At 36.3% G+C, this 72,089-nt stretch overlaps 2 protein-coding genes across 2 annotated transcripts in view; one reads left to right on the top strand and one right to left on the bottom strand.

Annotated features, from left to right (window-relative positions):
- Nucleotides 1-30,381: 30,381 nt before the first annotated feature.
- LOC127856608 (uncharacterized) lies at nt 30,382-49,873 on the bottom strand. Its single transcript, XM_052392917.1, has 6 exons — nt 49,813-49,873; nt 44,547-44,650; nt 42,722-42,848; nt 36,978-37,046; nt 35,607-35,682; nt 30,382-31,412 (listed from the first exon to the last, which is right to left on the bottom strand). Exons 1-6 carry the CDS (start codon nt 49,844-49,846, stop codon nt 30,488-30,490), a joined length of 1,335 nt encoding a protein of 444 aa, XP_052248877.1. The 5' UTR covers nt 49,847-49,873; the 3' UTR covers nt 30,382-30,487.
- A 19,497-nt stretch (nt 49,874-69,370) lies between these two features.
- The window catches only part of LOC127854706 (uncharacterized), a 3,329-nt gene continuing 610 nt past the window's right edge, over nt 69,371-72,089 (top strand). The window contains exons 1-3 of the mRNA XM_052389764.1: nt 69,371-69,455; nt 69,907-69,984; nt 70,362-71,745. Of these exons, the coding sequence (XP_052245724.1) occupies nt 70,370-71,745 (1,376 nt within the window). The 5' untranslated portion in view covers nt 69,371-69,455; nt 69,907-69,984; nt 70,362-70,369. The remainder of the gene's footprint in view (nt 69,456-69,906; nt 69,985-70,361; nt 71,746-72,089) is intronic.

Raw genomic sequence — 72,089 nt, 5'->3', positions numbered from 1 at the left:
AAGTATATAAGAAATAAACATGAAACTTCATGGGTTTATCGATATAAATGAGGAGTGCCATGCTTAAGAACTATAATCCTTCACTTTCTTAAATAAGAGTTATTGCCTTTTTAGCTCATCTATTTTTTGAAAAAAAATTATGAGCTATTGTCATCACCTTGGCGTCGGCGTCGGCGTTGGCGTCGGCGTTGGCGTCCGGTTAAGTTTTGCGTTTAGGTCCACTTTTCTCAGAAAGTATCAATGCTATTGCATTCAAACTTGGTACACTTACTAACTATCATGAGAGGACTGGGCAGGCAAAGTTAGATAACTCTGGTGTGCATTTTGACAGAATTATGTGCCCTTTTTATACTTAGAAAATTGAAAATTTTGGTTAAGTTTTGCGTTTAGGTCCACTTTTCTCAGAAAGTATCAATGCTATTGCATTCAAACTTGGTACACTTACTTACTATCATGAGAGGACTGGGCAGGCAAAGTTTGATAACTCTGGCGTGCATTTTGACAGAATTATGTGCCCTTTTTATACTTAGAAAATTGAAAATTTTGGTTAAGTTTTGCGTTTAGGTCCACTTTTCTCAGAAAGTATCAATGCTATTGCATTCAAACTTGGTACACTTACTTACTATCATGAGGGGACTGGGCAGGCAAAGTTAGATAACTCTGGCGTGCATTTTGACAGAATTATGTGCCCTTTTTATACTCAGAAAATTTAAATTTTTGGTTAAGTTTTGTGTTTAGGTCCATTTTATTCCGTAACTATCAAAGCTATTGCTTTCATACTTGCAACACTTACTAACTATCATAAGGGGACTGTGCAGGCAAAGTAATGTAACTCTGACTGGCATTTTGACAGAATTATGTGCCCTTTTTATACTTAGAAAATTGAAAATTTGTTTAAGTTTTGTGTTTAGGTCCATTTTATTCCTACAATATCAAAGCTATTGCTTTCATGCTTGCAACACTTATTAACTATCATAAGGGGACTGTGCAGGCAAAGGTATGTTACTCTGACTGGCATTTGGACGGAATTATGGGCCCTTTATACTTAGAAAATTTGGTTAAGTTTTGTGTTTTGGTCCACTTTACCCCTAAAGTATCATAGATATTGCTTTCATACTTGGAACACTCGCAAACTATCATAAGGGTACAGTAAAAGGACTAGTTGCATAACTCTGGTTGTCATTTTAACGGAATTATGGCCCTTTTTTGACTTAGTAACTTTGAATATATGGTTAAATTTTGTGTTTCGATCCACTTTACTTCTTAAGTATCAAGGCTATTGCTTTCAAACTTCAAATACTTTCATGCTATCATGAGGTTACTGTACCTGGCAGGTTGAATTTTACCTTGACCTTTGAATGACCTTGACTCTCTACGTCAAATTATTAAATTCTGCTAAAATTGCCATAACTTCTTTATTTATGATTAGATTTGATTGATACTTTGACAAAACTACTCTTACCTGACATACCACAATATACTCCACCCAAACCATCCCCCATGCCCTCCCCCCCCCCTCCCCCCCAGAATCCCCCCCCCCTAAATTTTTTTTTTCTTTTTTTTTTGATCATCTCACAAATGACCACCACACCCTCACACTATACCCCCCCACCCCACCCCCCAATATTTTTTTTGAAACGGTTATGTTTGAAATACAGTCCAACCATCGCACCCAAGAATCCCCCCCCCATCCCCCGTCCCCCCACCCGAATCCCCCCCCTAATTTTTTTTTTTTTAAGATCATCTCACAAATGACCACCACACCCTCACCCTCACACTATACCCCCCCCCCGAATTTTTTTTTTTGCATTTTTGTTCGCATTTTTGGAAAATAATGTAATAAATGTCCACACTATACACCCCTCTTCACTCCACCCCTCCCTCCTTTGTGATTGAAAATGAGAGTCCCTTCACCTTTAAAAAGAAAATAGATAAGAGGTCTGCACCTGCAAGGCGGTGCTCTTGTTAAGTTTTTGTATGATGTAACTTTTCAGGGCTTTATCTCAGATATGATACAAGATTTCAACATGAAACTTCATGAGTGCGTAATAATCCATGAAAAGAAGTTCCATGCACAATAACCATAACCCTACACGTTCTCAAATAAGAGTTATTGCCCTTTGTTTTTTGTATGATATAACTTTTCAGGGCCATATCTCAGGTATTCTACAAGATATCAACATGAAACTTCATGGGTGTATAGATATCAATGAGGATAATTGCAATGCATTAAAACCATTGCACTACACTTCATAATTTGTATGCCCTACGGAAGTGGTGGTATAAAGCAGTGCATTCTCCGTCTGTCTGTCCTTCTGGCATGCTGTTTTCTGGAGTTTTTTTTACGCAATGCTTTCAGATATTGAGATGATATTTGGTATATCTGCCGACATGACCTTCAAATTAATTGGGTATTTCGTTCCAGGTCTATTGACTTTTGAAGACTCTTAGAAATTTTCTCTATAATTACTGTTTCCCAGAGTTTTTTGACGCAATGCTGTCAGATATCAGGGATGTGTTTAATGAACCACCTAGGTGAGGAAAATGCCCTACCCCCTCATAGAGTACAACTAAACTCCTTTTCTGTATATAGATCCAGCAAAGTTGATAACACTTTGTAAAATATGTTTGACCTTGTAAGGTAGGAAATCAGCTGAAAGGAGGTAAAATCACACCCCTGGTTATTGAGCTGATTTTAGGTATGTGAGTCTACCAACATGACCTATACAGATGAAGTGTGAAATACGTTCCAGTCGATTTATTTTTGGCAAAGTTATGGTCCTTGTAATTTTTTTCTATAATAACCTTTTTCGGAGTTTTTTTATGCAACGCTTTCGGATATTGAGCTCATTTTTTGGTATGCGCGTCTACTACGTGACATTCAGATGAAGTGTGAAATATGTTCCGGTTCTATGACTTTGGGCGAAGTTATAGGCCTTGAACTTACATTTTTTTCTCTATAATAACTGTTTCTGGATGTTTTTTTATGCAAGGATGTCAGACATTTAGCTGATTTTTAGTATGTGAGTCTACCTACATGACCAACAAATGCAGTGCCCAATACATTCCAGGCCATTGATTTTTGGTGAAGTGATAGGCCTTTGACATAGATTTTTTTCTTTAATCACCGTTTTTGGGAGTTTTTTTTACGCAATGCTTTCAGATATTGAGTCTACCTACATGACTTAGAGATTATGTGCGAAATTTGTTCCGGTTCAATGACTTTTGGCGAAGTTATGGTCCTTGGACATACATTTTTAACCAGGTTTTCCGAAGGAAAAAACTGGTTATTAGATTGGCGAATGTGGGCAGGCTGGCTGGCTGGCTGGCGGGCTGGCGGGCTGGCTGGCGGGCGGGCGGAACAAGCTTGTCTGGGCCATAACTTTGTTGTTCATTGTGAGATTTTAAAATCATTTGGCACATTTGTTACCCCATCATTAGACGGTGTGTCGCGCGAAAAAATTACGTCAATATCTCCAAGGTCAAGGTCACACTTTGAGTTCAAAGGTAAAAAATAGCCATAAATGAGCTTGTCTGGGCTATAACTATGTCATTCATTATGAGATTTTAAAATCATTTGGCACATTTGTTCACCATCATGGGACGGTGTGTCGCACGAAAGAATCACGTCAATATCTCCAATGTCAAGGTCGCCACGACTAAAAATGGATTTATTTTAAAACAAACTTACAAAGGGGGTTAATTTTGTTTGTTCATTTAAAAAGTTCAGTTTGAGTTGTCTCCCTTTATCAGATTTTTTTTTCACAATGAAAACCTGGTTTTGTGACAATTTTGTCCCTTGTTTCTCTATAATTTCTGCTTTTGTCAGTATGCTTTCAATGTTTATGATTAATGAAAATGATACTATCTGCATTTTATTGTCTAATGCAACTCTATCACAGGTACAAATAAGTTGTAAACATAATTAAGAAAAGGCCCAACCTTTCACTTATACCTTTTCTTTTAGTTCTGCACCCATCCATTAAAAAAATTACTTGTCAGACATATCAATTAAACAAATTTGTTTGTTAATTGTTACAATTTCCAACATGTTACTAAATACGTTGTCGTGGAGTTATAGGTCATAACTTTGATATGTTCTAGTTTTTCCTGTGACAAGTTGAAGAATACGTGAATATCTTTACTTAAGTATGCTTAGCTTCATGCAAATAAAGCAAATAGGCCCTGCTCTGTGAAAAGGGGGTTTAATGCATGTGTGTAAAGTGTTGTCGATCCCTGATTAGCCTGTGCTAATTAGCACAGGCTAATCAGGGACAACACTTTTGCTTTTATGTTAGTTTTCATTTCAAGATAGTCTCTTCTAAGCGAAAATTTTATTTAAGCGGAAAGTGTCATCCCTCATTAGCCTGTGCAGACTTCACAGGCTACTCTGGGACGACACTTTAAGCACATGCATTTAACCCCCTTTTCGCAGAGCACTGTCCAAAATGAATACAGATTATGTTGTCGAGAGTTTAGAGATGATGTGATTGAGGAAATGGATCATCCAACAAACAATATGAAGAAGACAATAAGAAAGAGGCAAAGGTTACCCTTGAATCCATAACTTTAAAGCTTACATCCAGTGCAGACTTACAATTGAAGAAATGATTGCTATAAGCAAAAATAAAATGAGTTTATTTAGAGAGCAATTTCAAACGATTTTATATAATTTTATACAATAAACAAATACATTTTTGGGCTAATATTTTTGTACAATTTTTTTCATCAGTTTTTATTTTGTTTTTGGATAGGTTTGTGAAACACCTCTTCTTTCATCCCTACTCCTTACGTTATTAGTTACAATTGATCTTAACATATATATAATCTCTGTATATAGGTACTTGTGTTAAACTAGATGCTTCAAGAATAAAATATTGAAAACCAAAAAAGTAGACATATGAGTGTTATAGAATAAACATCATAATCAAAATTTGCAAAGTCATACTTTTACTCCAAATTTCATTTGTTTGTATCATGTGCAACTTGAATGGGTGCTCTGCTTATCCGTTTGTTAAATCTCAGAGTTTTTTTCATCAGAACAGAACAGAACATAACAGAATCGCTTATTTTGACGTAAGCATATACAAGCTCATGATCATGAACACACATATTCAGAAACAACATGCATTTAAAGTTAAAACAAAACATACATCATTTTAAAGAACAATAAATTTAAAAAGACAGGAAATAAACATTTAAGAATTTGTAAGAATGTCATATGGATGAGGTTTATAAATATTGACCACACAATGTCAAGCCTATAGTTTAATAATTGTTACAAATCTGTTTTTTTTTTCTTTGTGAAAAATATATATATATATATATATATATTATACAACATGTATATGATACTTTTTCTGATTATTTAAAAGCATAATTATTTTAAAGCATTAATATTTTAAAGCATTTAAAACTAAATATGTCTAGTTTTCTTATGACTATTTTGTTTGAGCTATTAAGTGAGAGCAATTACAGGAAGTAGCGGTTTTGCCGAGACGCCTTGTCAGATCTGGGACAAGTATCGGTCTTCAGATCTCAATTTGCGTTTCCTAATGATTCATGGTTGTCTCACGTCAGTGCTGAGAAGCCATAGATTTGAAGCTTGTTTATGAGAATTCTCTTGTGTGTGACTGTCATCATGAGTTTCTTAATTATTTCTTGAAGAATACTCCAGTTTTTTTTATAATTTACTTGCTTTAGCAATCTTTAATGCATTCTTAACTAAGCTTTCTGAATTCTTTTATAGGCTTACTGTAAATATTCAGGCTTAACTTTGCTTAATACACTTTACAAGCAATTATTGTAATGCGACCAGAGTATTATTTCGCGAGCAAGTATTTGTGGTGTCATAGACAAGAGAAGTAAAATCAACAAGAAGTGTTCCTTTAGAGTTTTTACTTGAATAGTTACCATGTATCTTATTATTATTATTTTTTCTCATGAAGGTATTTACTTTTCTTGTGTTGTCAATGAGAAAATATCATAAAGATGTACCAGTAGTAATAATATTTTGAAGTATTCCTGACAGTTGATTCATTTGGTCCATTCTCAAATTGTTTCACAGGGATTTGTCCCTTTGTTCCCCATTTTGCTACTGATGTTAAAGCTTGCAAATTTTATCAATTATTCTTATAAAAGCTTATTATACCCCCATTACCATTGGTAATGGGGACTATATATGAGTCACTTTGTCGGTCTGTCCCAAAAATTTCATCTGATCTTCATTGTGAGATTTTAAAATCATTTGGCACATTTGTTCAGCATCATTGGGCAGTGTGTCATGCAAAAGAATTAAGTCGATATCTGCAACGTCAAGGTCACACTTTGAGTTCAAAGGTCAAAAATGGCCATAAATGATCTTGTCTGTGCAATAACTTTGTCATTTTTTGTTAGACTTTAAAATCATTTGGCACATTTGTTCACCATCATTGTACGGTGTGGCATGTGAAAGAAATACGTCATTATCTTTAAGGTTAAGGTCACACTTTGAGTTCAAAGGTCAAAAATGGCCATAAATGATCTTGTCCGCCCCGGCCATAACTATGTTGTTCAGTATGAGATTTGAAAATCATTTGGCACATTTGTTCACCATCATTGGACAGTGTGTCATGCAATAGAATTACGTCGATATCTCCAAGGTCAAGGTCACAGTTTGAGTTCAAAGGTCAAAAATGGCCATAAATGATCTTGTCCGGGCTATAACTATGTCATTCATTGTGAGATTTTAAAATTACTGGGTACATTTGTTCACAATCATTGGATGGTGTGTCATGCAATAGAATTACGTCGATATTTCCAAGGTCAAGGTCACTTCTTGAGTTCAAACGTCAAAAATTGCCATTAATGATTTCGTCCGAGCCATAACTATGTCATTCATTGTGAGATTTTAAAATTACTCGGTACATACGTTCACAATCATTGGACGGTGTGTCATGCAAAAGAATAATGTCAATACCTCCAAGGTCAAGGTCACACTTGGATTTAAACCGTCAAAAATGGCCATTTATGAGCTTGTCCTGGCCATAACTATGTCATTCATTGCGAAATTTTAAAATGACTCTGTACATTAATTTTATTCACAGTCATTGGACGGTGTGTCATGCGAAAGAATTCAAGAGTTCAAAGGTCAAAATGGCTATAAATGATAATGGCATATTAATTCTTAAAAATCGCCATAAATTAGCTTCTCTTGTTTTGTGAAGACAGCATGCAAAATATTCTGTTTTAATGCATCATGTGGGTATATACCTCACGTCTGTGACAAAGCTCTAGTTGAATAAGATTTATATGATCTCCCAACAAGAGGCCGGAAAGGCTCTAGCCTCATGCGCACACACTCCTTTTGGACCCAACATTTGGATCTGCCAACAACAGACCAAGACCACTTCATATGATCTCCCAACAAGAGGCCGGAATGGTTCTAACCTCATGCGCTCACACTCCTTTTGGACCCAACATTCAGATCCACCCACAACACATAAAGACAACATTATATGATCTCCCAAAAAGAGGCCAGAAAGGTTCTAACCTCATGAGCACATACTTGAATAAGTGTTGGACAGACAACTGACCGAACCTTGCACTAATTAAATGGTTCGATTCTTAATTTGCATAATGCCCTTGCCAGCGCTTGACCCCTTAAAGGTTTAACAAACTCCTGCTGTTCTGATCAGTGTTTCCCAAAACCTCCCCAAGGGTCACACTCCCTATTCAAGCCACGACATTTGCCACCTCTCCCACATATGCCGGAGTGTTAGTATCCTGAACCCTGACACACAAGTAGGGAGAGTCAGTTTCCACCAGCAGCCAATCCGCCGCAATCCCTCGGACGACAGACTTCTGCACTTCATCAAAGCGTGCAGCAAGACCAGAGATGCTTAAGTAGCACGGAGGGAATGCGGCGGACCAACCTAGAACCTGGTCAAGAGTTTTCTAAACCAAACCAAAGTTGTCCCCTTTTTCTCGCCATACCTACCCGGCCTTCTACCGCCCTTTCTACCCTTTCATGGTCTAAGGACAACATGGTTCCTAGCTATATTAATAGGTCCTGCCCGGACACCCATAGCATTCCCCGGTAATTGGCCTCTTCCACCTCTCCAAATATATCATGGCCATCAACACGACCGACCCTACATGACGCCCTGCAAGTACAAACCAAGCGACATTGGTGAATCCTGTCAAATCACATGAATGTTTCGAGCATTTCAATATATCAGACCTAACATACCCTACACTCGGGGCATGTATACAGATCTATTTCTTCACCCTCTTCCTCAGTGACGCCCTGACGCAACTTCCGTGAAACCACTCCTTACAACGTCACATGCAATCATAAAGGAGCCATCGTCAATTCCCCTACACATACAGTATATGGGCTTATCTTGCCCATCATCCACATGACTCAACTTGCTTTCTCACAAATCTTCCATGCAGGGAGATTATCAAGGTTACAAATTTTCAGCCGTAATGATTCATATTGACCCTTTTTCCACGAAGTCGGACCTGGTACAGGAAAGAGGTAAATTTGTTAACTACTGCCCCCCGGCCCAGTCCATTGTGGCAATTGCTTCTTAGCCTTTCCTTCTTTCCCGCCGCATTCAGCACATATACCAGGTCTCCCACTCAATATGTGTTCCGGTGTAACCTCACATCATGATCCCGCTACATGTGAGCTTGATTTCCGCCTAAACATTTGTGAGCAGTTTCATGAACTGACACCATGCTTTGTCCCAGATTCTTGACATATTCCATCACAGGTTGTGCCTCATGAGGCGGCAATGGGTAAACCAGTTCCGCAGGAGTATAAACCTCCCTTACTGTTAGCGGTCAAACCAGTACTCCTACACACTGCTGAACGCATAGCCGCCGCTATTTGTTGTAGGTTTTCATCCCACGTATTTTGTTCGGAGCTTACATAGCAGTGAACGGCATCAATGAGTGTGCAGTTGTACCTTTCGACCTAACCATTAGTGCTAGGTCAATAAGCCGTTGTTTGAGTCTTATTAATGTGCAACAATTTAGGCTTTTTACTTACAGAACAACAGAGACCACTGGATACGTATTTGATTATATCCTGTGACATGGGATGCTAAAAATACTTGGCCTTAACCCTATCAATGGTACGTTGCTAACCCTGATGTCCTGACATAGGAATGTACTGGTTCAAGACCATTATCTCTTGCGGCAATCCCAGTGGTTGAATTGCTGAAGATCTGTCTTTGGATCCAGGCGCCGAAGCAGATCAGCTTCCAATTTTAAACATTGGCGATTAACCCAATAAAACCAAACCCTAAAGGCTTAGCCCGCAAGGGTCAACACCCTGTCGGCCCAGTCATCCACGGACTCATCCAACACCTGCCTAGCACTAGAGAATGTTACCCTTGCCGTTTTCGGCAAGTCGCGGTAACCAAATCGCCTCTCCATTTTGTCCTCTACTTCTAAGTAGCCAAGCTCTACCTCCCTGTCCATGACCAAGGCATAATATTAGCTTGCCTTGTGAGTCAAATAGAGACAAAAGTAGTTCCTTTTCTCCCTGTCTTCCCACTCACAAATACCGGCGTAGTTTTCAAATTTGGTTATTAAAGCCTGCCAACTTCCCCTATCATAAATGAGTGCCTTAGGCAGTGATTGCAGCCTAGACTTTTGCAGACCAGGAGTCAAAGCTTTCTGAACAAAGGGTACCACAGCGTTATCGCTAGCACCACATGCAGCATGTGCTACAGACCGCAAAGCAAGACGAGGTGGTGCTCCACTCCTGTTCACCTCAGGTGCAGGTACCACCGGTGTCGAGGTAACATACCCCGATTGCACAGATGGGAGCATATATGTCAATGTTGGTGGGTTGACTGAATTAATTGGCTATGCCCACCCACTAACATGTAATGAAGCTAGCCATCTTGAGGCCACTGACCAGGCTGTGCCTTCTGCGCCATGGCATGGTATTTGCAGGGTACGTCCCATGTGCCATGGGTTTTTGAGCCATCACCTGCTATGGACCAGATTGCAGAGTTTTATTCATTGGCCTGTATGATGTCACTGACCTGTATTGTACAGGGTGCTCTAAATAGCCCTGCTGAAATCCTATTTACACCTTAGGCTGAGTTGCAGCCTGGAAGTGTACAGGTTTCTGGTCCATTGACATTGGCGAAGGTGCCACAGTCCGATAGTGGACAAACCTTTCCCTTGATACCACCCTTCTTTTGGCGTGTGCTGTGCCACTTTAGGCCTTACCCCCTGATTCCCTGCTTTAGCATCTGCTGATTTAACATATGATGCCAGGAGTCCACTGAGGGATAGCCCCAAATTTGTGTCTGTCACATTGACTGGTCCAATAGCTTGTTCCAAGCCCTCATCTTTCCCCATCTCCTTATCAGTCCCCTCCTCTAAATTTATATTGGTAATGAATAAAGGTTTAGACATACTGAACCGGAGCATAGCCCACATAAGATCAGACGATCTTATATACGATATACCAGTCAAAGCCTCCCGAGAAACACTACCATTAACGTCCCTGTACCTAATAATTGATTAGGCAACATTTGGACCAATACCAGGAACCGTCTGCATTTCCTCTACAGACGCTGTATCTACATCAATGAATTTTGTACGGTTCATGGTATAAATCAAGTCGTTAGTTATGGCAATTATGTTTATGGTTAATGAATTTCCTGACAAAATTGAGATAAAAAATTAAAATAAATAATCAATTACAAATTAATGTAATTTATTGAAGGTAATATATGTTATTGCTTACTGGGCGTCACTGTATATGCTACTATATAAAGACTAATGTAAGACAGGTTTTTCCAAGTAAGGAGACATGGTACTCCGGTTTAAAAATCCTAGTCAGACCCCTGATATTAATTAATACATGTATTACAGATTGTTGTAAGTAACACACCACAAGAAACTTATACAATTTGTACGAGCCACACACTTTCAAGCATGCACACAGAGAGGTCACATTAAAAACCCTTCAAACTTCAAACTGGCATTGAATGTAAAAATCACACAAACACAATGTGGCTGTGGTGAATCTATCATTTTGTTTAGGACTGTAATTGTTCTATTAAAGCCACACTGGAGTGTTTTAAATTATTTTTGTGATGTTTATACAAGAAAAGAACACATACTCAAATCACAAAATTTTATTTATCGTTCTTGCGATTAACAATTTAATTTTCCAATTTATGCACGTTATACCTCCAACAAAATGTAATGTTCTGTAGTATCGTCATGGCAAGTGAGCCCAGAGCAGCCAATCAATCCACTTTATATAGATGACTGTTTCCCGCCAAAACTGCAAGTGGGAGGCACAAGGTTTGATTACTCTGAAGGAATGAAACTCCGCCAGATCCTAACTCTGTTAAAGAATACAAAGGTGAAAATCTCCGCCTGTATAGCGGAGCACAGCACCAAATTAGTACAATATAAATTCGCAAACTTTGCGACACTCCTCAACCAGGGGTAATGAATAAAACAAATTTCAAATATAACATGGTAAAACATACCTATAATTAAAATCAACAGGAAAACAATTACATGTTTACAAATAAAGTCCTGTATGTATTGCTCAGTTCAATCATTATTCCATTGATCTATGTAATTTGCAAACATAATTTGAATGTGGGTGAATATTTCCATTAGATCAGCATTGCTAGGATGGAATCTGTCACTAAATGCAACTGATGCTGTCTGGTGAATAGCACTGACTTCTTTGTTCACATATTTTGTCGTAACCTTTAATGTCATCAATTTCTTCACGGATGTTGTTAGGTGATGTGTCAGATTGCTCATTATCAATACACTGCTGTAAGAAAAATCATTATGTGGAGTAGATAATTGTACAGATGTACAGAGTGGTTGTTCTGGGGCGATGACAACTTTTTCTACCTCTTCATAAACTTCCTCTAACGTCGGCTCTTCTAGGATCGGAGGAGCAGGAGCTGTGCAAGTTGCAGTGCCATATGATTTAGTTTCGTCAATAAAAGTATCAATCCATATGTTGAAATCATCCTCCGAGACATCATCATATTTATTTTCAGCTTCCGAAATGTCCTGATAATTGCAAATTTGTTGAGAGGAGTGCGAGGTCAAGATTGATAACACTTATCATCATCATTCTTCTTCACTGTCTTGATCATAAGATCTTTGACTTTTAATTTTGCTGTTTTCTTGTCTAATCCATGGGTTTTGACGAGAATTTTGTAAGGTAACTCCTTCGAATAAATTATGCTTTGCAGCTAGTAACTGTACATGTAAAATGAAGCAACTTGTAACTGTGTTTTTATGCCCCGAAGGAGGGCAAATACTGATCGGACTGTCTGTCCATCCATCTGTCCGTCCGTCTGTCCATCACACTTTGCGTTTAGGTCTCGAAAGATGCTCATAACTTCTATGTCGCTTCAGACAGCAATTTCATATTTGGCATGCATGTGTATATGGACAAGGCCTTTCCATACGCACAACATTTTGACCCCTGTGACCTTGACCTTGAACTTAGGGTCCGCGTTTAGGTTTCGAAATATGCGTTTAGGTTTCGAAAAATGCTCATAACTTCTATCAAGCGTTTATAGGGGGCATAAGTCATCCTATGGTGACAGCTCTTGTTCCTTTATATGTCTATTCAAATTTTTTTTATTTGAATAATTTTTACCACAAGTGTCACAATTGAAGCACATGTTCTTGTTTCAAATTATTTTGACTGAAAAGTATATAGTCTTTACTCAATGCGTTTCATGGCAAAGTGATTATTTCTTTGTTCAGACTTATGCACTAGGAAATCAAGCATTTATGGTTCAGTAGTTTTTATCTGCCTGCTATTGTTCACCATACAGCTCCTCTCATCTCAGGGTCATTTAAATTTGCACATGGACACAACTACATGCTCTGCTCAAAGATATAAATCTGTATTATATTCACATGGCTTCAATGACCTAGTGGATATCACACCAGACTAAAAATCAAATAATTATGAGACCGATTGTTTGTAGTTTTATTTTCTCTTTAGTATTTTTATTTGATTTTACAAGCAGAAAAACCTAAGTTGTTTCATAGTATTATTATTTAACTTTCTGATGTGCATTGCTGCGTAATTGCGCGCTTGGGGACAATGGCTGCTTTGCGTTTAATCTTTGGAGATCGAATAGCTGGTTCAGTGTTTGGTGGGTTGCTTGTAAAGTCAACGTCTCCTGATGTTTTGATAGGAAACAGTAAATTCAAAGGCAGAATGATCACACGTCCAGATGACAAAAGCACTTTCGCAGAGCGATTTTCCCATCACGACTTGTAACAAGGAACGTTATTCTACCTGTATTATCCAGCCCCAAGGGGAACATTGTCTTTGATAAGGGTAACGTCTCCTACTTTTGGTACAAACTGTGATTTAATACTATGCTCTTTTAATCTTGTTTGTTTTCTTTCACAAAGACTAAGGAGATATTCGTCTTTCAAAATTTTCCAAAATGTATTTAGAATCCACGGTCCTTTCTTCCAGATCTTAAGTAGATTGTGTGCACTACTTGGTTTATCTAGGTATGTACTATCTGTTTCTTCGTCACTGTTCACTTCCGGAATGCCACTATTTGAATTGAGAGTAAAAAAACTAGCAGGTGTCAATGCAATGGTCGAGTTAATGTCGTCATCAACATAAACTGGTGGTCTCGTGTTTATTACGGATTTAACCTCTTTGAGGAGCGTTTGCATTTGTATGTCGGTAAGAAGTGTTTGTCTGATTGCCTTTCTTAAGGATCGTTTGACGAGCCCTACTAGCCTCTCATACATGCCTCCCATCCAGGGAGCGAGTTCAACAATAAATTCCCATCTAATCCTTTTTTCTGAAGCATAATTTTATATTGCTTCGCTTTTGACTAAATTCCGCCATACTAAATAAAGTGTTTCACTGGCTAACTTGAATGTTTTTGCATTGTCACTGATTATTATGTCATTGGACAGCGTGTCATGCGAAAGAATTCAAGAGTTCAAAGGTCAAAATGGCCATAAATGATAATGGCATAATCATTCTTAACAATCTCCATAAATTAGCTTCTCGTAATTGTTTTGTGAATACAGCATGCAAAATATTCTGTGTCAATGCAGCATGTGTGGGTATACTTCACATCTGTGACAAAGCTCTTGTTTTTATTATCCTCGCCAAAATGAAATTTCGGAAGGGGATATAGTAATAGTTTCTGTTCGTCTGTCCGTCCTTCCATTGAAACTTTGTCCAGAGCATAACTCCAAATCTATTTAATGGATTTACTTTAAACTTAGAACATAAACAGATGGCAACTAGGAGAGGTGCAGTGACCAAGAACCATAACTCTATCTATTTTTAGCTCAGCTGTTTTTGGAGAAAACCCGAGGTATTGTCATAGCCAGCTCGTTGTGTCTGCCCTCCAACGTCCGCTGTCCGCCGTCCGCTGTCCGCGTCGTGCTAAAACCTTCACATTTTGCTCTAAAATCAAAAAGCTTCCACCTACAACTTTGAAACTTCATATATGTAGCTGCACCTTCATGAGTTCTACACGCCACACCCATTTTTGGGTCTCTAGGTCAAAGGTCAAGGTCACTGTGACCTTTAAAAAAAAATAAAAAATCTAACAAGTTTTCGCAGCCGAGCGTGGCACCCGTTATGCGGTGCTCTTGTTGAATTATCTCCCCTTATATAATTTCAAAGTAAATTTTTGTCCGGAGCATAACTCTAAATCTACTGAAGGGATTTATTTGAAAATTGAAATATAAACAGATGGCAAGTAGGAAAAGTGCAGTGACTAAGAACCATAACTCCATCTACCTTAGTTTTTTAATTATCTCCCTTAATTTAATTTTAGAGTAAATTTCCAAATCTATTCAAAGGATTTACTTTAAACTAAGAATATAAACAGATGGCAACTTATAGAAGTGCAGTGACCAAGAACCATCACTCTATCTACCTTAATTTTTTAATTATCTCCCTTTATATAATTTCAAAGTAAATTTGTGTCTGGAGCATAACTCTAAATCTACTAAAGGGATTTACTTGAAACTTGAAATATAAACAGATGGCAAGTAGGAGAAGTGCAGTGATTAAGAACCATAACTTTATCTACCTTAGGTTTTGAATTATTTCCCTTAATATAATTACAAAGTAAATGTTTGTCCGGAGCATAACCCTAAATCTACTGAAGTGATTTACTTGAAACTAGAAACATAAACAGATGGCAAGTAGGAGAAGGGCAGTTAACATGAACCATAGCTCTATCGGCCGTAGTTTTTAAATGATCTCCCTTTATTTAATTTCATAGTAAATTTGTATTTGTTTTGTCACAGATGACACAGGTGCCATGTTTTGCAAATATTATTCTACTCTTTACAACAAATGTTCTCATACCAGCAAACACATGTTAACATGGCTCTTGTTAAGAACAAGTACAGAAAGGTGTGATGTCCTTGAGGGGCCTAGACAGAAGCCTTGTCAGATGTCTTTAAAGTACTGGTGTTAAGATGGCCACAATTGTTTTCTATGATACGATTAGATTTCCTTGAATACAATAAAATTCAACATCAGGCAGTGACTGTCATGGTTGTATAATTTCAGTGCCATGAAGCCATAGGTTTGCAGCCTGTCTATGTGTCAAGATGTTCTCTTTTGGGTTCCTGAAGTCATTGTTTTCCTGTTGAAGTCCTCTAAATACATCCTGTTTATGAGTTGATTTGCTGTAGGCCATGGCCTCAGTATACATGTTCTTCACGTATTAGAAGACTTGCATAATAAATATGTTGTTTCTGTTGTAAAACCATCTTTGTCTTATTGATACTTAATGTAAGAGCTAACAGAGATGCTTCCAATCATATGTGGAAATAGATGTAAAACCTTTTGGATAAACTAAGCTTTCTACTACCCTTTAAGATAAAAGCAAACGCTTGCATTTTAGTGACTTCATTTTGTTGTTTTTGCTGGATGTAATTTAATGTTTGTTTTTTTTGTATGTTTTTTTTGCCCTTGCCATTATTATTACTAAGTACATATCACTCATATGGATATTTTGAAAGAACAGAAACATGTTCATCCCAAGAGTTTGTTGTGCATGATAGGATTCAAAAATAAATTTGTTGTTGTATATAATACAGCCATTTTGCTAGTGAAAAGGTCAAGGTCACACTTGACAAATGGAGTTGTACATATTCCCCTCTATGGCAAAAGTCAAGGGACATGATTTTTTTCAGTCAATAACTTTGTCCTGCATTGTGGTATTTCAAAATAAATGGTCAAAAAAAGTTCATCAAATCGATAAGTTGACTGCAACAACAATGTTTCTCGCTTCAAGGTCACATTGTACATAGAGTTTTTGCATAATAAGGATATAGTGACAGTCAACCTTTGTTTCCAACCCATATCTTTGTCCTGTATTGTGGATTTTCAAATTTAATAGAAACACATTGGACAAAATATACACTTTAAGTTTTGACATATTCCTTATATGTATTTAATGAGCAATCATGTTATAGTGATCGACCCATAACTTTCTTTTGCATGATGGGATTTTAAACAAATTGCCATATTAAATGTGTCTTGTTCTGAGAAAATTGGGCATAATGCATGTGCGTAAAGTGTCATCCCAGATTAGCCTGTGCAGTCCGCACAGGCTAATCAGGGACGACACTTTCTGACTTTTATGGTATTTTTAGTTTCAAGGAAGTCCCTCCTTGCAGAAAAACAAGTTTAGACGGAAAGTGTCGTCTCTGATTAGCCTGTGCCGACTGCACAGGCTAATCTGGGACGACACTTTACGCACATGCATTATGCCCAGTTTTCTCAGAACGGGGCTCAAATGATCAACATGTCAAGACAATACATCTTGAACAATTCAGTTGCTTAAAGGTCAAGATCACAGTGGTACTTAACCATTTGCATGCTGGGAAATTTGTCGTCTGTTAAAATGTTGTCTGCTGAATTTCTAAAATTAGCATTTTCTTTGATTTTTTTCAAAGAATACTATCAGAATAGCAAAACAGTTTGGATCCTGATGAGACGACACGTTCTGTGGCGTCTCATCTGGATCCAAACTGTTTGTAAAGGCCTTTGAAATTGGGTTCCAGCACTGAAAGAGTTAAGATTGGCTGATGAAACCAGTGTGTTGATAGAGGGCCATGTAGGGAATATGCAAGTTATTCCAGTTATTTCATTAAACAAAAACTATGGTTGCTATGGTTAAAGAAAAAAGTGAAAATAAAAATCTGAATCCTACAACTCAAAAAGTACTTTAGCTAGGCTGAGGATAGTCCATGTGTGTAAGCTTAAAGATAATTCTGTTAACTCATGTTTTAAATAGCTTTGAAGTGTATGTCAAATTGTGCATATGTATTACAATTTTCAGTAAAAAATTGCAGAGGAAAACTAAATGTAATATTGTCCCAGTCTTAAATGTTTAAGGTGAAATATAATTGGTGGAATCAAGAATCTGTACAATGTAGAACAAAAAATAGCTCGATACTTGACCTGGTTAAAGTGTTTAGGCCGGATTTATGAACAGCTTTATTTTAGTTAGTGTTGAGAGAAGTTTGCACTATTAAGACAAGAATGTTCTTGATTGTTCTCCGCAGTCATTGAGAATTTTTAGACTTTGTGACATTTTTAGAAAGCTATGACCTATCATTACATACATGTTGCAATCAAGTATACACTTAGCAAAAATTAGAACTGCAACATAAACTTCAGGTCTTAACATTTTCAATCATGCTATACATTTTCAGAGACATTTATCAGCTGTGTCTCTTTAATTTTGTTCATCAGCTGTGTCATTTCAATAATGTTTATCAGCTGTGTTATTTCAATAATGTTTATCAGCTGTGTCATTTGAATCATGTTTATCAGCTGTGTCAATTCAATCATCTTAATCAGCTGTGTCAATTCAATCACATTTCTCAGCTGTGTCGTATAAATAATGTTTCTCAGCTGTATCATATCAATCATATTTATCAGCTGTGTCATACCAATCACATTTTTCAGCTGTGTCATATCAAAAATGTTTATAAGCTGTGTCATATCAATCATATTTATAAGCTGTGTCATATCAATCATATTTATCAGCTCTGTCATTTTAATTATATTTATCAGCTCTGTCATTTCAATAATGTTTATTAGCTCTGCCATTTCAATAATATTATCATAAGCTCTGTCATTTCAATAATGATTTTTCCTGTGTCATTTCAATCATATTTATCAACTCTGTCATTTCAATAATGTTTATCTGCTTTGTCATTTCAATAATATTTATCTGCTCTTTCATTTCAATAATGATTATCAGCTGTCAGTTCAATAATGTTTATCAGCCGTGTCATTTCAATGATATCACCTGTGCCATTTTAATACTGTTTTTCAGCTCTGTCATTTTAATCATATTTATCAGCTCTGTCATTTCAACAATGTTTATCAGCTGTGCTTTTCATTATTTCTATAATATTTATCAGCTCTGTCATTTTGTCATTTCAAGAATATCAGATCTGTCATTTCATTAATATCAGCTCTATCATTTCAATAATGTTCATCAGCTGTGTCATTTCAATAATGTTTATCACTTGTGTCATTTCAATACTTTTTTCAGCTTTGTCATTTCAGTCATATGTATCAACTCTGTAATTTCAATAATGTTTATCATCTGTGTCATTTCAATAATATTGATCAGCTCTGTCATTTCTATAATGATTATCAGCTTTCATTTCAATAATGATTATCAGCCATGTCATTTCAATTATGTTTATCAGCTGTGGCATTTCAATAATGTTTATCAGCTGTGTCATTTCAATAATTATTATCAGCTCTGTCATTTCAAAAATGTTTATCAGCTCTGTCATTTCAATAATATAAATCATCTGTACCATTTCAATAATGTTTATCAGCTTTGTCATTTCAATCATATTTATCAACTCTGTAATTTCAATAATGTTTATCAACTGTTTCATTTCAATAATGTTTATCAGCTGTGTCATTTCAATAATGTTTATCAGCTCTGGCATTTCAATAATGTTTATCAGCTGTGGCATTTCAATAATGTTTATCAGCTGTCATTTCAATAATGTTTATCAGCTCTGTCATTTCAATAATGTTATAAGCTCCGTCATTTCAATACTGTTTTTCAGCTCTGGCATTACAATTTTGATTATCAACTATGTCATTTCAATAATGTTTATCAGCCATGTCATTTCAATAATGTTTATCAGCTCTGTCTTTTTAATAATGTTTATCAGCTGTGTCATTTCAATAATGTTTATCAGCTGTGTCATTTCAATAATGTTTGTCAGCTCTGTCATTTCAATAATGTTTATCAGCTGTGTCATTTCAATAATGTTTATCAGCTGTGTCATTTCAATAATGTTTATCAGCTGTGTCATTTCAATAATGTTTATCAGCTCTGTCATTTCAATAATGTTTATCAGCTGTGGCATTTCAATAATGTTTATCAGCTGTGTCATTTCAATAATGATTATCAGCTCTGTCATTTCAATAATGTTTATCAGCTCTGTCATTTCAATTATGTAAATCATCTGTACCATTTCAATAATGTTTATCAGCTGTGTCATTTCAATGTGTATCAGCTGAATCATTTCAATCACATTTATCACCTGTGTCATTTCAATACTGTTTCTCAGCTGTGTCACATATCAATAATGTTTCTCAGCTGTGTCATATCAATCACATTATTTAGCTGTTTCATATCAATCACATTAATCAGCTCTGTCATTTCAATAATGTTTATCAGCTGTGTCATTTCAATAATGTTTATCAGCTGTGTCATTTCAATAATGTTTATCAGCTCTGTCATTTCAATAATGTTTATCAGCTGTGGCATTTCAATAATGTTTATCAGCTGTGTCATTTCAATAATGATTATCAGCTCTGTCATTTCAATAATGTTTATCAGCTCTGTCATTTCAATAATGTAAATCATCTGTACCATTTCAATAATGTTTATCAGCTGTGTCATTTCAATGTGTATCAGCGGATTCATTTCAATCACATTTATCACCTGTGTCATTTCAATAACATTTATTAGCAATCACATTATCATATGTGGCATTTCAATCACATTAATCATCGGTGTTATTTCAATCACAATTATCAGCTTTGGCTGTTCAATCATGTTTATCACCCGTATCATTACAATCATGTTTATCACCTGTGCCATTGCAAACATATTTCTCAGCTATGTCATTTCAATCACAGCACACATGTTTCTTGGTTACCTTTATAGTTCAAATCTAGGATAATCGTTGCTGATATTAAAGCCAAATAATTCTTATAAAAACTCACTTTGGTGTATATTTGGTGTTATTTTCTTTTGGAACATAGTTACTTTTTAATTAGTGTAGAATTTTGGTAGATTTCTTCCATGTGACTCCTTAATTAATTTTGTGTGTCAAGAGAGGGCAATTATCTTTGCAATACATGCCAATGAATTGATAACCACACTGGAACACTTTTAAATATTCACTTAGGAACAATTCAAAATGTGCTCTTTTACAGCAGCCGCTACGAGTGAACTAAAGCTCTGTATACAATTTTTCTATACATGTTTTTGAATACATCCATAGATTCACATAAATATGTTTTTGAAAAAACCCATAGATTTTCATAAACACGTTTTTGAATACAACCATAGATTCTCATAAACACGTTTTTGAAAACAACCATAGATTCCCATAAACATGTTTTTGAATACAACCATAGATTCCCATAAATACATATTTGAATACAACCATAAATTCCTATAAACACATTTTTGAATACAACCATAGATTCCCATAAACACATTTTTATGCCCCCGGTAGGATGGCATATAGCAGTTGAACTGTCAGTCCGTCTTTGCGTCCGTCCGAAAACTTTAACAGGCTTTAAAGGGAGATAATTTCTATTTTATGTCATTAAGCAGGTACAGATCATTTTCACAAGGGAAGTAATATTTTTTAAAGGGATATACTGTGAAACCATTATATATCGTCAGGCATTAATTTTTGTATGGTTCGTCAGTCGACTGATTGACAAATTCAAGATCCTAACGAACAATTATGTCCCATATTTGAACAAATTAAGACTGAATTACCAATGGCATGATGCACTAAAATCCAACGTAATCCACGCATACATACTCCGTCTGTTACGTAATCAAGATAAATCCGGTTTTGACACAAAAGGGTGTAGATTACACAGTGTACTTAACTGACACGTGACATTGCTCTAAAACGCGAAAGCAGCACAGCTGTATTGACTGCGTTGACTTCGTTTAGGTAGAATTGTAATGATAAGTAATGTAATGTTAACAACTTTATTACCCATTGTGTGTATTGTGTTTTTCAGTGTTGTTGCAGAAGATTATACATATGCAGCCTCCACGCACCGGATTAGATCTGGATCAAAGATAAAAAACACAATTAAAAGATGGTGATGTATATACTTACCGTATACTTTCTCCGCATTGATTACAAATAAATACAGAACGTTTTGATTTGTGTTTGGTTGTTTGCGTTTAGCTACAATACAGGTGTAAAAATAGCTTGTGCTTCGTTTTATGGGCTATGGATTGTTTAATCATTGACATCTTTTACAAGTTTACGATACATGTTTCAAATACTTGTTACTTGTAGCAATTGAAAACGTAACAGGTAAAGAGAAATTAGCAATCATGACGATTAGTTCCATCCAAACCTAGGGAAATTGTTTTAAAAAATTCACTTTTATTTTTGCGCGATTTCCAGGAAATCCCCAGAAAGCACGTGTTTCGAATTACTGAGTATGACGCAATAAAACATTGCTTTGTATCCTATTGCATTCAATCTTATTTAAACTAACTCGTCCATTGGTTGTTACAATTAAATCTGAATTTTGCCCTATGAAACCGCTGTTCCATAATGCACTGTTAATTTTACACTTCCGAAAATTATTGTACTTAAAGTGATCAAATATTTACGATGCAAAACTCTTGAAACTTTATTGAAAACTGACCCAACAGTTTGCTAACACTAATTTTTACCAATATTCTTCGCACCTTTTCTAATTTTCGCCGATAAAGGTAATATTGTTATTAGTTTGGCCATGATAATAAATGAGTAGGACCAATTGGCAACTGGCTTCACTGTTTCAAAACCGGGTTTCAAACACTCGTTAACGGTTATTCGGTCCCACTAATCCGCTAATCATAATGATGATACACTAATGGGTGCAAATTACTGATCACCTGATAACAAAAGACTAGTATATTGACATGTGACAACAGGCCCCACCTCCTGCAAGTGACTCTCAAGTGTCCTCCCTCTTTCCCCACTACGATTTTTCGCAACCGCGATATATTTCGGACAAACAAATCGGATATTGACTGAAGCATTTTTTTTCAAAGTCAGGAATTGGTGAATTTAAGTGCTGACGAAAATGTCATTTTTATAAAAATGACAAAATTTCGTGCTGGCGAAAATAAATGATTTCACAGTAATCAATTTTTTTTTAATTCAAAGCGGCGCAGTAGGGGGCATTGTGTTTCTGACAAACACATCTCTTGTTGAATACAACCATAGATTCACCTGATTTTTTCCAAGTTTAGGTTGTCATGGATATGCCATATTATATTGAACTGCAAACATTTTATAAGATCATATGTTTTATTTATTGACATCAATAATAATAAATCATTCACTTTAGTGTCAATATGTTCCTCAGCATTTGTACCCTACGGTGCATAAGTATCTTATATTTCAAAATGAGATGTGTTACTCAATATTATTTGTGAAGTTAGAATACAATTGCTAATAAAGGATTGTCCTGTAATATTCGTAACATTTAATTATGTAAAGTAAGAATAGGCTAATATATTTATTTTTATGCCCCCCTTCGAAGAAGAGGGGGTATATTGCTTTGCTCATGTCGGTCTGTCGGTCGGTCTGTCGGTCGGTCTGTCGGTCCGTCCACCAGGTGGTTGTCAGACAATAACTCAAGAACGCTTGGGCCTAGGATCATGAAACTTCATAGGTACATTGATCATAACTCACAGATGACCCCTATTGATTTTGAGGTCACTAGGTCAAAGGTCAAGGTCACAGTGACCAGAAATAGTAAAATGGTTTTTGAATGATAACTCAAGAACGCATACACCTAGGATCCTAAAACTTCATTGGTAGATTGATCATGACTTGCAGATGACCCCTATTGATTTTCAGGTCACTAGGTCAAAGGTCAAGGTCACGGTGACCCGAAATAGTAAAATGGTTTCCGGATGATAACTCAAGAACGCATACGCCTAGGATCATGAAACTTCATGGGTAGATTGATCATGACTCGCAGATGACCCCTATTGATATTGAGGTCACTAGGTCAAAGGCCAAGGTCACGGTGACCCAAAATAGTAAAATGGTTTTCGGATGATTACTCAAGAACGCATTCGCCTATGATCATGAAACTTCATGGGTAGATTGATCATAACTTGCAGAGGACCCCTATTGATTTTGAGGTCACTAGGTCAAAGGTCAAGGTCACGGTGACCCGAAATAGTAAAATGGTTTTAGGATGATAACTCAAGAACGCATACGCCTAGGATCATGAAACTTCATGGGTAGATTGATCATGACTCGCAGATGACCCCTATTGATTTTGAGGTCACTAGGTCAAAGGTCAAGGTCACGGTGACCCGAAATAGTAAAATGGTTTTCGAATGATAACTCAAGAACGCATACGCCTAGGATCATGAAACTTCATAGGTAGATTGATCATGACTTGCAGATGACCCCTATTGATTTTGAGGTCACAAGGTCAAAGGTCAAGGTCATGGTGATCCGAAATAGTAAAATGATTTTTGGATGATAACTCAAGAACGCTTTTGCCTAGGATCATGACACTTCATAGGTACATTGATCGTGACCCGCAGATGACCCCTATCGATTTTCAGGTCACTAGGTCAAAGGTCAAGGTCACAGTGACAAAAATTGTATTCACACAATGGCTGCCACTACAACGGACAGCCCATGTTGAGTTTCTGAAGCTGAGGTATGAGAGTTACGATGTCATTCAAACATTTGTACTACTTTCTTTTTTTAGATGACCACCATAATTAATGTAGTCACAGATGTTAATGTGTGCCTTTGGCATTTCACAGATATACACTAAGTGGTTTCTGTTTGGCGTATATACCCCTCATAACACACTCAAGTGTCAATGTTCTGAGTTTCTGCATAATGATTAAAAAATGCAAACACGACAGGGCTCAACATTAACGGTTGTGCTATTGCCCCTGGCAAGTAAAAGTTGGGTCCGGGCAAGTTATTTTATAATCTAGTCGTCCGCCCGGGTAAGTGCCAAAAAAAACAAAAGTGCATTTAATTTAGACTTTAGATGCTGTAATCATTTTGTTAAATGTGCAAAAATAAAAAAGGTTTTGTGGTGTATCATTTTTACCTTTATTAAAAAATATCAGGTTTACAGTTAATGTGATATTTCATGTTTGGGCAAGTAGCTTTACGTTCAGGGCAAGTAGATTTTCTATGTACTTGCCCGGTAGGGCAAGTTGGTTTTTATGTCCCCCACTATAGTAGTGGGGGACATATTGTTTTTGCCCTGTCTGTTGGTTGGTTGGTTGGTTTGTTCCAACTTTAACATTTGCAATAACTTTTGCAATATTGAAGATAGCAACTTGATATTTGGCATGCATATGTATCTCATGGAGCTGCACATTTTGAGTGGTGAAAAGTCAAGGTCAAGGTCATCCTTCAAGGTCAAAGGTCAAATATATGGGTCAGAATCGCTCATTTAATGTACACTTTTGCAGTATTTCAATATTCAAGATAGCAACTTGATATTTGGCATGCATGTGTATCTCATGGAGCTGCACATTTTGAGTGGTAAAAGGTCAAGGTCAAGGTCATCCTTCAAGGTCAGAGGTCAAATATATGTGGCCCAAATCGCTAATTTTATGAATACTTTTGCAATATTGAAGATAGCAACTATATATTTGGCATGCTTGTGTATCTCATGGAGCTGCAAATTTTTAGTGGTGAAAGGTCAAGGTCATCCTTCAAGGTCAAATATATGGGTCAAAATCGCTCATGTAATGTCACTTCTGCAATATTGAAGCTAGCAATTTTATATTTGAAATGCATGTGTATCTCATGGAGCTGCACATTTTGAGTGGTGAAGGGTCAAGGTCAAGGTCATCCTACAAGGTCAAACGTCATATAGGGGGACATTGTGTTTCACAAACGCATCTTGTTTGGTTAATGTTAAGCCCTGCACGAGTATAAACTTATTATGAAATTGAAGAAAAATTATAAAAGTTTATACTTTCTAGAGTGAATGAGGGTTTCTCACAATCTGATCTTAGTCATCATCCAAACAAATAACTGTGGTACTTGAATGCTCCAAATACTGCAAAATAAATTTCTGGCTAAATTAAATTTTTATGCCCCGGGTAGGGTGGCATATAGCAATTGAACTGTCCGTCAGTCAGTCAGTATGTCTGTCCATCCGTCTGAAAACTTTAATGGTCATAACTTTTTCAATATTTAACATAGCAACTTGATATTTGGCATGCATGTGCATCTCATGGAGCTGCACATTTTGAGTGGTGAAAGGTGAAGGTCAAGGTCATCCTTCAAGGTCAAATGTCTAATATATGGCGTCTGTCTGTCCGTCTGAAAACTTTAACATCGACCATAATTTTTTCACTATTGAAGATAGCAACTTGATATTTGGCATGCATGTGTATCTCCTGGAGCTGAACATTTTGAGTGGTGAAAGGTGAAGGTCAAGGTCATCCTTCAAGGTCAAATGTCAAATATTTCGCCGTCCCAAAACTTTAACATTGGCCATAACTTTTTCACTATAAAAGATAGCAACTTGATATTTGGCATGCTTTTGTATCTCATGGAGCTGAACATTTTGAGTGGTGAAAGTTGAAAATCAAGGTCATTCTTCAAGGTCAAATGTCAAATATTCCGTCTGTTCAAAAACTTTAACATTGGCCATAATTTTTTAATATTGAAAATAGCAACTTGATATTTGGCATGCATGTGTATCTCATGGAGCTGCTCATTTTGAGTGGTGAAAGGTCAAGGTCATCCATCAAGGTCAAAGGTCAAATTTTGCAATATTTAAGATAGCAACTAGATATTTAAAATGCATGCGTATCTCATGGAGCTGCACATTTTTGAGTGGTGAAAGGTCAAGGTCATACTTCAAGGTCAAGTTAAAAGGTCAAATTTTGCAATATTGAATATAGCAATTCCATATTTGGCATGCATGCGTATCTCATGGAGCTGCACATTTTGAGTGGTGAAAGGTCAAGGTCATCCTTCAAGGTCAAAGGTCAAATAATATGGATTCAAAGTGGCGCAATAGGGGGCATTGTGTTTCTGACAAACACATCTCTTGTTTCAAGTTAACTCAATTATGTAACATCAACTTTGATAAACATATGCAAGGAAGAAACATATTATTATTTGTATTTTTATTGACATTTGAGACATACATACTTAATTAAACTTACATATGGTTGATGTCGTACTTATATTCACAAACCAGTGATTGTGTAACATTGACAATTCTGAATTGTGCTAAAAAAATCAATTACCATATAATGATAGGTTTGAATAGGTGATTATCTTATGTTTAATGTAATTTGATGTCATGATTGACTAAAAATGATAAATTTTGTACAGAACACACATGAATACCGAATGATATTATTCTTAACAGAGTTTAAAAGTAGAGAAATATGGATTTAAATGTAATTACACTCATGGTAATGGATAAGATGCATGTATTTACAGTTGGAAGTAAAAGTGCAACAAACAACAACAAATAAGGCAGATGATTCTGTTGTTAAGTTGAGAAGAAAAAACAAAACAACTTTCTGTCTTATTTTTTGATGCAAGAACAAAACAAAATTGATACCCTAGAAGAAAATGTGTGTTCTGAACATATATAAAATACAGTGGAAATCTTTTAACTGTTTGTTGTTGAATGAAAGCTCAATTTAAATATTCTTCTATCACATTGTATCTTTTGTTTAAATTTAAGCATCAGTTAACAAACATAATTTGAGTGAGCCCCATCAGTCAGAAATAAGTCCTATACCATATGTGGCCAGCGTGGCTTCAGACAAGCCTGCGCCTTTGTACAGTCTGATCAGATGTCCTATACCATATGTGGCCAGCGTAGCTTCAGACAAGCCTGCGCCTTTGTACAGTCTGATCAGAAGTCCAATACCATATGTGGCCAGCGTAGCTTCAGACAAGCCTGAAGTCCTATACCATATGTGGCCAGCGTAGCTACAGACAAGCCTGAAGTCCTATACCATATGTGGCCAGCGTAGCTACAGACAAGCCTGAAGTCCTATACCATATGTGGCCAGCGTAGCTACAGACAAGCCTGAAGTCCTATACCATATGTGGCCAGCGTAGCTACAGACAAGCCTGCACCATTGCACAGTCTGATCAGAAGTCCTATACCATATGTGGCCAGCGTAGCTTCAGACAAGCCTGAAGTCCTATACCATATGTGGCCAGCGTAGCTACAGACAAGCCTGAAGTCCTATACCATATGTGGCCAGCATAGCTTCAGACAAGCCTACGCCTTTACACAGTCTGATTAGAAGTCATATACCATATGTGGCCAGCGTAGCTACAGACAAGCCTGAAGTCCTATACCATATATGGCCAGCGTAGCTACAGACAAGCCTACACCTTTGCACAGTCTGATCAGAAGTCCTATACCATATGTGGCCAGTGTAGCTACAGACAAGCCTGCACCTTTGCACAGTCTGATCAGAAGTCCTATACCATATGTGGCCAGCGTAGCTACAGACAAGCCTACACCTTTGCACAGTCTGATCAGAAGTCCTATACCATATGTGGCCAGCGTAGCTACAGACAAGCCTACAACTTTACACAGTCTGATCAGAAGTCCTATACCATATGTGGCCAGCGTAGCTACAGACAAGCCTGCACCTTTGCACAGTCTGATCAGATGTCCTATACCATATGTGGCCAGCGTAGCTACAGACAAGCCTGCACCTTTGCACAGTCTAATCAGAAGTCTATACCATATGTGGCCAGCGTAGCTTCAGACAAGCCTGCACCTTTGCTGTGGCCAGCGTAGCTTCAGACAAGCCTGCACCTTTGCTGTGGCCAGTGTAGCTTCAGACAAGCCTGCACCTTTGCAAAGTCTGATCAGAAGCTACGCTCTCCACTTATGAGACCATTAAACCTTGTTTGACTTTACACCAGACATGATAGCTTCTGCCCAGCCTGCGCAATTTCATCGGCTGGTCTGGAGCTACACTTGCGCCATTTATCATTTACCCATTTTTGCATGATGCAGCCCATTTCAACAACAGCCCTTAACATGGAGTGCATTCATGAATAAGGTTTTAGTGTAAAACTACTGGATATGATAGAGGATATTAAACTAGTATGGTCTTCTGAGAACTTGTATCATTCAAGATCAGGTTGAGTGAAGTCATATTGCATTAGAGACGCAGCATCACGTTCAATTCTAATTTTCTTATCCAGTGTGATTGATGCTGAATGATTGAACACTCAGTCTAGGTGGAAAGTGTCGTCCCTGATAAGCCTGTGCGGACTGCACAGGCTAATCTGTGATGACACTTTACGCACATGCAAAGTTTTCCCAGAACAAAGCTCAAATGTGGCAGCATTGGATTCTTAAAGATAATGTCAAATATCCTGATGTGAAATAAATGTTGCATTATTCATTTCTCAGTTTTATAAAATAACAAATAAGTGGCAGACACAGTGTTCCATAAACAGTTGTCTGACAGTAATTATATATTGAATTGTATCACTTTCTATTAAAGGGGCATGCCAGCTCTATTTCACAGAAATGCACATGTTTACAAACAATTAATCTATTATTTTATATGTACATAACATATTAGCCATTGTATATTAACAGGAAATTTAACCCTTTAAGCGCTGGAACCGAATTTTGAAGGCCTTTGCAAACAGTTTGGATCCAGATGAGACGCCACAGAACGTGGCGTCTCATCAGGATCCAAACTGTTTGCTATTCTGATAATATTCTTTGAAAAAAATCGAAGAAAATGCTAATTTTTGAAATTCAGCAGACGACATTTTAGCAGATGACAAATTTCCCAGCATGCAAAGGGTTAAATGTATTTGCACATGTAGATGCCTGTTTTTATTAGCTTACCTGAGCTCAATGTGGTCAAAGGGGGCTATTTGGATAGTGTGATTTCCATAGTTGGTCCGTGCATGTGTGCGTCTGTTAACTTAAACAAATATATCCTCCTGAACTGTTGGGCAGAATTTCACAAAACTTAAGGGACTGTTTCTTGGTTGATCCACTATGAGCGTTGTTGAAATTGTTCTTGTCTTTTATTTGATAAGAACATGGCTCCCATTAAAGGATTTTTTAAATTATAATTTTTTTTCTGTAAAACCTTAATTCAATTATATTTGGTTGGGAGCATCAAATTGTGGTACCCTGCAAAGTGTATTCAAAATATGTCCTGATAATTCAACTGTCTTGTTACTAGATGCCCCACTTTTAATATAGACTTCTAGCAAAATTAACAACACACATTTTCTTCTTAATAGACAGGGCCCTTGGGTGTAATATTTGTTATGTTACATCAGATAGTCCCTATCAAGTTTATTCAAATTATGCATCTGGGGTCAAAATTAGGCCCACTTGTGTGGATGTATGAATGTTTACATGGACTTTCATAACAAAATATGTTTTAATTATTATGCTGTAATCAAAAGCAGACTCTAACAGGGTCTAGAGTATTAGTATTGCTGTCAACTGAGTTACAGTTTCTCAGGTTAGCATACATAAGACCATCAGGATCCTCTTGTGATGATGTACAAAACAACAAAATGTCACACCCACCCTTGAACTCTTTGCCAGCATATGTAAGCAATGCATTTATATTTTGCTTTACAAATTTATGCTTAAACTATGTTTTAACATTATTTTCTATAAACAAATGTTATGCTTGTGGGGATATTCCATTGAAATGCCCCTTTAATAATGGACTCAAAGAAATACATTTTAGTCTGGCTCTGAGAAAACTGGGCTTAATGCATGTACAAAAGTGATGTCATAGATTAGCCTGGGCAGTCCGCACAGGCTAATCGGGGACAACACTTTGCACTTAAATAGATTTAAAAAAAAAATTGGAGTCTTTAATTGACAAAAATCCATTTTAGATGGAAAGCGTTAACCCTGATAAGCCTGGCAGACTGCACAGGCTAATCTGGGACAATACTTTAGGCACATGCATTGAGCGCAGTTGTCCCAGAGCAAAGCTTTTTAAAATAAATATCAATAAATATTTATTGCACCTTTCAAATGTAATGCATGTAACAATGTGGATATTCTATTGAAATGCCCCTTTATTAGTGGACTCAATATAGCAATACATTTAAATAAATATTCATAAATATTTATTGCACCATTCATCGATAATGTATCACAATACTTTTAAACGTCCGCATGCAGCGCCGACCAGCTGTTACGTCCCTTTAATGCCATGCCAGACCCGCTAGGGGGTGGGGGCGGGGGAGGTATATTGTGCAACAAGCACTTGTGTTCAGGAATAAGCTGCATCGTTGTTGATGATGACGAGTGATGACACCCTTCTTCAGGCACGACTTGGATATGTCTGTGATCGCTAACATTGTTTCCCACTTTGACGACGATCTCACCATAGTGATTCTGATCTGCATGATTGTTCGCAGTTTTATTAGAGTAGTTTGTGTGGTTTGCATGTAGGCTATTTCTTACATTGTTGACCTCATTGCGCTGTTTTGGATCCTTCGTACTGCTCGAAACAACTCGGTATTCTGGTACTTCGTAAATTCTTTTTGAGCTCGTGGAGCTTGAATCGTCTGCAGTTTTATTTGGGTCACACTTGTGACCTCTGTGTTCGATAAGATCCGCTACCATCTTAACATTCTGCGGATTCAGGGAATCCTTGTCAATGCCATGGAGGTCAGTGAATTCACTATAATTTTCTGGTTGTTCATCGTCAAAACTTGAGTAAGCCGATTCCTCTGTATTTGCCAACTTGCCGTTTACTCTACGAGCTACAGGTTGCGGCATGAAAGTGGACACGCCGGTAGCAGTGTCATACACAGCGGTTTCATCCTCGATTGCTTGTCCAGGACAATTAAATTTGAATATCATGGTCTCGTAAGGCGTTAATACGCTTTGTGGGTCGTTCTGGTTTGAGGTAACGTGTGTATGCACAACTGTTTCTTGTTTGTGGTTGGCGTCTTGAAGATTTTGGCCATCAGGCTTGTCGTCAGAGAGTAAATGCAGCTCGGTACTGCGGTTGTCATCTAGAGTGGTCTGCGTTTCACTCTTGATGGTATTTCTTCGTCGTTCTCTGCCAAACGATATATACCTGTCAATATATAAGGGATTTCTTTTGTTTGTTATGTGAAATATTAACACTGGAAAGGTATACGAGCAGTATTTTTTAAAAGCACTTGTGTGTCCAGTTTTTTCTAGTGGGTATTTTGGTTATTTAAAAAAAGGATTCCAAAACATTAACTAATATAAAATTTATCTCAGAGATTTTTATTGTTATTACTTTGCATTAATTGAAAAAAAAGAAAGCAAATACCTTTACTTTATATATATATTGCACTTAACTGCACTGTTAAAACTGTGCTTTTGACTTTTAGTGCATTTCTTTGATATGTGCCGTTTTGTGTTTAAACAAATTATCATCTGTTAAATTTGTTGATCTGTGTGGGGTAAATGTGAGAAAAGTAGAAAATTGAGACAAGAAAATATCACCAAACAAAACAACAACACATCAATTTCCAAATTAGGGGACATTTGCAGACTTATTAACCATCAATAATGTAGAAAGTATTGTAATGACAGCCTTTTTAAAAGAAAAAGTGGGAGCAATTACCGACTTGTCCAATTTGCCCAGCACATATGTTTGAGGTTTTGTATAATATTTCTCCTAGAGCAGTGGTTCATTAGTGCAATCAATTAAGCTGGTACCACCTGATTAAACTCAGAACGCATGTATTATTCATGGCAACCAAAGAATCTACTTTGGCTCCGAGACATTATATGAGTGGAGCAGACAGTTTATAGTCCAAGGGGGTCCATATTTTGCGGTATTTGAGAATTATTGTGACAGCATTGGTGGAAGATTACTTAAACATTAGCCGTAAGACGAATTTTCGGGAAACATTGAGTCCTTTTAGTGTGAAGTATTTTGCAGGGCATGCAAATTGTTGTGACCCTGTTGTTGAAATTTTGGGGAACTGTTGACTTTTTCATTAGTGAAGTTGTTAGGACGAAGTCCTTTTCCAAACTCATGGTATTGATATCTGTATTGGCCAAAGTTTGGTTGCTTTTATATTTTGCCATTCAATTTCAAACAATTTAAATTGCATCTAATTCTCAGTCGATTACTCTAGAATAACTTACTGCATTAAACCATTTATGCCTAGTGGACTCTCCCATCCTTCTAAATTGGATCAATTTATTTCCAAAATTAGGGATTTCTAGTATATTTATTTCTATATTTAGAATATTTCTTACAGAAATTCATTTTAGCAAACAGCAAAGACCCTGATGAGACGCCATATCATGCGGCGTCTCATCTGGGTCTACACTGTTTGCCATTAAGGCCTTTTTTCTAGACGCTAGGCATGAATGGGTGAAATAATATATAATGATATACAGTTGAAGTTTCTTAAAGATACAATTGTACAAACATAAAAGCTTTTTTTCTAAAATGAAATATGACAAAAGCACTTTAAACATTGTATATCAAGTAGAATTCCTGTCATGAGGATTTTTAACCAGGTTTTTAACCAGGTTTCCCGAAGGAAAAAGCAGGTTATTAGATTGGCGAATGCGGGCTGGCTGGCTGGCTGGCTGGCTGGCGGGCGGAACAAGCTTGTCCGGGCCATAACTTTGTCGTTCATTGTGAGATTTTAAAATCATTTGGCACATTGTTAACCATCATTAGACGGTGTGTCGCGCGAAAAAATTACGTCAATATCTCTAAGGTCAAGGTCACACTTTGAGTTCAAAGGTAAAAAATAGCCATAAATGAGCTTGTCTGGGCTATAACTATGTCATTCATTATGAGATTTTAAAATCATTTGGCACATTTGTTCACCATCATGGGACGGTGTGTCGCACAAAAGAATCACGTCAATATCTCCAATGTCAAGGTCGCCACGACTAAAAATAGATTTATTTTAAAACAAACTTACAAAGGGGGTTAATTTTGTTTGTTCATTTCAAAAGTTCAGTTTGATTTGTCTCCCTTTATCAGATTTTTTTTCACAATGAAAACCTGGTTTTGTGACAATTTTGTCCCTTGTTCTTTGATATCCAGTGGAAAGCTTTGACATATAATTAAGAAAAACACTTTTAAATTGCAAGTATTTAATGCCACACTGGTGCATCTGCTTAACGCTTCTGTTTTTAATAGAATAGTGTAGCAATAGGCACAAAATACACAGATTTTCTTCGAAGGTTATTCTGTCACATTTGAGTCATTAAACGGCAGCTGTAATTGTCAGTTTTACAGGGAAGTGACACCGGCAGCAGATGTCAGGGGACTTGGAATGAAAGTGTTTTATCCTCGAGCGTTAATTTGTGCTGATGGTTAAATAATTAATCACTAGCAGAAGTAAAATAATAATGCAATAATAGGGATTATATATAATTATGGTTGTGGCCAAATTGCGCAGAATGTTTTACCAAAAGTAGAAAATGTTGATTATTTGAAAGACGTAAATAAAGGGAGGGAACAAACATTAGTGAGGGAAAAATTGTGTGTATCCAAACATGATCATTTTCCCCTTTGAAAAAGTTGGATATGTTGCGTTGTCAGTCAGAAGGTTTGTCACTCCATAGACTATTGTTTTCGATAAATATTGAGAATTCTTTTACCTAAAATATCAACAAAACACTTTGATACACAGTTATCTAAATTGGTATACTTATTAATGGGAAGGAAAGGAAGACACCTTGCACATGTGTGTAACCAGATAATTATAGGATGCTAAGAAAACTTTGATCAAAGATCTTCCAAAATGATATGTTGATTATTTGTTGGAAAGCGAGCCACATATTTATTCGGAGGTCAAAGGGTCAAGGTTACAGGGACCAGTTTAACGCTTTAATAAAGGATCATACAAATTTGTGTGTTGGTCAGTCTTGATTTGAAGTAAGACACCTACTAGTTCTGAGATATATTTGCACTTGAAATTAAAACAATATTCTTTTCACAATTATTGCACAATCTAATGACTTGCTTTAGATGTTTTAAGAAAGCTCTTGTTATATATTATATGTTGTTTGGACATCGGTCTTTACTCGTGCATTTTTAATAAAGTTTTTTCTGCAACAAATGCTGCCACCACTTGTTTAGAGGATACCCTCAACAATTATTTCATATTATGAAAAACATAAATAAATTAATCACTTTGGGAAAATGGGGCTGAATGCATGTGCGTAAAGTGTTGTCCCAGCTGACTGCACAGGCAATAATCAGGGACTTCACTTTCCCTGCTCAACTGGATTTGGTTATTAAGACACATCCTTTAAAGGGGCCTTTTCACAGATTTTGGCATGTTTTGAAATTTGTCATTAAATGGTTTATATTGATAAATGTTAACATTGAATCTTAAAATCTCCAGTAAAAAATCAAGAATAAAAAAAAAAAAGTAACCCTCAGCAGGGCTCGAACCACTGACCCCTGGAGTCCTGGAATTAAAAGTCTACCACTTAGACCACTCGACCATCCTTCCTCATGCAATGAACGATGTATTTTATACTTTATTTAAGAAATCCTCGTAGATGAAATCCTCGTAGATTCACAAAATATAAGGACAACAACAGAACTCTCCAAATTATTCATTCGTTTCGCGTTGCAACGCGATATAATTTTCAGGTCTTTAAACATGTCAAAAGATGCATATAATGGCTATTTTAGAGCATGGTCAATGTTAAGTATTACTGTTTCCTCACAAATGTCATAACTAAAACAAAAATGTGCGATTCTGAAACAAATTTTTTCAATATTGTCAATTTACCAAAACGTGAAAAGGCCCCTTCAAATAAAAACTCCATAAAATTGTTAAGTGTTGTGCTCAATTAGCCTGTGCAGACTGCACATGCTAATCTGGAATGGCACTTGACTCTCATCCAGTAAGCCCAGTTTTCCCAGCAAGGCTCAAATGCAATCAGTACCTATAGCAGACAAATCCAGTGGCCATCACCCATTATTTTCAGGATATCCTCAACAAGTATTTAATAACACAAAATACTTTTATTAGAAAAACAAAACAAAAATAAATATAAGGATTGGTACCTGTAGCAGACAAATCCGATCGCCATCACACATAATTTTGAGGATATCATCAACAGTATTTTATACCAGGAAATACTTTTATTAGAAAAACAAAACAAAAATAAATATAAGGATTGGTACCTGTAGCAGACAAATCCGATCGCCATCACACATAATTTTGAGGATATCATCAACAGTATTTTATACCAGGAAATACTTTTATTTGAAAAACAAAATAAAAATAAATATAAGGATTGGTACCTGTAGCAAACAAATCCGATGGCCAAGAGCAGGGCAACGATCAGCAGTCCCAGAAAGATGTTCACTATGACCACACCTGGGGAATGAAGAGAAGACCTGTTCATTCGGGGAGGGACAGGGCCCGTTTGCTCAAACTTTTAACGGCCAGTTAAAGTAAATCTGTTAAGTTCAGACCAAAATAAAGTTAATTTTTAAAGCAATAATATTATCAAACAGTGTGCAAATTATTTGACAAAACTATTTTTTACAATTAACACATTATTTTATCAAAGGTTTATTTATTAAGTCACATAAATCACGTTATTAAAAAATTAACTGCTGTAATAATAACTGGCGGTTAAATTATTGAGAAACCAGGGCCTGATTTTAGTAAATGCTGTTTTTGAAATGTCCCTTATTTAAAGCAAAAAGGTCCTTTCAGTTTAACATTATAGTTCTCTATTGTTAGATGTTTACTATGACCACACCTGGTGAAGGCAAAGAATCCCTGTTCAGTCCTGGAGGGACTGGAGTTTAACCCCTTCCTGCTAGGAAGCAAAGTAAAAATGGCTACATGCAACCAGAATAAAAAAATGAACAGCCTGCAAGTAACTCCCAGCCTTTTAAGGTTTTTGTGCTGTTTGATGCTCATGAGTATCTTTGGGTTGGAAATTGAGTGTAGTAAACAAATTATTTTTGTAAAGGACTATAAACGTGCTAAATGCATATAAAATTTCTTAATGGTTGATACAGTGAACAGACCGTTTATGAAGATTTTTGACCTTAAATGTACATTGTCTTTGATGCATGCAATTTTTAGCTCGGCTGTTTTCGGAGAAAACCCGAGGTATTGTCATAGCCAGCTCCTCATGTCAAACAGTTGGTTTGTGAGTAGGTTATTAGTACCTCCAGATGTTGTTTCCGCTCTGTTTCTTTTATGTTTCTGTTGCTCTGGTAGAGTTGTAATATTTTGATCTAATCTGATTAATATTTCCTGTAACCAGATGATGCGTCACTAACAACTACTAGTTCATCCTGTAGTTATTAACTTACTGTCCCTGACAGGCATAAAGGTCTCTGTGAGTTTGTTCGAGGGGGACACGCTTTCACATTTATTGCATAATGACAACACAAACAATTGCTTAAAGGTTTTGCCATTTCTGATTATGTCAATTATAAACTTTCTATGCATCTGTTTGCAGTCCTGAGGGCCGTTTCATAAATGATTGTAGGACACTCTTCTTTACAAAATTTCAGGTATTGCGGAAAGTGTCGTCCCTGATTAGCCTGCACAAAGTGCACAGGCTAATCTGGTAAGACACTTTAGGCACATTCATAAAGCCCTGTTTTTTCATAACCTGGCTCAGTAAGCATACACATGACTACACTTACGTAGTAGAGTGACCAGTTTCCAGGGGTCAGATTTACCAGGACTGGGCTTTGGGTCCGATATGGTTTCTCCTGAAATAGAGCAAATGGATAAAATATTGTTACTAGCCCATTCCATATGCAGTATTCTGTGAAAATGGCTTTGGGTCCGATAGCATTTCTCCTGAAATATAACAAACATGTAAAATAATGGTTGTTTCTGGCCCATTCCAGAATGCTTGGACTTCTCATATGCAGTATTTTGTACACTTGGCTTTGGGTCCGATAGTGTTTCTCCAGAAATATAACAAACAACTAAAATTATGGTTGTTTCTGGCTCATTTCAGAATGTTTGGACTTCTCATATGCAGTATTTTTATGCCCCCGGTACGGTGGCATATAGCAGTTGAACTGTCCTGTCCGTCAGTCAGTCAGTCAGTCAGTCAGTGTGTCAGTCGGTCCGTCCGTCAGAAAACTTTAATGGCCATAACTTTTTCAATTTTGAACATAGCAACTTGATAATTGGCATACATGTGCATCTCATGGAGCTGCACATTTTGAGTGGTGAAAGGTGAAGGTCAAGGTCATCCTTCAAGGTCAAATGTCAAATATATGGGGTCTGTCTGTCCGTCCGAAAACTTTAACATTGGCCATAACTTTTTCAATATTGAAGATAACAACTTGATATTTTGCATGCATGTGTATCTCATGAAGCTGTGCATTTTGAGTGGTGAAGGGTGAAGGTCAAGGTCATCCTTCAAGTCAAATGTCAAATATATGGCGTCTGTCCGTCCGTCCGAAAACTTTAACATTGGTTATATAATTTTTATACGACTGTTTTAAAAAAACGGGACATATTATAGTTTCACCTTGGCGGCGGGCTGTTGGCAGGCGGGCGGGCGGCTTCCACTGCAGAGTGTCCGCTCTCTAATTCAAAGAGTTTTCATCCAATCTTCACCAAACTTGGTCAGAAGTTTTATCTAGACAATATCTAGGTCAAGTTCGATTATGGTTTATGCCGGGTAAAAAACTCGGTCACAGGGTCACTTAGTGCATTTCAAGCATTTAGCATGCTGTCCGCCCTCTAATTGAAGAAGTTTTATCTGATCTCTACCAAACTTGGTCAGAAGTTGTATCTGGACAATATCTAGGTCAAGTTCGAATATGGGTCATGCCGGGTCAAAAACTAGGTCAGGGGGTCACTAAGTGCATTTAAAAGCATTTAGCATGGTGTCCGCTCTGTAATAGAAGTAGTTTTTATCCGATAATCACCATACTTGGTCAGAAGTTGTATCTAGACAATATCTAGGTCAAGTTCGAATATGGGTCATGCAGGGTCAAAAACTAGGTTACAGGGTCACTTATTGCATTTCAAGCATTTAGCATGGTGTCCACTCTCTAATTGAAGTAGTTTTCATCCAATCTTATCCAAATTTGGTCAGAAGTTGTGTCTAGACAATATCTAGGTCAAGTTCAAATATGGGTCATGCCGGGTCAAAAACTCGATCACAAGGTCACTTAGTGCATTTCAAGCATTTAGCATGGTGTACGCTCTCTAATTGAAGTAGTTTTCATCTGATCTTCACCAAATTAGGTCAGAAGTTGTGTCTAGATAATATGTAGGTCAAGTTCAAATATGGGTCATGGTAAAGTTATTAAGTTGTCCAAAACCTTCAAACGGGCGTAACTTGTGACAGTTTGGCACTCTTGTTCAATATTGAAGATAGCAACTTGATATTTAACATGCATGTGTATCTCATGATGCTGCACATTTTGAGTAGTGAAAGGTGAAGGTCAAGGTCATCCTTCAAGGTCAAATGTCAAATATATGGCGTCTGTCCGTCCGTCCGAAAACTTTAACATTGGCCATCACTTTTTCAATATTGAAGATAGCAACTTGATATTTGGCATGCATGTGTATCTCATGGAGCTGCACATTTTGAAAGGTGGAAGGTCAAGGTCATCCTTCAAGGTCAAAGGTCAAATATATGGCATCTGTACATCTGTCCGAAAACTTTAACTTTCGCCATAACTTTTTCATGCCCCTGAAGGGTGGCATATAGTTTTTGAACTGTCCGTCTGTCAGTCCGTCCGTCCTAATACTTTAGCATTGCCCATAACTTTTGCAATATTGAATATAGCAACTTGATATTTGTCATGCATGTGTATCTCATGGAGCTGCACATTTTGAGTGGTGAAAGGTTAAGGTCAAGGTCATCCTTCAAGGTTAAAGGTCAACGTCAAAGGTCAAATTTTGCAATATTAAAGATAGTAACTTGATATTTGGCATGCATGTGTATCTCATGGAGCTGCACATTTTGAGTGGTGAAAGGTCAAGGTCATCCTTCAAGGTCAAAGGTCAAATTTTGCAATATTGAAGATAGCAACTTGATGTTTGGCATTCATGCATATCTCATGGAGTTGCACATTTTGAGTGGTGAAAGGTCAAGGTCATCCTTCAAGGTCAAAGGTCAAATTTTACAATATTGAAGATAGCAACTCAATATTTGGCATGCATGCTTATCTCATAGAGCTGCACATTTTGAGTGGTGAAAGGTCAAGGTCATCCTTCAAGGTCAAAGGTAAAATATATGGCTTCAAAGCGGCGCAATAGGGGGCATTGTGTTTCACGAACACAGCTCTTGTTTTATAAAATTATGGGCGTATACTGGATCTAAATAGTTTAAAGTCCAAAGAATTGAACAAGAACATTCATAAGGAGGCCATTTTGTTTGATTGTTGTACGGAACTGAGATTGAAAAGGTGCATACTTCTTATATGCAGTATTTTGTATAGAATTAGGGCTATATTATATGAGTGATCTTAACAGTATAATATCAGAAAACTACCAAAAGAACATTCATTGAAAGACCATTTGTATGGTTGTCGCATATGGAATTAAGAATAAATTGTCATTGGTTGTCTTTTGTATTTAATATAGTGCTAAGACTTACATTGTAAGAGCCCCATTATTCAAAAATGGGTCTTATGCCCTATGTAGCCAGCAAAACTCCAGACCAGCCTGCACATCCTAGCAGTGCTCAAGACAAAGAGCTACCCAGTCCGCTATAAAGTCAGGCAAGATTTGTTGGTATCGTTAGCAGACAGGATGGCACCAGACAAGACTGTGCAATTGCGCAGACTGTTGTGGATCTATGCTGGCCTCATAACTTGTAAGACCCATTTTTGCCTTGACTGGGCTCATTCAGTGGAACTCCTTAGAATACCGCATTTTTGTCCCTTACCGGTTTCTTTGGAGGGGACTAATGGTTTGCGCTCTGTCTGTCATTCCGTCAGTCAGTCACACTTTTCTGGATCCTGCGATAACTTTAAAAGTTCTTAATATTTTTTTCATGATACTTCTTGAAACATGGATAGATGGCAATATGGTCATTATGCACGTTATTTCAATTTTTCATACATAAAAAATTCTGGTTGCTATGGCAACAAATAGACTAAAAATACTGCTGAAAATGACGGTTTTCTGGATCCTGCGATAACTTTAAAAGTTCTTAATATTTTTTCATGAAACTTGAAACATGGATAGATGTCAATATGGACATTATGCACGTCATTTCATTTTGTTCCTACGTCAAAACTTCTGGTTGCTATGGCAACAACAACATAAAAAAAAATCTGACAATGGTGGAATTTCTGACAATGGTGGAGCCGGTACGGGACTATATTGCTTGGCAATAGTCTTGTTTTGTCATAAATTTAGCAAGAGCCTCAAACAAGGAGCTACGCTGGCCTCTTTAAACTTGTAAGACCCATTTTTGCTTTGACTCAGCCTATTACAGTGGAATTCTTAAGGATACTGCAATTTCTTGTCAAATATTTAGCAAGAGCAGCAGCTGACATCTAGAATTTTATGGCAATAATCATCTGAATTTATTTTCCTGTAATAATTGCTATTATCTGCGGTATTGCGTTGAAGATTTATTGGTTACTGTGAATGATTTTTCAATGGATAATCATTACAGACAGAAGACAGTTGAAGGCTTTGATAATTTTCTCTTGTCAGGAGTATTGAATCCTGTTTGGAACATTTAAATTCACTGAACAGTTTTCTTTCATTTGAGAAAATTCATTTCATGGTGGTTTCTATGAAGGATTTCTGGGAATTTGATGATTTGGAAACAAAACCATGCTCTAGCATTCTGTAGTAAAAAAGTTTTAAAAGTTCCCTTGCCCAGGGTGCAAACGCATTTTTTCCAGATGAAAAGTCTAACAAGCAAATCCCTATCTGCTATCTACGAGACTTTGAATTGACTTACAAAATAATGCTTCAAAATGTTTACTTTGTCAATCAATGATTGTACATTAAGGACATTATTTTGAATAAAACTTGGAACAAGGGGAGTTGTTTCATATTTATAAATATAGAGCTGCATCTTTTTGTTTTATACTCGTTTTGATAGTTTTGAAGATTGTCAGTTTTATCAGGAAGTATGTATTTGCAGAAACAAAGTAGTATGAAAATAAGAAACATTTGTTTCCAGAGTGATAAAATTGGTTGTAAGTGCTATATGAAGAGTCAAACAGGAAAAATAACAGACAATCAATTTAGTTCTTGTCACATCCAAGAATTTGGTTAACATGTTTCTGTTCGAATGTTGCACAATTGTGTAAACCCGTTATAAAATGCCAATCAAGTATCCAGACATTGTTATATAACATAATTATACTTTTGGTGTCTGCTTGAATTCATGAGCAGACGCACTCCCGCACTTGCTAACACCCACCAGACATTCTTGTTCTTGGGATTATTGTGTTTGAAATCAATGTCTTACAATGTTTCATTATGCATAAAACTGTCTGGCAAAGTGATACCACATTACTGCGTTGATATGTCTTTTTGTACCGTGGGGGGCAGTGAATTTGCATCTCCTTTGTCGGTCATATTACCAGACTGCCCTGATTCATGGTTGTCAAAGACAATAAAGTATATGACCAGAAAACTACACATTTCTGTAGAGGAGGCAACTCAAACTATTTGGGTATCAGCCTAAACAGGATTTTTACCTTGAAAAGACTTCCTTGAAACGAAAAAATACAATAAAAGTGTTGTCCTGATTGATTAGCCTGTGTGGACTCTACATGTATATTTGGGACGATACTTTATACACATGCATTAAACCCCTTTTTCCCACGGAGCAGTTCTTATGGACTTTTCCTTTTCTGTCAAATTCAGTGCGTCTTTTTGCTGCATGGACAGTGTGTCAACTCATGTCATTCAGTTTCATTGCTTGAGTAATGGAACTAGGCCCTTTTTCCACTCAAAAGCAAAGTGAAAATGGCTATGTGCAAAAGGTATCTTGCAGTCTGTTCAGATTTTATGCTGTTTGCTGCTCATCAGTATCTAGGATATGGAAATGAAACCATTAAAACTTGAATCTAGTAAGAAAGGTCTTCAATTAAATATAACTTTCTAAGGGACTACAAATGTGTCAATATACGTATCTAATTGGTAAAGGGTTAATAAGGGTTAAAAAGCTTTTGTAGCAGCTTGTGATTTTGAGTTCCTATGTACAGCAAGTGTTTTGGGATGAACAGAGCGTTGTATGTGGAGTACACTGACGTCCCAAAATGTTAACATTGAAAGACATACGAGAATTCTATGAATAATGCAAGCAGAGAACAGTAGTCTAAGCAAGTTTTCCTTAGAGCGGTGTACATTCTTGAGTGCTCTTAAATGAAATTCTATTGCCAAACATTTCTGAGCCTGGTTAAAATTTAATGGAAAAAAATGCCAGTAACAACATTACTTGAGACATTTGCTGGCCCTCCGACGCTGCTGTCATTGATTGGTTGATCCTCTGGTAGAGTCAAAGACGATTCGCTGGTGGGTTTTGGGTATCCAATTTTAGAAGACGTAGTTGTGGTAGACAGTACCTGTAAAAATATTTGTAGAAAAACATTCTTTAATTTAAACCTTATTAGTTTTGCTTGATTGCATCAAAAGTCTAAGGCATATTAGAAAGCTCTTGAGTTTGTTCCGGGAAGAACCAATACTTGGTGTCTTGGTGTCAATTGGCGGTCATCATGTTCACTACATCACAGCTGCCTTTTATATTTTACTATAAATATGAATTCTATGACCCTTCCAGTAGAAGAATGTCACATGACCCTTTCAGTTCAGGAATGTCACCTGGGCATTGTGTTTCACCTCTATCTGTGTGTCTGTGAATGTGTCATATGACAATTCCAGTAGAAGAATGTCACATGACCCTTGCAGTCCAGGAATGTCACCTGGGCATTGTGTTTTACCCCTATCTGTGTGCTAATGTGTCCCATGACCCTTCCAGTAGAGGAATGTCACATGACCCTGGCAGTCCAGGAATGTCACATGGGCATTGTGTTTTACCCCTTTCTGTGTGTCTGTGCCAGTCCATTCCTATTCAGCAGGGCCATACTCATATGAATACATTTGAACTTTTATGTGTAAACTGCTGCATGTAATGCATGTTAGTAGAATTGGTGTTAGTGTCAATAGGGGTTATGAAATGTGAAATGTTTCAAGTCTTAAATATACTCCATTGCTGAAGCAGTTTAATAATGGCTATTATTTAAGATCAAGCAATTGTGTTGATTGCTAAGCCTTACTTTGGCTGGGTGAAAATTATTTAGAGTCTCGGGAGAAAATACAAAATATTCTGTCAAGGTCACTTTTTATTGTCTGACATGGACATGTATTGTTTAAAGATTTTGACATTCAATGTAAAATACAATTTATTACATGATCTTACTAAATGTTGTTATAAATGCAATTTAATTTTGCATACTTGTAATTTAAGTAATAGAAATCTACAGAATATTTATAAACATGTGCCTCGCTGTGGAAAAATGAAACTTAATACATGTGCATAAAGTTTTGTCCCAGATTAGCGTGTGCAATCTACACAGGCCAAGTCAGAAAATAAACCTATCGTCGCTGTCGTTCTCAAACCTGGTAGCTCCAAAATTTTCAATTTGTTTTTCGTCTTTTTCGAATATATGAAACCTGGCGCGTGTTTTGGGCTATATCTTGTAGCTCGACGCCAATTAGAGCCCTTGCAAAAAGCCAAATGATGAAATATTGTAACTTGATTGTTGGCTTTTGTGTCTGGCGAAAAGTCGTAGCGATTATTGCTACGTCTTTTCACCTATAGGTACATCATTTCGTTTGGACAACTATCAGGATGAATTGTCGTACCTCATAAAAATGAAAAAACTGTGGTGACGAAATATTGTAACTACCATTTCTGAATTTCAGTATGACTTATCAGTATGACTTACGCGTCTACGGCTTATACCGTATTTTGCAGCTTCATTTGTTTGGTATTTTTACAGAATTTCACTTTCTAAAATGTTGTTATAAAAAATGTTACGTTTTTTTCTTTCTCCTGAAAAGTTGGCATGTTGTAGGTACAAGGTTTGAGAACGACAGCGACGCTATACTGAATTTTCTTTTAGAGATTCTTTATTAAAACAAAAAAATCTATAAAAGTGGAAAGTGTAGTTACCCTGTGGTGACTGCGCATGCTTATCTAGGACGACACTGCACACGTGCATTAAGCCCCGATTTTCAAGAGTGACACTCAATTTTAGTACCTGGTAGGGTTGGGTGTATCTGGCGGACATGATGACTGGGTCAAACCTCTCGCACTGCGTAGCATAGCTGTCATAGGCAGGTACTGCAGAGTGCCGGGACAAGACTGAAATAAAAGGAGAACAAAACATATCACACACATATTTAAGTCAATTTTCTGACTGAACTTTGATTTTGTCCACAAGTTTGTAGACGAGATCATCATGCTCAATTTGGTACTCACAGATTTGTATCCCCTGCCAGAGATGGAGGGATATAACATTGTTCTTGTGTGTCCTTCCCTCTGTGTGTCTATCACATTTTTTTTTAGGGCTATATCTCAGAAACTATATAAGATATCAACATGAAACTTCATAGGTGTATGTACAAGAACCATAACCATAAACTTTCTTTAATAAAAGTTATTGCCCTTTTTTTGTATGATGAAATTTTTCAGGCTATATCTCAGATACAGGGATCATATTTTCCTGCATCATCAATCAGTCTGGATTATGGATAATGGGGGGAAAAGTGTCCAAAAATGTATATCCAAAATCATGACAAATTACGTTAAAATATAAACCATTCATTTTGCCATTCATGAAGGTGGTTTAATAAATGTACAAATTTAATTCCCTTAGGCATTTTTTTAACGGAACATACGAGTTTTCTCATTTGGTTCTATCATTTGCTATTTCATTGTTGTTTCGTGTGCTGTTTTATCTGACTTTTCATCGTTGTCAATATTATTAATCTGTCATTCTGTGTGATTTGAAATCACGCATCTAAACTTCCAGTCGTGGTTATTCAACAACAAACAATAAAGTACACAAATTATTTTGATGCTAACACGTTTTTTACTAAAGATTTATACAATGTATATTATTTTTCTTGTGTACTAGTTTATGTGAATGTCCGCCCATAAAAATAACTTTCGGCTGTTCTGTCGATCAGATCCGCGACTTTCATTCATTTATTGCCGGATTATTACGCTGGTGGAAAATGTATCAGCATGTTTTGTTTAGTTACAGAGCGTGCTTTCAGGTCCACCCATCATTATTGCAGGATTTCCGATTTTCTTCTTTGTTTATATGAAAGTTTACTGTTTCATGCATTAAATGCACAATGTCCACGTGGATAACATCAAGGTTTTCATCTCCCAAGAAACTGTCAACGATTTTATCGTGGATGAGTACACATTACGGACCGATTAATTAGTGTGCTAGGTATAAGCCATTGAAATAGCGATTGATATTGACACGGGTTATTCACGCATGACTATTACACAACAACGCGAATCTTCGCTGCTTGGGGTCATAGTCCACCTTATCACACCTTATCGAGATAAGAATGTAAATAGGGTGTGTTAGCATGTGCGCTGTATAATCCATTTCATGACATTGGAATTTTAGCAAACACAATCGGACCGACTGTTTGGGATTTTCAATCGGTCTTTCATGACCCCAATCGGTCTAGGACCGACAAAACCGAAAAAAATATGATCCCTGCTCTGCAGATACCATGCAATATTTCAACATGAAACTTTAAAGGTGTATTGATATAAATGAGGAGAAGTGCCATGCTAAAAAAATAATAGTTATTGCCCTTTGTTGTTTTTTATGATTGAAATTTTCTGGGCTATATCTCAGATATGATTCAACATGAAACTTCATGGATGTGTAGAAATCAATTAGAAAAAGTGCCATGCACAAGAACCATAACCCAGCACTTTCCTTACTAAGACTTATTTCCCTTTGTTGTTTTTGTATGATGTAACTTTTTAAGGCTATATTTCAGATACGCTACAAGATCTCAACATGAAACTTCATGGGTGTGTAGATATCAATGAGGAGAATAGCAATTCATAAAAACAATTACCCTATACATAAATATTAAATATTAATAATTAACCCACACTTAATGATTATACTGTATATCAAGGGCTCGGAGTAATAGATATGGACTGTCTGCCTAGCGATTGGGAGGTCAAAGGTTCTAACCCCACTATGGGAACCTTTTTTTAGATCATCCCCAATGATACCAAGTACTTGCCTAGGCCCAGAAAATTTCCCTGTGCATCAAAGGACCTTGAATTAACTTAGAGGAAATGTAACCTTTTATGAGACAGCATGCCACATGCAAGAACAACTTACTTTTAGGTTTAAATCATAAATTCAGCGCTTTATTATAAATGAAGTGTCACACAGCTGTAAACTGTTGTAAAGTAAATAACTGATTCTTTGTACATAATAGCGTAAGTCAGTTGTGTCAAGGTAAATACCAATTATTCCATTTTTGATTACAACAAGCAATAACTATCCTACAGCAAATTTAGGCCCTACATAATGTCTCCCTAATCAATTCCAAGCAATTACCACCACTGATTATATTCTGTCTGGGCCACAAATTCTCATAGCCTGCTCCAACATAAGATGCAGCTGAAACCATAGGATCTTCACCTAATTTGGTGGACATCTGTGATGTACAGCATCCTGTAAGACTGGTTTTGCAGCTAAGCAATCAACTTAACCATCCTTGTATGCTCAGTAACAGTGCCCTATGTTGATCTTGGGATATTAGATGGGAACACTTTACTTCACAAAAATCAAAGTGCTGAAGGCACTGACGTAGGCCAATCTGACGGCCACATAAAATGCAAACACCAATATAATTACTTATAATTAATTGTTTGCAATTGTGATATTGTGCAAGATTTAAACAAATTCCGCTTATTCTTTCAGAGAAGAAACTTAGTTCAAACACATGATATATTTTAAAAGGTATTCAAACTATATACTGACTTTGAGATAAAGTTACACAAATTACATTTTTGAATAGTTAGTGAAAAAGAAAGGTTTAAATTGTTGTTTTTTGTCACTTATTTTTTGCATATTCACCACCTAAAATGTGTGTTATTAAGTGCTCATATATTCAAACCATGTGTAAATGTTCGCAAATAAAAATTATTACATCATATGTGGCCTCCTATGGCTTATTAGGATTTCATTTTTTCACTATCAAAATATATGGAATTTTAAAATTTGATTAACATGCAGTTTTCTTTTGACACATTCAAATCACTCTTTTAGAGCTGCAGCACGCAAAAGATGATCTTATGGAGTTTTGGCCAGCGTAGAGCCCAGTCTGTGCAAATGTGCACTGGTCAGGAGCTCAGAGCTGTACGCTATAAATCACACAAGGTTTTGTGATCACATTAAGTATCTCCAGACCAGACTGCGAGATGCTTAGGCTGGACTATAGTTATGCTGGATGCATATGGAATAAGACCCTTTTTCGCATTATGTCGGTCTTTAAAAATCTTTTTGTTTCTTATAAATGAAAAACCGAAGCACAATACTTGTCCCTGAAACAAAAAAAGTCAATCTGTGTTATTTATATCAAACTGGCACATTTTGGTAGCCTATTCAGTCTTTCAAGAACAATTTCCATAACGACTGAGTACGACAAATATTTGTGGTTTGATAATTAAATGATTTCCGTCTTATCAAGACACTACACTATTTGGGTAGTTTTTGTTTTCTCATCTTGAAAGCTAAACTTTGTTATAAATGTTTATCGATAGTCTATTATGTCTTCCCCTGACAATTTAGTGACTGATTGCCAAGTCAAAATGCAAAGATTGCCATCAATGCAAAACGCTGGTTTTAATATGAATATAAGTAATAATGCTTTTAAGTCCGAATGCTTTTAATTGTAGGCCATTTATTTGATTTTGTGTGTGTGGTCCTGATATAATTTGTTTTTTAATTTAAAGAAAATACCTTAAATTCATAAAATCCCTTATAGCTGAGGCTATTTTAAGTTTTTCGGTTTAAGTTAATATCGCTTTATTGTTGAATATTATATTATTTGTAAGCAGATTACATTGAATTTCACATTGGACAAACACTCCGAGATTTTTATGTATAAAGCACACCCCTCTAGCAAATTTAGGACTTTATTAGTTCTATTAGCCTATAGATTACCATGGCCTGCTCAAATATTGAAGCAGCTGACACCACAGGATCCTTGCCTAATTTGGTGTAAACACATCCCTCTAGCAAATTTAAGAAGACTTCCAGAATCACCCTCATCAATTCCAAGATATACCAATGATGTGTTCTATCTATAAGCCTATAGATTACCATGGCCTGCTCAAATATTAAAGCAGCTGACACCACAGGATCCTTGCCTAATTTGGTGGACATTTGTCATGCATAACAGTGTCTGATGTCTCATCAACAGATTTATCATGGAGCTATAATTATGGTGGTAATTTGACTTCACAAAATTATGCCTAATATTTTGATAATACCCCTGCGAAATGTTTAAGAATGCTTCATGAACTATTCGCATTGTCTTCATGAAGCATTCATGAGGGTACTTCATGAAGACTTCATGAGAAACATGTGAACTCAAAATGAGACTATTCCTGAAAAGTTCATAAAACAGAGTTCATGAACTATTCATGAAGTGGAAAATGCATCAAATCTTCATAATATCATGCATCCTTAATGCACATGGAGATTTCATGAAGAGTTCAAGAAGTTTACACACCTAATATTCATGAGTTATTCATGAAGTTTTATGCATGAAACTGTACTTATCTCATATTCATGAAGAATTCATTAATTTCTTGCTCACTTCATGAAACTTTACTTCATGAAGAGTTCATGCATTTTTTGTTCAATATTTCAATGTCTCATTTTTAGTTCAAGAATATTTACTTCATGAAGTTGAACACTTCATGAATATAATCATTCTTAAAACATGAAAATTTAATTCATGAAGTTTTCATGAAGTGAAACCTCTACATTTAGCCTTGCCAACAGACAAGTTTTAGTCTTATCACTAAAAAAAACTCAAACATCAAATACAGCACAGAAAATAAATTTATTGATCGCATTTATATTAAAATAGTTACTTCATGAACATTTAATTATTCTTGAAACTTTATGAAAATTTACTTCTTGAAGTTTTCATGAAGTAAATTAGTCTTGTCAACAGACAAAAAGTCTGATCACTGAAAGAACTTAAAGATAAAATTCAACATTGTAATAAAATCATTAGAATTGCTGACACTTCATCGGCATGTTGGCGAACAGTTAATGAATTACATGTACATGAAATGATTGGTTATGCTTCTGATTCTGTTGATGACAAAAACATTCATAAAGCAGACAAAAGATTGATATAATGTAGCAAAATTTTGAAAACATATGTAAACAGAGTACCAAAGAAGTTGAAATGGAACCAATCAGTTTAGCCGGTAATTTATTAAAGACTTACATTTCCAAATATAACATAAACCATGTGCCTTCATTCAGCTTGCCTACTGTTTCAACTTCCTGTGCACACAATATTCTTCCTTTGTAAAAACAGCAATGCACATGTTTTGTTCTAAAAAATTTCATAAAACATTCATAAAATAATTTATGAATAGTTCATTGGTGGTTTAAGAATACTAAATTCAACAAATATTCTTCATTTATTCTTAAAACATGTTATGAATAATTCATGGAGGGTTTAAGAATCTTATATTAAAAAAATATTCATAAAACATGCATGAAATAATTTATGAATATTTCATGGGTGGTTTAAGAATATTTAAGTCATGAAATATTCTTAATTTTTTCTTCATTTATTCTTAAAACATTTTATGAATAATTCATGGGTGGTTTAAGAATCTTAAAGTCAAAAAATATTCATAAAACATGCATGAAATAATTTATGAATATTTCATAGGTGGTTTAAGAATATTAAATTCATGAAATATTCTTAATTTATTCTTAAAACATTTTTATGAATAATTCATGCATTTTGGGAATCCTTGAAATATTCTTAATATCTTCATGAATTGGAAAAACCTCACTTCATGAAGAAAACTTCATGAAGTGACGTTAAGAATTAATGAAGAAGAGTTCATGAATAATTCTTTAAAGTATGAAAAATTCATGATTTCATGAATATCATTTCGCAGGGGTACCGCGGTCAAAAAGGTTTTCTCTCCTGCTTTTTGGCAATTTGTAACCAGAACATTATTGAGAAGTTAATTTTGATCATATCCAGTATATACATATACATTATATAAAAAAACACCATACAGAGAACACCTGATACTATAGGGACCTCGCCTAATTAGGTAGCCATGTGTAATGCACTGGCGTTACTGTTTGCTTAGCTGTAAGACCTGTTTTACAGCTAAGCAATCAATGTTACTGTCCAATGCTAAATTACTGCATTTATCATGGGAAATGGGGTGACATTTGGCATCACTAGACTGCTGCCTAATTTTTGTGATGAAAATGAAGTGAAAAAGTTTCGTTTTATTTTTAGGTCAATGTGATATCAGAAAATTATTGATAAATTGTTATCATTGTATATGATACTCTTTTTTTCAATTATTGTGGTAAAGAATATGGAATTAAATAAATGGACTTGACACTTTGTTATTTCTTTTTTTGCCATTGGGGATGACGTCCAAATAATCATGTTCATATGTTGTATGTAGTGTTACATATTGACTTTTCTGACCAAACTGAAACTAACAAGCTTAATTTATTTCCCCAAATCAAGCTTTTCGCTCTGTTTTTTTTTCCCTTTCTTAAATCATCAACGTGATAAATATATCTTTAAAAAATGCCGTGCTGGGTAAAACACTTATATTAAATTGGAGCCGAGCCGTGAAATTTACAAGTGGCCTGTACAAATTTACAAGTGGCCTGTACAAATTTTCTCCTTGTATAGGCCAGTCTGGCCTTTAAATTGTGACAATCTTTTGCCATGTCTGTTGTAATACTGTGTTCCAGGACATGGAAAATAGCTGTTGATTTGAAATGAAGATGAAATAAAATGGTTTCAGTTAACAATAACAAGGCTTTACCAGCAATATGTTTACAACAAAACAGAATTTGATTATTATCATAATTGCACTCAAACAATTATTTTGCTCTTGGGAAGAAGGTAAAATGGCATACTATATAAAAAAAAAAATTCATGTGATATAGGATAGAAATGACAATGACTTTTATGGAATTGGAAGTGGCTATTATGTGGAAATGGGATGACGATACCTTTTATGGAATTGCCATATATAATGTGATGTGCCATATATAGGGACATTACTACTGAACTCTCATTTAATTTTGTCCAATTACTTTTTATTATGGCAATAACCCAGGAAAAGACTTTATTTACATGAAGCAGGCATTGGTAGAAAGCTTATTGAGCAAATTTGTTAGGACAACACTAACTCTGTCATGTCCACTACATTAAGGAAAAGCAATCAAAATCACATTTTTTATGGTCAAGTGTATCAACCTCATTTTCTTCTCACATGAGACTGGCCAGAGAAAAAAAGCTGCCTTTATTACTGACCATCTGTATGTGTGCCATCAAAAGTATCTATTCTCCCAGCTGAATATATTTTATTCATCCTATTTCAGAGTCACCATGAGCGGTCCCCTCCCCGGCCAGTCTGTGAGTCACTGTGTCTGTCTGCAGTTGTTTTTAGCGAGGCTGTTTTCAGGGAAAACCCAAGGTATTGTCATAGCCTGGTCGTCGTCCCCCGTTCGCCGTCGTGCTGAAACCTTTACATTGGCTCTAAAATAAAAGTGCTTCCACCTACAACTTTGAAACTTCATATGTAGATGCACCTTAAGTTCTACATGCCACACCCATTTTGGGTCACTAGGTCAAAGGTCAAGGTCACTGTGACCTTTAAAAAAAATAAAATAAAATCTGACCAGCTTTCACAGCCGAGCGTGGCACCCCTTATGCGGTGCTCTTGTTTTTCCACCATTTTGGGAAAGGGGCAGGCTCGCTTTGAATTGGAAAAATTAATGGCGTTTTGACTAAAATTGGGAAAATAGTGTTGTTGCTGTTTTGCTAAAAAATGCATCAAATTGAGAATATGAGTGTTTTTCAGTATTATTTTTATGTCCCCCACTATAGTAGTGGGGGACATATTGTTTTTGCCCTGTCTGTCGGTTGGTTGGTTGGTCTGATGGTTGGTTGGTCTGTTTGCGCCAACTTTACAATTTTGCAATAACTTTTGCTATATTGAATATAGCAACTTGATATTTGGCATGCATGTGTATCTCATGGAGCTGCACATTTTGAGAGGTGAAAGGTCAAGGTCAAGGTCATCCTTCAAAGTCAGAGGTCAAATATATTTGGCCAAAATCGCTCATTTTATGAATACTTTTGCAATATTGAAGATAGCAACTTGATATTTGGCATGCATGTGTATCTCATGGAGCTGCACATTTTGAGTGGTGAAAGGTCAAGGTCAAGGTCATCCTTCAAGGTGAGAGGTCAAATATATGTGGCCCAAATCGCTTATTTTATGAATACTTTTGCAATTTTGAAGATAGCAACTTGATATTTGGCATGCATGTGTATCTCATGGAGCTGCACATTTTGAGTGGTGAAAAGTCAAGGTCAAGGTCATCCTTCAAGGTCAGAGGTCAAATATATGCGGCCCAAATAGCTTATTTTATGAATACTTTTGCAATTTTGAAGATAGCAACTTGATATTTGGTATGCATGTGTATCTCATGGAGCTGCACATTTTGAGTGGTGAAAGGTCAAGGTCATCCTTCAAGGTCAAATATATGTGGCCCAAATCGCTTATTTTATGAATACTTTTGCATATTGAAGATAGCAACTTGATATTTGGCATGCATGTGTATCTCATGGAGCTGCACATTTTGAGTGGTGAAAGGTTAAGGTCAAGGTCATCCTTCAAGGTCAAATGTCATATAGGGGGACATTGTGTTTCACAAACACATCTTGTTAATAAGGTTGAACTTATATGGATGAATGGGAAATTAACAAAATGTTAAAACCTTCAATTGGTAATTTTTAGGTCCCATTTGGGAAAAAATTATACTTTTCTCAATTGGAAATAGGGCCAAATACTGGATGCGATTTTTAACAAAAAAAACACACTGGTCTGTGTGTTTGAAATCTTGATCCAGAGATAACTCAAAAAGTACTTGGCTAAGGAAACTTTGTATATGGATATAGTGTCATATTAGGAATAAACATTATATTCCTTTTATTCAGCAGATACAAACAAATTTGTGTTTCTATAGTTACAGATAATATGGCTACAGAAATAATTGACCACCAAAAATTTGGATCATGCTATAAATCAAAAAGTTTGTATCTTAGTTTGAAAAAGATGGTTTGTAAGTAGCCATCTGAGGAATATGCAATGCTTTTTAGCGAGGCTGTTTTCGGAGAAAACCCGAGCTATTGTCATAGCCAGCTCGTCGTCCGCCGTAGGCGTTGTGCTAAAACCTTAACATTGGCCATAACTTTTTAAATATTGAAGATAGCACCTTGATATTTGGCATGCATGTGTATCTCATGGAGCTGCACATTTTGAGTGGTAAAATGTCAAGGTGAACATCATCCTTCAAGGTCTAGGGTTGAAAAAACAAAGTCAAGGGAAGTAATAAGCTTTTAATGGACATAGTTATCTGACCTGCTCACATATATATTTTTGTTAAATAAATCAAAGCGGCGCAGTAATAGGCATTGTGTTTCTGACAAACACATTGTGGTAAAAGGTCAAGATCAAGGTCATCCTTTATGGTCTATGGTAAAAAATACAGATTTAAGGGAAGAAATAAGCTTTAAAAAGGGAGAAAATTACTCAATATTGAACATAGCCACTTTATATATTTGGCATGCATGTGTATCTCATGGAGATGCACATGTTGAGTGGTGAATCTAAAGTCACAGTATAGTGGCTTTTAATTGACAATTATTTTCAAGGGAAGTAATTTATATAATTATAAATCTCATATTATATATTTCCTTACCAAGAATTGAAGTTATTTTCTCAGTTACTGTACAGATTTATTATTTTGATTATTTATAACCCAAATGATTGATTTTTCAAAGTTTTTTTTTAAATGATATAATTATTATTTTTTGATACCTGTCGACTTATGTCCATAGATACATGATCAACTCTGGTTATGATTTTATGAAAAAGAAAAAAACTCTGGTTATGAACTCTTTTAAACCACAGGCCTTGGTTGCCAGTGATGTATGACTTGGTCATAATTGACTGTGAGACCCTCCCCCACCCCCCCACGCCCCGGTTGGATTGGACAAAATTCAAGGGAAGTAATAACCTTTAAAGGGAGATGACTTCTATACCTGCCAAATGATAAATAGAAATTTTATTTCAATGCGGCGCAGTAGGGGGCATTGTGTTTCTTGACAAACACATCTCTTGTTGGGTCACTAGGTCAAAGGTCAAGGTCACTGTGACCTCTAAAAAAAAAAAAAAAAAAATTCTGACAAGCTTTCGTAGCCGAGCATGGCACCAGTTATGCCGTGCTCTTGTTCAGCTTTGTTCTTTTGTCTGTCTGTATGTCCATCAGAAAAATCTGGATCCTGCAATTACTCAAATAGTATGTAAGCCAGGTTAATAAAACTTGGTATGATTCACTTCAAATTGATACTGAACCTCTCTTATGACAATACAGTTAATCTCAACTATGTATGGCCCCATAACCAACCCTAGGGCGCCCCGCCCATATAGGCCACGCCCACCCAAAATTGCCTTTTACTATAATTTCTTTATTTCTACACCGATTCACTTCAAATTGATACTGAACCTCTTTAATGACAATACAATCAATCTCAACTATGCATGGCGCCATTACCAACCCTGGGGCGCCCCACCCACATAGGCCACGCCCACCCAAAATTGCCTTTTACTATAATTTATTCATTTCTACATCGATTTACTTCAAATTGATACTGAACATCTCTTATGACAATACAGTCAATCTCAACTATGTAAGGCCCCATTACCAACCCTGGGGCGCCCCGCCCATAATAGGCCACACCCACCCAAAATTGTCTTGCTATAATTTCTTAATTTCTACACCGATTCACTTCTAATTTGATACTGAACTTTTCTTATGACAATACGGTCAATCTCAACTATGTATGGCCCCATTACCAATCCTGGGGCACCCCGCCCATAATAGGCCACACACACATAGGCCACGCCCACCCATAATTGCCTTTTACTATAATTTCTTCATTTGTACACTGATCCACTTCAAATTGATACTGAACCTCTCTTATGACAATACAGTTAATCTCATCTATGCATGGCCCCATTACCAACCCTGGGGCGCCCCGCCCACATAGGCCATGCCCACCCAAAATTGCCTTTTACTATAATATCTTCATTTCTACACCGATTCACTTCCAATTGATACTGAACCTCTTTTATGACAATACAGTCAATCTCAACTATGCATGGCGCCATTACCAACCCAGGGGCACCTCGCCCACATATGCCACGCCCACCCAAAATTGCCTTTTACTATAATTTCTTCATTTCTACACTGATTTACTTCAAATTGATACTGAACATCTCTTATGACAATAAGGTCAATCTCAACTATGTATGGCCCCTTTACCAACCCTGGGGTGCCCCGCCAATAATAGGCCACACCCACCCAAAATTGTCTTTTACTATAATTTCTTCATTTCTACACCGATTCACTTCTTATTGATACTGAACTTCTCTTATGACAATACGGTCAATCTTAACTATGCATGGACCCACTAACAACCATGGGGCCCCCCTGGGTCAAACATGCGGGTGGGGATACGCGCCGGCCTCTGCCGCGCCATTTCTAGTCACATGTTTACTGTAGGTAAGCCACATACATTTTTTCTTTGGTCATCGAAAAAACTCAATTTATATCCAGCTGACAATCATAAAAACTGGCATGAAAGCCAGAGTGATTTTAGGTAACAGACAATGTAATGCACGTCTTATTCTTGTCAAAGTCTACAATCACATCGTTTCCACATGGGATCAACAAACAATCTAGTGAAGGTCACAGTCATTTCAATTGCATTAATTTGGGTCTACTGGCAAGAAAGCTCATCCAACATTCCATTGATCATTTAATCAGGTCAACCCATGCAGTGTTAAAGTCTCGCTTTAAAAAACTTTCAACAAAAAAAAATTCACCGGACAAATGAGACATTGTATTTGGAGCAGCCTAAACTACTGGCTAACTTGCATGGTCAAAAGTCAAAATACAGGATTATAAAGTAGTGTCAAAAAAGGCCGCTTCTTCATTCTATTACTTGACTGTACATGGAAGGGTTTTAAAAAAGTAGACTATAATGAAATTGTGTGATGCGCACAAGTTAGATATGAAAACCACTTTAAGACTTTGACAATGCATTTGTAATGTTGAGTAAAAGAAAAATAAAAGTTGAGTATGTTGATATTAAAAATTCAGTGTCATTTGTCTTGTGCTATCATATAATGTTTGTTTTGATGAGATACATCCTGTGTCATTGGATTTGTTATTTTCGACTTATTGTTCCTTATATAGGATTGGTTGTCAAAATTATGGAAGATTTTAATATTTACTGGTCACAAATCACACAGATTTTAGAGCTCTAGAGTGCATTGAAATTGTAAATCAAGTCATAAAGACATAAGTTATGATTTTCTTGGAGTGGTAAGATATTTCTATCTTAAGTGTATGCTCTCTTTGGAAGGTTTTGAGCACCAAATTACTTGCCTTTAAGATGGCAATGCAAATTAAACATATTAATACTCTTGAAAAGATGAGCCTTGTTCTAGGAAAACAAAACCGGGCTTAATGCACGTGTGGAAAGTGTGATATGTGATCAGTCTGCGGGCTTAATGCATGTGTGGAAAGTGTGGTACATGTATGTGGTCAGTCTGCGGGCTTAATGCATGTGTGGAAAGTGTGGTACATGTATGTGGTCAGTCTGCGGGCTTAATGCATGTGTGGAAAGTGTGGTACATGTATGTGGTCAGTCTGCGGGCTTAATGCATGTGTGGAAAGTGTGGTACATGTATGTGGTCAGTCTGCGGGCTTAATGCATGTGTGGAAAGTGTGGTACATGTATGTGGTCAGTCTGCGGGCTTAATGCATGTGTGGAAAGTGTGGTACATGTATGTGGTCAGTCTGCGGGCTTAATGCATGTGTGGAAAGTGTGGTACATGTATGTGGTCAGTCTGCAGGCTTAATGCATGTGTGGAAAGTGTGGTACATGTATGTGGTCAGTCTGCGGGCTTAATGCATGTGTGGAAAGTGTGGTACATGTATGTGGTCAGTCTGCGGGCTTAATGCATGTGTGGAAAGTGTGGTACATGTATGTGGTCAGTCTGCGGGCTTAATGCATGTGTGGAAAGTGTGGTACATGTATGTGGTCAGTCTGCAGGCTTAATGCATGTGTGGAAAGTGTGGTACATGTATGTGGTCAGTCTGCGGGCTTAATGCATGTGTGGAAAGTGTGGTACATGTATGTGGTCAGTCTGCGGGCTTAATTACTGTGTGGAAAGTGTGGTACATGTATGTGGTCAGTCTGCGGGCTTAATGCATGTGTGGAAAGTGTGGTACATGTATGTGGTCAGTCTGCGGGCTTAATGCATGTGTGGAAAGTGTGGTACATGTATGTGGTCAGTCTGCGGGCTTAATGCATGTGTGGAAAGTGTGGTACATGTATGTGGTCAGTCTGCGGGCTTAATGCATGTGTGGAAAGTGTGGTACATGTATGTGGTCAGTCTGCGGGCTTAATGCATGTGTGGAAAGTGTGGTACATGTATGTGGTCAGTCTGCGGGCTTAATGCATGTGTGGAAAGTGTGATACATGTATGTGGTCAGTCTGCGGGCTTAATGCATGTGTGGAAAGTGTGGTACATGTATGTGGTCAGTCTGCGGGCTTAATGCATGTGTGGAAAGTGTGGTACATGTATGTGGTCAGTCTGCGGGCTTAATGCATGTGTGGAAAGTGTGGTACATGTATGTGGTCAGTCTGCAGGCTTAATGCATGTGTGGAAAGTGTGGTACATGTATGTGGTCAGTCTGCGGGCTTAATGCATGTGTGGAAAGTGTGGTACATGTATGTGGTCAGTCTGCGGGCTTAATGCATGTGTGGAAAGTGTGGTACATGTATGTGGTCAGTCTGCGGGCTTAATGCATGTGTGGAAAGTGTGGTACATGTATGTGGTCAGTCTGCGGGCTTAATGCATGAGTGGAAAGTGTGGTACATGTATGTGGTCAGTCTGCGGGCTTAATGCATGTGTGGAAAGTGTGGTACATGTATGTGGTCAGTCTGCGGGCTTAATGCATGTGTGGAAAGTGTGGTACATGTATGTGGTCAGTCTGCGGGCTTAATGCATGTGTGGAAAGTGTGGTACATGTATGTGGTCAGTCTGCGGGCTTAATGCATGTGTGGAAAGTGTGGTACATGTATGTGGTCAGTCTGCGGGCTTAATGCATGTGTAGAAAGTGTGGTACATGTATGTGGTCAGTCTGCGGGCTTAATGCATGTGTGGAAAGTGTGGTACATGTATGTGGTCAGTCTGCGGGCTTAATGCATGTGTGGAAAGTGTGGTACATGTATGTGGTCAGTCTGCACAGCAGGGTTCGCCAAAACCGTCGGTCCGCCGGTCCTGACGGGCAAATTTTTCTCAGGACCGACAAGTGATTTAAGATAATCGGTCCGACTGACCGACACAATCGGATGAAAAATGGTTTCAAAAAGATCACTTAAAGTGTATAATGTGCTTTTGGATTAATAGAAGGTAAAGGCGTTTTGTTCAATTTCTGTCAAAATCCTTTTTTGTTACCTTCATTTTGATGTTTTGATGTTTAAAGTTGGATTAGAATTGACTATCACATGCGAGTTCAAAATCAACGGTCTTTGTTTAAAAAGCAACCGGGTGCGTCCGCCCTTTTGTTTGTTCCATTTAATTTCTCCGCAACAAAAACCGCATGAAAACTTGTTTCAGCAGGCATTTGTGAGCATTTCTGTTAAATAGTTTCATTATTATATTGTTCTGGGAAAGATATATTTTAATTGAAATACCAACAATTTCTGAAATCAAGAATGGATGGTGGTAATTATCATGAGCCTTTCTATCAAGTAATAGGTGTAAAAGACATCATTTTAATTGAACCTGGAAATCAACCACCTCAGCTAAGAGAAGATATTTTAACAATAGGTGTTGTTTTAGAACTTGGGAAATTGGCTAATAAACAGAAATTGAAGTCATCCAAAGTAGTGTGAAAGAGTGTGTGCAATTAAGTCAAACTTGATTGGATGTCACCCTAACTTTTCAAGAACACGGATTTGTAGACCTGTGGAGGCTAAACACAGTTTGACATGCCTTTGGTTTACATGTGGTTTATTATTAATATAATAATTGTTTCATTATATCGACTTAGGACATGTTTTTATTGTATTTTAATTTGATAAAAACCAATTAACACCTAAAAGGTACTCTCTTTTGTTGTGTTTTGCTGTTATAGTTTAGTCGGACAGTGGGACTGACAGAAACTGATTAGGACTGACAAAGATTTCAAGTCTGTCAGTCCAAATGACTGACAGATTTTTCAAGTTTTGGCAAACCCTGGCACAGGCTAATCAGGGATTACCGTAAAAAGTTGTGTATAACGCGCATTTATGTATAACGCGCATCTACTTTTTAAAGCTAAAAAATCGGGAAAAAAAGTTTTTGAAGCAAAAAAATCGGGGGAAAAATTCCGTACCGCAGGCTAACTGAAAATCGTTATATTTACATTGCCGATCTTACGTATTCTTTTATTGCTTCAATTATAAATTATTTTTAAGACGATAACGATACAACTAGTTGGTGTTTTTTTTTAATCATATTATGCGTAAAAATAAATGTTTGGATTTAAATGAATTATGCATGAAATGCACACTTTCCACGAGGATACCATCAAGGTTTTCATCATATGTCTCTAAAGTAACTGTCCACGATTTTATCGTGGAGTACACATAACGGATGGATTAGTTATAACTTAGAAGAAACTGACATTATTGATTGGTATTGTCACCTGGTTATTCATGCATGACTAATTCACAACCGCGCGTTTTATTTACAATGCCGATATCATGCGTTCTTTTCGAGTGTCTAAAATTGATAGGGGACTTTAACGACTCAAACTTCTCAACACCATCACGACATTACCGGCGATAAACAAACAATGGAGGTGTGAAGCCGTTTGCCGGTTCGCATGTTTTGATAATAGCCCAGCTACACAAAACTTGACAGGTGACGCAAATTGCTCAATAATCACATCCTCAATCTTGACAAGACGTATGAAAACGTGTAAACAAACACAGCATCAATTTTATTAACACATTTGAAAAGCAAGAAAAATAATCTTAAATATATCGGGAAATACCTTGCCGACATACTATTGTAAATCGACAAGTGCCCCCAAATAAATTGTGTAACCCTAGTACAGTAGGGTATAATATTGTGGGAAAAGTAAACAATAACATTTAAATAAAAATGGCTTCCTCGTTTTTCATTCTCTTCTTCAAATTTATTTGATTTCAATGCTCTGTACGTACCTGAAAAAGATAGAAAATATATATGTTAACTTTATAATGTTTGTTCATCTTATTCAGATCGTCAATATAACACTATTATCAACATAGTTACAGTTAAAACACCGGAAAACAGAATGATGCGAATTACCGCTACTGGGTAACTGACAGCGAAAAAATGTCTTGGCATGGCTGTAGTTGTGCATAACGCGCATCAAGTTTTTAAAATGAAATTTTGGGGTAAAAAAGTGCGCCTTATACACAACTTTTTACGGTACACTTTTTGCTTTAATGATATTTTTCAGTTAAAGAAAGATTCTTTTTATTGAAATTCCGTTTAGTAGGAAAGTGATGTCCCTGATTAGCCTGTGCAGACTGCACAGGCTTGTTTGAGAGGGCACTTTATGCACATGCATTAAACCCCAGTTTAACAAAGAGTGGCTCATGTAATATAAATTGATAGGTTGGATGCTGGATAGATTTTTGCCAAAACAATTCAATGTTGAAAACTGAAGCACTTTTTATTGTTCTGATGGAAATCAGTCAGTTGACTCTGTGTGTATGTAATTATAATATACACAGAGTCTCATTTTCAAGCAAAAATGTCAAAATAACAAAAACTGAACAATTTTTATAGTAATAATAAAAAATAAATAAATAATAATAATAATATAAGTAATAAAAAAGTATATACTACTACTACTACTTCAAGTTATAATAATAATTAGTGAAAATGGGATCTGTTCAAACTACTTAGTCCAAACAGTGACTTAAGCATGTAATGACTTTAACTAAATAAAATAATTAGCTACAAAAAAAGTTTAATCAAGCAGAGAGTGTTACCAACAGACTACTCTGTACTGATGTAACAAACTGAAATGTGTTTTTAAGATATGCACATAATTAGCTTTTTGCCAGTTGGATGTACTTTTTGTTCCTGTACAGTGTACAAGGCAATTTTGGGTGGGTGTGGCCTATATGGGTGGGGCGCCTCAGGGTTGGTAATGGGGCCATGCATAGTTGAGATTGACTGTATTGTCATGCATAGTTGAGGGTCGCACATATGCTCATAGCTACCATGTGTGTTAGTTTCAAGGTTCTAGTGCTTATAGTTTAGGAGAGGATAGTGGCCAGGACGGACAGACAGACGGACGGACGGACAGACGGACGGCGGAGATAACCACAATATCCCCACGCTTTTCAAAAAGCGTGGGGATAACTATCCGTAAAAAATACTGTCGCGGTCGCCGGATTGTCGAATTTCGGACGCTGCTTGACAATTCTGATGGAAATGTAGGTATTTCACTGATTAATGCGATTTTTAATGTATATACCATGTTTCAATTAATAAATAAAATGTGCATAAATAGTCAGTTTTGTATCCAGTAGGAATAAAATTATAATACATGTAATATTTGGTATTAAATTTGGATGAAGAATGTTGTTTACGCTTATTAATTAATCTAGTTTGAAAGTGTTCATCAATAGTAGTAATGGCATGCTTTGGCACAAATGTCTGAATTAATAACAGCCATGACAGTTACACACTGTGGATTATATCACACTTACTGTTAAACACGTCAGTTGGTATTCCTATACAAGTGCTTGTTTATTTGACCTCGGTATAGACTACAATTGTTTTGTTAATTAACGTGAAGAAAATGTTGTAAATTAATTATAGTAAATTGTAGATGTCATTCCTTTCCAGGAAAAAGGCAAGGCAAGGAGGAAACTATCAGAGCCAGTAACTGTGTAAAACTGTCAGTAGCTCAGGATACTGCATGGCATAAACGGGGTTTTGACAGTCTAAAATGTAAGTTGAATGCAACAAACATGTCATTTCAAGCAATACATTGTCACTGAAGCAAACATATACATTTTATTTTATTAAGACATGTAGGAATATGTATGTCTGTCTGACTGTCTGTCTGTCAGTTTATTTTTAACTTTTAAACTTTTTAAGATATCAACTTCAAACTTCATGCATGAATAGTGCACACACATTACTACATATAAACAATAGCTGCATTTTATATGGATTTATTTCCCCTTTTCAGTTGTCCTTGTTTTACTGTCCAAGTTAGTTGTCAGCGGTGATATTTAGTTCTCCTTAAGCCACAGGTCTAGTTTTATTATAAATTCAAATAATTTGTTTCAGCACACACATTTTTGATATCCAAGCAAAAGTATGGAGGGAAGATAGTGAAGTATGTCATGTCTCATCGTATCTGGAACGTGACAGTGGTGTCGAAGAAGAAACCGGACAGGCCAGGTTGTACGTGCACTTGACTGTGTCCACAATCCCTGTGTCAAGTTACTGAAGTGTCAGTGATGAGAAGGGATTCAAGGAGCTTATTAAAGACGCCCTGTTGAGATTTTAGAGGGTGATGGAGATAATAATTAAGTTATTTGCGTGAAAAGTAACTTAAACCTTACACTACAGAAACATTTTGATAAAAATCATGTTAACAACATTTTCATAATGAAGAACTCAGACTGTCAGCCCAGGGTCACCACTACCAAGCCGGTTTTTACACTTATTCCAAACCTGGTGGAGTTCATAAAAAATCGACCATGAAAATCATGTTTAATAAGTTTATTGTTATTATATTCATTGATGAAGCTATTTTCCTTTTATCTGGTATAATTAAATGATTTAATGTGCCATATTTCTTAATTTTGAATTGTTTTATTTCCCCTGTCACATGTTCAAGTCTTTTATATATTGTAGAACACATTTCATTTGAAATTTCAAACTAGGTTAGCAATATTTTACCAACCATTGTTGGTTCCATGTCACCATGAGATGAGATGTATGTATGTTTATGTGTTTATTATAAGCTTTTACTCATTTTTATCTATTTTTGTACATTTGAACTGCTCAATATGCTCACATGTAAATGTCGAAAATTCAATATGGCTTTTCTGGTAAATGTGGGTACCCTTGATTGTGAAGCAGGAACTTTTCATTTTCACTTGTGACCCTTTTGAATAATTCAGGCTCATGTATAGTTTTAATTATTTTTTTGATAAGCCAAGTCAAAAATATTTCATGAACCCTTTTTGAATTCTTCGGATTCATGAAAAGTTTTTCATAATTAAGTTCTTAAAAAAGGCAAAAATATTCAATATACCTTTTTTGAACCACATACTTAGTTCAAATGCATGAAAAGTTCTAGATCAATTATTTAACCAAATGGGGAATGTTTCACTTTAAAAAAAATCATTTACATTTTTCAGATTCATGAAAAAACCCTAATTAGTTCTTAAAACAAAGTCAAGAATGTCTTATGAACAATGCATGAACCACATAATCTGTTAAGGTGCATGAATCGTTCATCACTAGTTCATGAACCAAATCATGAATCTTTCTTGGATAAATTATTAAACCGTCTTGTTCATGAACCATTCTTCACTGGTGCATGATGTGTGGTCATGAATCATTATGAACTATAGTTCATGAACTTGCTCTCATCAATTTCATGAATTTATCATGAACTGTTCATGAACTGTTTGTAAATACATGAATCATTCATGAATTCATGAATTTGATCATACCTCAGGGGAATAGAGCTCTGAAATACCTCATTCTTATAGATTATTAAAGGAATGTTTACAAATTTCTTACCTTATAAAGGTTTAAGTGTATTAAAACTTTACAGTCTTGGTTATATAAGAGGGCTTGCAATGTTGGAACAACGCATTCTGATATCCCTGCAGATTTTCTTTTTAAATTCTAATACAAACAGTTAAAATCCCAATACTTACGTGCAGAAAAAATTCCTAGCACAATCTGGATGGAGAAGAGTCCAGACTGTATTTTGTATGTGAACATGTTTTGAAGATAGAATTGCAGAAAATAAGGATATTTAATTGTAAAATTCAGATCAATTTTACTAGTGAACAAAATTAATTAATTGTCTTGGACATTTATTGTTGTCAAACACTGCAGGGCCCCAAAACCGGTAAAATTTGGTGTAAAAAAAAATGTTTATATACTATCCAATTGGTTCATGCATTTATTTTGGTATGCTATAGATCACAGTGTCTAAATCTTTGGGAATTTGACTCTATGCCTTCTTAGTCTGGTGTTCTCTTTTTGGCTGCTGCACTCAGAATAGATTATTTCTCAAGTTTGCAGTGTCCTTCAGAAAATATTGTCAACTTGTTTTTGCCATGCGGCATGAAATTCATGAATTCATGAATGATTCATGAACTTAACAAACAGTTCATGAACAGCTCATGATAAATTCACGAAATTGATGCGAGCCACTTCATGAACTAAAGTTCATGAATGATTCATGAACTAACATTCATGCACCAGTGAAGAATGGTTCATGAACAAGACGGTTTAATAATTTATTATAATACAAGCAAACACATTTTGGCTGGGATGGCCATGTTTACATGGCTAAAATTGTTCCCATTAAAAATCATATGGACTGCACAAATACCCTAATGGATTTCAATAGATTGCCAAAAAGTACTTTTTCTCAAGGCAATTTCCAAAATTTATATTGTTGCATGTCATAGCCAGATATTGAATTTCTGTCAAAAGACAAGATGATAATATTGCAGTTTGAAAATGATCTGTTATGTAACTTGTATGATAACGTATTGGAGTTCTGTATGACTCATAAAACATTTAAGAGTGCCAGGAGCCATTTAGTAACAAATGAAACAAACTGTCAATTCACTGCAGTATTTCATCCCATCCCTCCTAAGAAGGCTGCACATCGAGCTGTCCATGTAAGAATTTCCTGATGGCCATCCACAAATTCTTGTTTCAGTTTTGATGGACACTTAAGTAACTTAGTACAAATGTAAACCATTCTATGACAAAAGTTTGCGTATAACAACTGTCTCCATACCTCAAAGGTCAAGGTCACACTTAGTGGTCAAAATCCATATTAGCCCTTTCAGTGCGGGAACTGAATTTTAAAGGCCTTTGCAACAGTTTGGATCCAGATGAGACGCCACAGAACGTGGCGTCTCATCTGGATCCAAACTGTTTGCTATTCTGATAGTATTCTTTGAAAAAAATGAAGAAAATGCTTATTTTACAAATTCAGCAGACGACATTTTAGCAGACGACAAATTTCCCAGCATGCAATTAAGGGTTAAGCTCAAATATTGGAAGCAGCTGATACTGAGCCTTGCCTGTTTTGATGGCCATTTGTCATGCACACAGATTGATCATGAGGCAATGAGGTGTCAACTTTTATTCACAAAACTCTGCCTAATATTTTAATGATATTGGTGTGGAAAGGTCGTCTGTTCTTTTTTGACCTATATAAACAAGTTATCTTGAAGTATTTCTCTGGTAATGATTTTATTTGCATACAAAATTATGGACTATATAAAATTCGTTCAAATAAAAAAATCCTTTTAGTTTTCAGGGTAGTTTTGTCTTGATATTATGATTATCATCATTATCATCACAAGCTATATATATTGATGGCAGATGACAAAATAGGATCCATGCCTGATTTGGTGGTCATTTGTCATGCAGGCATGTTGCGTGTAAGCATTGCTGTAAGAACATTGTAACAGCTAAGCAGTGGATGTTGCTGTCCTCCAGTGCTCAATTTTTTGTGCCCAGTGTTTGATCAAAGTAATTGATGACAAAATTAGATGGAAAAATTAGATGACAACATTTGACGTGACAAACTGTCCGTCTTTCCGTCACACTTTGCTTTTAGGTTTCGAAAAATGCTCATATCTTCTATGTCCCTTGAGATATAACCTTCATATTTGGTATGCATGTGTATATGGACAAGGCCTTTCCACACGCACACAAATTTTGACCCCTGTGACCTTGAACTTAGGGTCAGCGTTAAGGTTTCGAAATCTGCGTTTAGGTTTCAAAAAATGCTCATAACTTCTATGTCCCTTGAGATATAACCTTCATATTTGGTATGCATGTGTATATGGACAAGGCCTTTCCATACGCACACAAATTTTAACCCCTGTGACCTTGACCTTGAACTTAGGGTCCGCGTTTAGGTTTCGAAATCTGCGTTTAGGTTTCGAAAAATGCTCATAACTTCTATGTCTCTTGAGATTTAACCTTCATATTTGGTATGCATGTGTATATGGACAAGGCCTTTCCATACCCACAAAAAAATTTACCCCTGTGACCTTGACCTTGAAGTTAGGGTCCGCGTTTAGGTTTTGAAATCTGCGTTTAGGTTTTGAAAAATGCTCATAACTTCAATGTCCCTTGAGATATAACCTTCATATTTGGTATGCATGTGTATATGGACAAGGCCTTTCCACACGCACACAAATTTTGACCCCTGTGACCTTGACCTTGAACTTAGGGTCTGCGTTAAGGTTTCGAAATCTGCGTTTAGGTTTCGAAAAAAGCTCATAACTTCTATCAAGCGCTTATAGGGGGAATAAGTCATCCTATGGTGACAGCTCTTGTTATTATATATTTTACTGTTTTATCTGTTTTGTGTCAATCATCATGATACAGATAACTGAATTGACCTTTCGACAGCCGATTGATTGACAGGCTTATTAACCAATCAGATTACAGCATAGATTAGGCCCGTTACTATCCGCCATTTTGTCCGTCAAACTCGCCGTTGTCCGACACATAAGCTTATACGTAATTCTGTGTTTTAAACAAAGAAAATGGTTAAAAGGTGCTGTTATGGCACTTGTTATTCAGCCCCAAGGTATCCAGAACGGTTAAAAGATGGAAGTACATTTTTTCCGTTCCCTCAACCGGGTACTAATCTTGAAAAATTCAAACGTTGGATTCGTCTTTGTGGTCGTCCACACGAACAGCTTAATCTCAACATATTAAGCGATCGCCCAAAAGCAAAACACAGTCGTTATAATAAGATACTACGCGAAAATAGAAAATGTAAGTTTTGCAACGGACACGTTATAAAAAAGAGTATAACTTTGTACTTGTTAATCCTCTATGTAGACAAATTAGAAAGGAACATTTAAAACCATTTTTCAAAGGTGGCCAACGTTAAATAAATTTGACATTCTAATGCAGTCGGCAAATAAATAAGACATTAAAAACTTTGCTAGATTTTTTTAATGCTAATGAAATGCGTAATAATAAAGACAATGAGTTATTATTTTTAATAATATCACATAGAATAAAACATTTTTTATTTCTTTCGGTTTAAGTCTTCCAAATTTAATGTAAGTTAAGAAACTATTTTAAAATGCGCAAGTAATTATCAATAGGGGCCAATAAGTGTCATTTTACACCATATGTGGGCTTTCTACTAATCCGTTATCAAAACAGATGCCGCAAACTGTGAATGACCCTTTGAAAACCCGGTCTGATTAGCGAGTTTTTTGTACATGAAAATTCTTTCAACTTTTTATATTTTAAATATTGCAGAAGATAGTTTACGAGGAAATAATAATATATAATAATATATTGTGTATGTTACTTTTTTGACGACTTTGACTATGTTTTACGATTATAACAATGCTCATGGGTCATTTTGACCAAACGCATTGTAGATATGTGTTATATCGGATTTCAATTAAAACGTTCTTCGTCTTCTATTATAATAAATTTACTTACCTGTGCCACATTTGCGATGTTGCCATCGGTTGCAAAAATTAACGGCTTTTAATTAAAAAACTGAAACATCTATTACTCAAGGAAAAATATTGTGACTAACGAACAATTCATACTGTATGCGATAATTGGCGATAATTTTGCCGACTTTGATGATAAATTTAACGGCTTTTAAGTAGACTAATAAAAAAGTTTTGACTATTTAATAGATATGATAATTATATTCAGCACCACTATTCAATGATAATAAAAACTATTGTATGGCCTTTCTGGTATACCATGAGGCCTTTTTGGTTCACTTATGCGGCCGATTCGCGTAGCCATTTTTATGACGGACTTCAGCGGAGTGACCCCCCTTGAAATCGGTGGGCGTGGCTTCACTCTCGCTGTCGAAAGGTCAATTGATAATTGATCTCAACAATTACTTAAAGTTGTATGCAATTGTGGATGACTCTAAAATAATCATATTCATTTATATGATACATAATTTGTGCTTTTTATTATGACGGATTAGGTATAACTATGCATGATAAAATAAAGTAAAACACAAGCAAAAAAAACAAGTTTTTTGCTTGCAAAGTTGGATTAATTTACGAACTCAATCACATGGACACATGGCCTTGAAAATTTAGTTAGACTGTTGTTGCATTTTTGATTCTACTCCAGTCGGTCTATTTTTAACCTAGAAAAAATTGCAAAAGAATTTATTCCGTGTGGGTCGTATTCTCATACGTCTTATTAATTCATAGTGTTTTTTTCAAGTCTCAACTCAATGGGGAAAGTGTTAAAATTCAACGTTGAAAATGGCGAAAAATGCGAAGTTTTATTATGTCCCATGTAGTACACCATACGGTTTCTTCCAATAAATATGACGTCATTAAGTGACGTGAAACAGTTCAATATGGCGGGCAAAGTCAGTTGAAAGTTCTGATCGATGTGGAATCAACTGTGATTTGACGTTATAAAGACAGTAAGTAGAAGTTTTGTTTTTCAAACGATGTGAATTGTAATATTTCAATATAGAGCAATGCTTAATGGTGCCGCTGTTTTAGCATAAATCTAGTTGAAAGAAGATTATAAGAATATCAGAGCCCTCTTAAAAGACATGCATCATCAAGTTATTGAATTGAGGCGTTTGTACATCTTTGTAGACTTTTTTTCATATAAAATACACACGGAGAGTTGATATTTACCAAAGGCATCCTAAATACATGAAAAAAAACTTTTTTTTGACAACTTATAAACCGAGGTCTGCACAATTTTTAAAACTACGGAAGCGTGTTTGTGTCAAAATTCGCAAATTTCGGGGAATATGAGTTCTTAGTTTTTCGCATTTTATGTATATTCTTTGATTTAAACAAGTTCATTAAGTACATGAAATTGCTAAATATTAAATATTATCTATATTAACACCATTTCAGGTCACTGCATCAGTGATATACAGCATGTGAGAAGACCAGCAGATCATGTAGTTTTTGCCATCTTTCTCATTCAGCATGGTATGTTACATTAACTGAACAATCGATTTTATGAAATATTTCATGTATTATAATCAGAAAAAAAGATAAGTTAAAAGCATAATTACCATGATATTTGGATTTTGTCTTTTCACAAGTGGTTATTAACACTATGCCACTCATGCCACCCAGCAGTTTGTACCTATTTACATGTATACTGAAGAATGTTACTATATAAAGAACATAATTTTCACGATCGAGTCGGTCACGAAAAATGCAACCAACACTGATTCAAAATGCCGGGCGGCTTTTATTGGAAGTTACACAAATCATTATTTAACGTTATTCTACTTCAGTTACAGTGGTATGTATTACAATTATATTGAAATATATTTATGCAAACATTATTTTTGTTGCAGGACAAGGTATGATGGATGACCAGGCGAACAGCAGAATATTAAGATCGGACGAGACTTTTGATGTTAAGTCTGACTGCTTATTCTGTGCTAATTATGCTAAATCGGACAAAAAGAAAAGGGGAGGGGATGTATGGGATGTCAAAACTTTTGACTTTCAAGAAACTATAATAAAGAAATGTAAAGAAAGAAATGACCTTTGGGGTATATCAGTGCTTGGAAGAATTGAGCACATCATAGATCTGCCTGCTGCTGATGCAGTTTACCACCAGACATGTAATACAAACTTCCGGACTGGAAAAGACATACCTTTGAAATATCGTTCAAATAAAAGACAAAAAACAAGTTCAAAAAGTCCAGGAAGGCCTGTTGATAAGGACCAATTGTTAGCGTTTCAAGAAGTTGTGAAATATGTAGAAAGTTCGGAAGGTAAAGTCATATCAGTGAGTGACCTCGTCCAAAAAATGACTGAACTCTGTGGTGACAAGTCTTACAGTACAAAACATATGAAAAACAAACTGATAGAACACTTTGGTACTGATATTGTTATAGGAGAATTAGATGGTAAAAGTGACATTATAACCTTAAAGATTACAGCTTCATATATCATTCATAATTTTCACAAGAGTCAGAAAAATGAGGCATCAAATGAACGAGAAAATATCTTGTTAACAGCAGCTAAACTTATCAAAAATGACATCCAATCCATGCAGTATGATAAGTCGTTCTACCCAGCATCAGAAAATGTTAAATCAATTGAAGACAACTTAGCATTTTTGCCAAAGAGTTTACTGATATTTTTGAACAACATATTTGTTGAGAAAGATTGTAAGTTGAAAATCGCTGTTGTCGGGCAAGCAATAATGCAAGCTTGTGCCCCTAGAAATGTTATTTGTCCTTTGCAGTTAGCCTTAGGCTTACAAATGCATCACCAGTTTAGTTCGAGGTTCCTTATTGATACTTTGTTTCAATTAGGCCTATGCTCATCATATGGTGAAGTACAAAAGTTTGAAATCAATGCAGCAGCTTCAAACTCAACATTGTTCAAAAATTACTTCCCTGGACAATTCATGCAATTTGTAGCAGACAATGTCGACCACAATTCGAGGACACTTGATGGACTGAATACTTTTCATGGAATGGGTATAATTTCTTGTAAAACCCCAGGGCAGAAGACCAGTTGGAATATACCAAGGACGGATGCCAACTATAGCCAGTTATCAGATGCCAACATTGAAATTAAGTATTACAAGCCATCCGAGGCTTCAGTCCCGCCCATCAAATTTAATGAACTGACTGAGATTTCCCCAAAGAATAAGAATTTCTTCCATTCTGCCAACTTGTTGATCAAATCTGTTTGGATTGCAAGACAGACAAGACCTAATTGGTCAGGATTTATGCAGACATTTCAGCAAGGAACACATCCAGGGGCAGCAAATGTGACATTTTTGCCAATGATAGACATGGCGCCTAGTGATCTCACATGTATCAACTCTACTTTATGGTTTGTTGCAAACCAAGCAGAGAAATTTAGTGTGACACCTATCATAACCTTTGACCAACCACTGTACCTGAAAGCTCATACAGTAATAAGAGAACAGAATGCCGACAGTCCGTTAAGACGGGTAGTATTGAGACTGGGTGGATTCCATATGCAGATGAGTTTCTTGGGGTGCATAGGGCACATTTTTACTGACACTGGATTGCAAGAAATATTGGAGACAGTCTATG

This window comes from Dreissena polymorpha, chromosome 13 (assembly GCF_020536995.1).
Source record: "Dreissena polymorpha isolate Duluth1 chromosome 13, UMN_Dpol_1.0, whole genome shotgun sequence".
NCBI classification, from domain to species: domain Eukaryota; kingdom Metazoa; phylum Mollusca; class Bivalvia; order Myida; family Dreissenidae; genus Dreissena; species Dreissena polymorpha.
This window is presented reverse-complemented; position numbering and strand designations above follow the sequence as displayed.

What these genes read in the sequence shown, in the direction of transcription:
- LOC127856608 (XM_052392917.1), bottom strand. Translation starts at nt 49,846, where the DNA reads ATGAAGGCACATGGTTTATGTTATATTTGGAAAT. An exon ending in TTTATGTTATATTTGGAAAT is followed by an intron (nt 44,651 to 49,812) that starts GTAAGTCTTTAA and finishes CTTTTATTTCAG; the next exon opens with TCTTGTCCCGGCACTCTGCA. An exon ending in ATCGGATTTGTTTGCTACAG is followed by an intron (nt 31,413 to 35,606) that starts GTACCAATCCTT and finishes ATATATTGACAG; the next exon opens with GTATATATCGTTTGGCAGAG.